The following is a 72089-nucleotide window of genomic DNA, read 5'->3' as shown; positions in this document are numbered from 1 at the left end:
TACTTTTCATAAAAATTTTCTTATAATATTGAAAATACAAACTACTAAAAAAATCCATAATGAATGGGCTCATAAACTCTCTCGATTTAATTTGGCTGACATTTCAAATTTATTAATATTTTATCTTTTTATTCATAGTTTCTTTCAAATTTCTTAAAAATCTCAGCCATTAATATAACCTGAGAACTCTCATAAGTTTACGTTGGGAGAGTTGATGACCTTTCATATTTCATATTTATTTATTTCAAAACTAAACCCTTCCAATTCCCCTCATAAATATATTATATAGGGTAGGTTAGATTCATTCTAACTCTCAGATTTTCATCGATATTCTGTGTGACTTCACGAATTTGATTATCAATTGCTAGAGCAGAAATCATTTCCTCAACTCAGTCCAACTGCTTCAAAGTTTCAAGTTTTATTTGTTCATTTTTTTACCTTTTTTTTTAACAAAAATATTTCATATTATTGATTGTTCAATACCTTAACATCTAAGATTTGTTTATATTTGCATACTTAGAATATCAATATGTCAACTAAAAAATGTGAATCTCAATATGAAAAGCTCAAGAAGAAAAGAAAAGTAGAAAAATAAATTGAATCTAAAAAATGTATTCTTGATAAATTTGTTATTGGAATTAAAAATAATAAAACGGATAATATAATAAAAGAAATGACAGCTATAGACAAATCAAAAGATTAAACAAAAATAGTAGATAATTATATGGTTGAAAATGAAGCATATAATTAAATAAACTTGAATGAAAAAAAATAAACTAGAGAGCGAGGAAAGTGGAAACAGAAAAAATAATGATGATATTAGTAATGATAATAAGGCATGTATGGTACATTCTGACTATAATATACATGATCCAGGAAGATGGAAAAATATTAATCTAAACTAATTGGCTTATTGGTAGAAAAATGTCTCATTAGAGAAAGTCATTTAATTTTTCCAAAAGATGAAAAATTTAGACATTTTTCTAATATTCATTATACTCAAAATTTATTTAATGGCCAAAAACATGATAGAAATTGGCTAGTTTACTCAAAATATTTCGATAAAGTTTATTGTTTTTGTTGTAAGTTATTTGGTACTAAATCCAATACACTTCAATTGGCTAATGAATAAATGATTAAAAAAACATTAGTTCTCGGCTGAAAAATCATGGAACTTGTTCACATAACTAATATCAATGCTTGGCTTGATATACAAATTAGATTGTTAAAAGATAAAACAATTGACAAGGATGTTCAAGAATTAATTAATAAAGAAAAAGAACATTGGAATAAAGTATTAACACGAATTATTGTTGTTGTTAAAAATCTTACTAAACATACTTTAGCATTTCGAGGAAGTAATGAAAAAATTTAACAAGAAAATAATAGAAATTTTTTAAACTTAATTGAAATAATTGTCGAATTCGATACAATAACGCAAGAACATATTCGTCATATTCAAAATAAAGAAATTCATTATCATTATCTTGGACATAATATACAAAATGAACTCATACAATAGAACTTTAAATAAAAAATATAATTATTGAAAAAATTAAAGAAGCAAAATATTTTTGAGTCATATTAGATTGTATACCTGATGTAAGTCATCAAGATCAAATGTCTCTGATATAGGTGTGTTGATATTTCAACAAGTCCAATAAAAATAGAAGAATATTTTTTAGAATTTTTAGAAGTCGAAGATACTACAGGGAAATGTTTATTTTGATGTGCTTATAAATACAATGAAGGATATTAAAGTTGATATATCGAATACAAGAGGACAAGGATATGACAATGAATCTGATATGAAATGAAAACAAGAAGGTGTACAAAAAAGGTTACGAAATAAATCTTAGAGAATTTTATATACTTTGTGGTTGTCATAATCTCAATCTAGTACTTTCTGATATAGCTAGCTCATGTCATAGAGCCATGACATTTTTTTGGAGTTGTGCAACATATTTATTCTTTATTTTCTTCATCGATAAAATGATGGTAACTTTTGTTAGATCACATAACCAACTTGACTATCAAACCATCGTCACAAACACCATGAGAAAGTCGAATTGAAAGTGTTAAAGTAATAAGATTTCAAGCACCTCAAATAAAGGATGCTTTATTAAAATTAGGAGAAACTAGTTAAGATCCTAATGTGAAAAGTGAAGCTAATTGTTTACACCCCGTTTGGAGGAATTTGTACCAATGGGCCCATTCGAAATTGGCCTCACTTTAAAAAACGCTCAAAATTTGGCCTTCTGTTGACGTCATCAACATGTGAAAGTACCATTTGACCTAAGAACGAGCGCGAAGGCCTGTTTCTAGTTCCTTTCCCGCTTTTCACTCCTTTGTCTTGATCTTTATAAGGCCAACAACCTTTTTCTTTCATTTTTGTTTTCATTTTTTCAGATTCATCCTCTCATTTTCCCACTCCCACTCCTTGCTCCCCGTCCCATTCTCCATTCTCCACTCCCACTCATTACTCCTTCGTCTTGTTCTTTAACAGACATACCTGTAACTTTTTTCTTCGGAAAAATACTATAGAATGAAGAATAAGAGAAAAACCGTTAAAAAAAAAGGGCGACATATAGAGAAATCACCTGAGAGGAAAAAGAGAGAAATCGCAAGAAATGAAAAAAAAAAAAAATAAAAGAAGAAGAAAAGCAGAAAAAATGAAAAAGAAAAAGTGTTGGAAAGAAAGAAGGAAAGAGGAAGAAAAAAAAGAGTTAAATGGTAAATTCATAACATAACGACATCAACAAAAGGCCAAATTTCATTTGTTTATAAAAGCAGGCCCAAATTGGGCCCCTATGGTACAAATTTTCCATTAAATTGATTGTCCTATTAAAATATTAAATTATATATATATAAAAAAAAGTAAATGTTTTTCAAATGCATATGTTTCTTATAGAATATTAATAACAATACCAGTAACAGTTGCTTCTGTTGAAAGAAGATTTTAAAAATTAAATTAATTAAATCGTATTTAAGGTCAACTATGTCACAAGAAAGATTAAATGGATTGGTTATATTGTCCATTGAAAAGGATATATTAATGAATTTAAATTATCAAAATTTAATACATAATTTTGCATCTTAGAAAATAAGAAAAATAAATTTTAGATAATATTTTCTATATGAAGGCTTCTCTATCAAAATTATGCCTAAAGTCTCATATGATCTTGAGTCGCCCCTGATTATGGAGCAAGTAGTTGTTTGAAATGTGATATAAAAATTCTTTTCTCCCTAACCAATTTTTGTTTTAAAGTTTTGGGTATATATATGTATGTATGTATATATAGATATGGATATACATATAACATATATGCATATATATGCATATGTATATATAATATATGTATGTATATATATATGTATATATAAAATGTATATGTAATATATACAATGTATATATATATAATATATATATACAATGTATATATATATATAATGTATATATATATTTATACAAATGTTGGAATTTTTTAAGAACACAATACAACTTTCACTAGAGTAGATTTACAAGTTTAAGCACTCAACACATTTATCTTCACAATACAATAACACTCTATCAAGAATAAGATGAAAAAAAATTGGGAGCTTAGAGAGAGCAACAATTGAGACTTATGAATTTTAGAAGATTATGAAATGTAAAATTTGTTAGTACAAAATTTGGAGAGGAAGATGGTTTATATAGAGATGGAAAATTTTTTAGAAACCACAATTAATTTGGACCATTGGATTTTGGAAAAGAAAAGTCAATGGTGGAGATTTTAAACTAAATTAGTCGTTAGATACAAACAAAATATAATATTAAATTTCTCTTCTTTTGAAATTTCTTTTCTTTTTAAAATTAATCCAAAAAATAAAAAACATGTCATGTGTCAAAAATTAGCCGTTAGACACAAACATAAAATAATATTAAATATATTTTCCTTTTAATTCATTTTCTTTTTAAATTGATTATTTTTAAAGTCAGTCCAAAAATAATAAAAAACATACTATGTGTAAAAAACTAGCCGTTAGACACAAAAATAATATTAAATTTAAAGTCAATTCAAAAAAAAAAAAACATATCATGTATAAAAAAACTAGCCATTAGACAAAAACATAAAATAATATTACATTTATTTTCCTTTTAAATTTCTTTTAAATTTCATTTTTTTAAATCAATCCAAAAATCAAAAGTCCATCATATGTTAATCTTTTAATGATCCACCATTCAACTAATATGTTGCCACATGTTTACATGCAAATGGTCTGGTTATACCACATCATCCACCACGATATTTTCTCTATAAACTTGTTTTGGTCATATTTGTCTTCGTTTTAGCTCTTATTTGAGTGATTCAAGATGTGTTGGAATCGTTGTTCCGAGCTCTATGCTATGGACATATTAAAACACTAAAATTTTCAGTAATTAAAAATTGAGTTTGTTAACATCAAAACATTGATTAATTGATTAATTAAAATTAATTAATTTGAGATTAAGGGCCAAAAAGCCAACAATCTCCCCTTTTTTATAATGACAAACCATTCAAAAAAAAATAGCTTGAAATACATGTAAACCATATGTAGCACATAATAAAATTCAACATATCACCATAAATATCATTCTTGAAATTCACTCAAAAAATAAATTCTCCCCCTAATTAATACAATCAAAATCATAATAAATTTATAACATATTTTTCTTAAACTTCTCCCCTTTTGGAATCATCAAAAATAATAATTAAGAAAAATTTAGAACTACATAAATGTTTCCCTTAAAAATATGAACATAAATTTAGCCACCCCTAAGAATATTAATACATGCTTTCCATATCTCCCCCTATCAAAATGCCTTCTAAAAGATTTAACAAGTAAAATAATAAAATCAAGAGGCATCACAACGAATAATACGGAGCTCAAGCCTATTTTTACAAAAGTTTTCTAGGCTTGGTAAAAATATCCGCTAATTGATTATTAGAGCCTACAAATTCAAGAGTAATATTATCTTTTTGCACATGCTCTCTAATAAAGTGATGTCTAATATCAATATGCTTAGTCCTAGAATGATGTATAGGATTTTTAGTCAAATTAATAGCACTAGTATTATCACAAAATCTAGGCACATTATCAAACTTTAATCCAAAATCACAAAGAGTTTGTTTCATCCAAAGAATTTGAACACAACAACTAGCAACTGCAATATATTCCGCTTCGGTAGTAGGTAAGACAACCAAATTTTGTTTTTTACTAAACTAAGAAACTAAGGAACTACCAAGAAATTGACAAGTCCCACTAGTACTCTTATGGTCAAGTAAACTACCCGTAAAATCCGCATCGGAATATCGTACCAAATTAAATTCAACATTTCTAGGTATTACCATAAGTTAAATCAAATAGTACACATCGAAGCCAAATATTTAAAAATTCTTTTAACGTATGTATGTGATTCCTTAGACAAGGAATTGAAATCTAAGCACAAAGACATACACTTAAAACCATCATATCGGCGTCTACTAGCGGTTAATAAAGTAAAGATCACAATCAATACTTCTTATAGGTTTTTATATCCACACAATTACTTTTTTTCATCTGTTAAGCTTAGTGGTTGTTTCTCATAGGAGTTTTGCAATTTTACCTCATATGAATTTGAATCTTATGGAGCAAATCCACTTGGTGTATTTTTCTTTGACTTATGAAATACCATCCTTGAGTTGTTTGATTGGAGTCCAAAGGACAGAAGCTAAGTTCTCCCATTTCATACTCATCTCAAATTCATATGCATACACTTAGAAAATTATTCACAAACAAAGATAGGATTAGTAGAATCCAAAATAATATCATCCACATATATTTGTACTAAAAGCATATCATTTTCTTTTTAGTCTTAATAAAAAGAAGCAATTCCATTTTTAACCCCATTTTTAAATCCAATTCTCAAGCAAGAAATATAAGCTATCATACCGAAGTCCTGGAGCTTATTTTAAGCCATAAAGACCTTTTTTCACTATAGACGATGATTAGGAAAATCAAAACTTTTCAAATCCCAGAGGTTGTTTCTATATAAATTTGCATATGATATAACCTTTAAACAATGCTTTTTCACATCCATTTGATAACAATAATGAAATTCTAATAAGAAGCAAAGCAACACACGTTCAATGCCTTCTAATCTAGTAACGGGTTAAAAAGTTTTTTCATATCATATATCCTTCCTCTGACAATACACCTTTCGAGCTACAATCCTAGGCTTTATTTCTAATGATATTTCCATTTTCAATCCATTTTATATTTCTAAAGACCCATTTAGTTCCATTATAGAAGCAATAAGAGGCCTAGGGACTACTCCCCAAATTGTATTTTAATTCTTCTTGCTTTAGCTAAATCCCAAAAATTCATCATTTCGGCATCTTTAAAACTTTTTTGGTTCAATTTGAAGAGAAACAAAGCAAGATTATTTAAACATATTAAAGAGAGAGTGAATGAGTTTTTCACACCTTGTTTGGGGATCACCAAGAATTAATTCTTTGGGAATGGGAAGGAGCATACCTCCACTCTTTAGGCATGGTGAAGAACCAATTCATTTTTCGATTATAGCTCACTTCTTGCTTACTTTGGAAACAATTTCCTTGCCTTTGTCATTTAACAAGTAAATCTCCAAATTTCTTATAAAAACATCGCTATAAATATTGCTCATTAGAATACATTGTACGAAGATTATTCAAATACATACATGATAGATTCGCTTCAATACATAAATTCTTTATTGCAAAACTTATAAAGTTTTACTAGAGAGGAATAGCCAAGGAAAATACCAAAACATCTATCTTAGATAAATTTTTCAAGTTTTTTTCTTGTTATTCAAAAATAAAACATTCAACGCAAAAACTTTGAAAGACCCAATATTTGGACTTTTTTATGAGTCAAAGTTCATAAAGAGTTTTATCCAAAGAAGGTTTAAAAACTCTATTTAAAACATAAACAGCTGTGTTAACGCTGTCGCCCAAAATTATGTAGTAAACATACTCTGCATATTGATGCTAAGCAATTCTTTGCAAAGTACAAATTTTCCTTTCAACTACCACCGTTTCTGATTGAGGAGTCTTGGAAGCGGAGAAATTATGAGAAAACATTTGTTTTCAGCACAAAAGTTTTCAAAGCGATTGGCTATCAATTCTCCCTCCAGATTCCACTCCCAAAATTTTTTAAGCAAAATCCAACAAGATCTTTTTGTGTTTTTTGAAGAAGCCTTAGTAATTCCATATATGCAAAGTAACATTAGGAGAAGACAATAGCAAATCCCTCCTATATGAAAATGTGTTTATAACTTTGTTTCAAATTTCACTTTAATGTTATATACTATATGCACAGACAATTAATAAATTATACGACACCCAATAAGGTCTAATAATTACTGTATCTATATGTAAATGCACTTGCATAGCCAAATGTTAACCACCCACAATAAATAAATGATGAATATAAATATTGATTTTACCAAGTTTCCTGAATATATACAGCAATAAACCTCTAGAGGAGTTGTAGAAGAATGTGTGTTCACTTCCAATATCCACCAATGAAAGAAGATTGATAATTTGGTGGATCATATGTAGGAAGCATGTCTAACGTTGGATAAATGGAGTGGATATAGCATCTGTTCGCGTGGTAGAGGAAATCCCATTACATTGTTTGTATGAAAATATATAAAAATAGAAAACATGAGTAGATCTTAGTTATTAACTTAAGACCCCTTATTCTTCTACACGCAAGACAAGTTCATCACTCAACGTAGTATGCAGTATCCTATTAGTGAGAATTTTAATAATGTAGGGATAGCTTGTAGTGTGCGTGTGATGAAGAGCCTTTTATCTTTTTCTCAATATAATTCTCATATAAAGAATTTCTTGGAAATAATTATTCTGGTGATTAAAAGTGCAATGCTAGATAGTGCTTGTGCCGATAGCATGTCTCTCCGTTATACGCCCTTTGTAAAAACCATAAAGAATCTATTGACCACTAAGAGAAGCCAACCTGACTTACAACATTTGAGAAGTGATTCACACGGCAGAAAATCCACCTGTTAGTAGTATAATATTAAGGAGAATCATCATTAGGTTTATGCAATTGCACCACCATTATTATTAAAGAATAGTATTACTTACATTCGACTCCCCTTATTTTCTACTTACCCTATGGTGCTCCACTTTCTTTTTTCTTTATTTCTCCCAGATGTCACCTCACTTCACTAGTCTGAATCCCAATCGCTTATGTTATAATTTTGCTCATACTAACACTATACTACTTCTTATACGCTTTTATCACACACACTTTAACTCACTACCCTGATTGTTAGTGTATGTTGAGGTGTATAGACTCGTTCAAACATCAACCATCAAAGTAACATTTTCATAAGTTGAAGTTAAGAACTTGATGTTTCATTGAGTCAATCGGCGAACATTAATAAATAACTAAAACTTATAAGCGTCAAACAATTGAAGTTTTAACATTTAAAGTTGGCTCTTCGAGTTTGTCAAACTCTCAAATGTTGATCAGACGCTCCAACCTTTTTGAGAAAAGGAGAAGACCTCAAAAACCTATGGACTTATTGAGAGTCTCCCGTTCATTTTCCTACGGTGGGTGCCTTTCCTCTCGAGATCCAATGTTGAGTTCAAAAACCACTAAGGTCTATCAGGTGGGGAGTCACCCTCGACTTGATCTCTTTCTATAGAGAGAATTACTGTCAAGTCAACACGCGAAGCCCTTAGTCACACACCAAATAATGTTTCACAGCGAGTATGTAATTATAATAATTATAGGAATTTCACAACTCAATAATATATTAAATAGTTGCGCTAGTCCACCCATGAGAACTTATGTTCCACACTAATTAAGGTACCTCATATTGTTGGCGGTCAGAGTTCAACATTTTTTTTCTATATGGAGACTAGTGTTCTCTGACTTAATTAAGATACTCAGTTTTTTTAGTTTAAAGGGCATTGATTTAGAACATATATGTTTAACTCACATGAACAACATAAGTTGGTGATGCTCGCACTAATATCTTGCCACTTTCATAGACGACAACCAACAACATTATGCAAAAATCTCTATATCTATATCTTCCTCAAACATCAAGGCAAATATCTTTCCACATAACAGCATATCATCTCTATTTGAATCAAAATATTATTCCTTGGCAGCATTTGTGTGAAACTTTGCCCTTTTGAGAAAGGAAAAATTTATCTTCGAAGGAATATAGTTTTAATGAGGCATAACTTCAATGTCATAAAAAACCATCTTTAGCAGCCTCCTCAAATAATTCTCTCTTCCTCACGCAACCAAGCGAATAATAGACAACTTTAGGCACAAAGATTTAGATTCTGTTAACATGCTTAGATCACAAAACTTAGAGAACATATTTACACGCCTTTAGGCATTATATATGAGAATGCATTTAACAAAGATTTAGTTTTTTAAATAATACTTTGTATAAGGAGTTTATCTTAAATTACATTCAATTGCACAATAGACATGATACCCTAAAACCCTCTATTTTACATAATCACCAATAAAGACTTGTCCTAACTATTAGACTAATTATTCTTGTCTTATTAATATTATTTTGTGTGAGCTCGCAACTTTGTTAATTGTGATTACCAACCATTTATTTAATAGATTCATTTTAGTTTAGCACTTTTACAGTAATACTTCTTTGCTAAAAAACTCATCGACACTTTCCTCCACTTGTCTTTGGTACTTAATTCTATAATTATCTATTTCACAACTATCATGCTCAGAAATTTAACTTTTTCAAGCAAGGCATTTTTCTCATCATAATCAAAAGCATGTTTGTCACAAGAGATATTCATTCATCAATATGCATAGCATCATACTCATTATCTTTTAAGCAAGCATCTTCTTCAAGTAAAGACTTATTTTTTACTAGATAAAACATTGTATTTCTTTTTAAGTACAACATACTTAGAACTAAGTTTTTCTAACTCATTTGCATATTTTCAAAAGCTTCAAACAATTCATTATAAAGAAAGAGTTCTAGAGTTACCTCATCATTTTGTTCATCCTCTTTGTCACTATGAGCCATGAAGCAAAAATTGGCCACTTCTTCATTATCACTCCCACTTTTGCTTTCATCGCTATCATCTCAAGTAGCTTTCATTGCTTTCTTCTTGGATTCTCTGATGATTTGAGAAAAGAACAACTCGGTTCTAATATGACTCGCTTCTTGCATTCATAGCATATTACCTATCCTTTTTGCTTTTTTCACTTTTGACATCTTTTTGGTTGAAGAGATGCTTCTTGAATTGCTTCTTTCTCTTGATGAAATTCTTATACTTACGTGAAAGATAGCAACATCATCTTCATTAAGGTCATCTTCATCTTAGGAGTCAACTTCTAAAGAGATGGTCTTTAAAGGTTAACTCTTTTCTTTCTTTTTCTTCTCATCCTCCATGTTTTTCTTGATCTTTATCTTATGCGTCAACAACGAGCCAATGAGTTCATCAATGGAGAGAGATTTGAGATTCTTTGCCTCTTGATTGGCGGTGACTTTAGGCTCATACTTGTTTAGGCAAAGACCACAATAGCTTCTTTATCTTCTCAAGATTTGAGTACTTTTTCCCAAGTCCTTCTAAAGCCTTGACAATGTTAGTAAATCTAATAAACATATCGAAAATAGCTTCATTTTCATCAATTTTAAATATTTCATATTGATGAACTAACATGTCAATCTTTGTTTCTTTTACTTGACTAGTTCCTTCATGAATTAATTTCTAATTTTATCCCATATCTCTTTAGCGGTTTTGCAAATAGATACTTTATTATATTCAACTTCATTCAAAGCACAAAATAGCAAATGATAGCTTTGAATTAAAGAGCATGCTTTTTTCATTTATTGACCATTCTTCCTTAGGTTTTATAGTGCTAACACCATCAACATCTTTTGTTGGAATTTTTAAAATATTTCCTGAACAATATCCCATAAATCATAATCAATAGAAAGCAAGAAAAATCTCATTCTAATTTTCCAATAACTATAATTAGTACCATTAAAAAAAGAGGCTTTGTAATAGATTGACTATCGGTAAAAGGGATAAAACCTAAAGTTTCCATAGCTAAAAAACAATTAAGTTTATCAAGAAGCAAATATTTCAAGAAGAGCAACCCGCTCTGATACCAATTGTTGGATCGATATGGCAAACCCTGGGGGAAGGAGGAGGAGGGTGAATAGGGTTTTAATTAAACTTTTTTTTCTAATTAATCCAATTAAACTAATTAATAACTTTTTTAAAATAATAAGAAAAATTCAATTTATGCAACAAATAAGATGACAAAAAGTGTGATAATTTAATTCTATCAAATTTTAGCAAATAAATAAGAACAAAACATAAACATACTCATAAAATTGCTTAAATTAATTGCAAAAATAAAAAGGAAAGAGTTAGAGAAGAAGACACCGTAATTTTTATATGTGGTTCGGTCAACTCGACCTATTTCACTCCCAACGCCTCTTAGGAATTTGAATAAAATCTTTTCAACTCTTTCCATGGATTAGAGCCCAACTTACACCACCGCTCCTTTTACAGGTTCAAGAGCAAAACCCAATCCTTTCTACGGTTTAGGATCAAACCGTTACAAATGTTGGAATTTTTGAATAACACAATACAACTCTCACTAGAGTGGATTTACAAGTTTAAGCACTCAACACATTTATCCTCACAAGACAATAACACTCTCTCAAGAATAAGATGGGAAAAAATTGGGAGCTTAGAGAGAGCAACAATGAGAACTTTTGAGTTTTGGAGGATTATGAATGTAAAATTTGTTAGTATAAAATTTGGAGAGGAAAGATGGTTTTATAGAGATGAGAAAAAGTTTTAGAAACCACAATTAATTTGGACCATTGGATTTGGAAATGAAAAATCAATGGTGGAGATTTAAACTAAATTAGTCGTTAGATACAAACAAAATATAATATTAAATTCTTTCTTTTGAAATTCATTCTTTTTAAAATTAATCCAAAAATAAAACAAATACCATGTGTCAAAAACTAGCCGTTAGACACAAACATAAAATAATATTAAATTCATTTTCTTTTTAAATTGATTTCTTTTTTGTTGTTAGACACAAATATAAAATATATTTTTACACATGATATGTTTTTATTTTTGGTCCTGACTTAAAAAGAATCAATTTAAAAAGAAAATGAATTTAATATTATTTTATGTTTGTGTCTAACGGCTAGTTTTTTACACATGGTATGTTTTTTTTATTAATTTTTAAAAGAGAAAGGAATTTAAAAGAAAATGGAATTTTAATATTATATTTTGTTTGTATCTAACGACTAGTTTAGTTTAAAATCTCCACCATTGATTTTTCTTTTCCAAAATCCAATGGTCCAAATTAATTGTGGTTTCTAAAAAAAATTTCATCTCTATATAAACCATCTTCCTCTCCAAATTTTGTACTAACAAATTTTACATTTCATAATCTTCCAAAACTCAAAAGTTTTCATTGTTGCTCTCTCTAAACTCCCTATTTTTTTTTTTCTTTTCATCTTATTCTTGAAAGAGTGTTATTGTATTGTGAGGATAAATTTGTTGAGTGCTTAAACTTGTAAATCCACTCCAGTGAAGTTGTATTGTGTTCTTCAAAAATTCCAACATTTGTAACGGTTTGATCCTAAACTGTGGAAAGGATCGGGTTTTCTCTTGAACCCGTAAAAGGAGCGGTGGTGTAATGGTTAGGCTCTAATCCATGGAAAGAGTTGGAAAGATTTTATTCAAATTTTCAAGAGGCGCTTGGGAAGTGGAGTAGGTCGAGTTTGACCAAACCACTATAAAAATTACGGTGTCTTCTTCTCTAACTTTTTCCTTTTTATTTTTGCAACTAATTTAAGCAATTTATAAGATGTTTTAGTTTGTTCTTATTTATTTTCTAAAATTTGATAGAATTAAATTATCACACTTTTTGTCATCTTATTTGTTGCATAAATTAAAATTTTCTTATTATTTATAAAAATTATATTAATTAGTTTAATTGGATTAATTTAGAAAAATAAAAGTTTAATTAAACTCTATTCATCCCCTCTTTAGGGTTGCCATATCGATCCAATAATTTTTTTTTTAAATCAATCCAAAAATCAAAAGTCCATCATATGTTAATCTCTTAATGATCCACCATTCAACCAATATGCTGCCATATGTCTACATGCAAACGGTTATGCCATGTCATCCACCACGGTATTTTCTCTATAGACTTGTTTCGGTCATATCGTCTTCGTTTTAGGTCCGATTTGAGTGATTCAAGAGGTGTTGGAATCGTTGTTCCAAGCTCTATTCCAAGTCAACAATATATACAATGTATATATATATACATGATATATACTACGAATATATATACATATACATATATATATATATATATATATATATATATATTATATATATCTATATATATGTATGTATATGTATGTATATGTATATATATATATGTATATGTATATAGTGTGTGTTGGTTAGGTGATTTTCTAGAGATATGTCTTTCTTGGATTGGGAGAATGTGAATAATTAGTTTATGAAAAATGTTAGATTTCGTTGGTTGGCAATATTTATTTAAGCTTCTTAGATATTTTAGAAATTGTCTCTGCATTGATGATTTCAAAAATAGGAATGTTCTTCAAAATGCCGACTCTGCAAAAAATTTTCCTTATCGATGTTGATTATTTCCTCTCGATATCCTTTCCTTTTTAGCATGAGACTGCTATGGAAGTTAGGGTTGCTCCTTGTCCTTTCGCTGTGCTTATTTAAATGGGACAATTAGTCCATTGGGTGGATGCCATTTTTGTTAGGTGTGAAGCTTAAATCCAAAGGACATTGTTGAAGAGTCAAGTAGAGCGTCGACGGTGGGATTGGCGAATGTATAGATTTTGCTGCGTGAAGAGAAGACGAGGATGGCGATCTCAGCACCGCAGAGAACAGAAAGCTTAGCGGCCTTGTTGAAGAGTCCGGCGTGGCGTTTTGAGAAGGTAACTTGTTGTGTACTCTTCTTCTCAAGCTTTTTATCTCAATCTTCCGACGCCCTAAAGATTTCTTCATTCTCACGAAACCTTTCTGCAATTTTCGACACGGTTTCACACAGACACTACTTTTCCGGCTGTCGGTCCAACCGTTTTTATAGGCGCGCGGTTGGCCTCCGCGGCTACATTAATTAACTTAATTAATTATTATAATTATTTAAAAAGTAAATTTTATCAAGCTATTTTAATTTAATTTAAATCTAAAATTGAAAGTAAGAATCAAAGCAACAAACTGACAACATCAAACCATTCAAACCTGGTCTTAATTAAAATTTTGAGGACAATTTTTAGAAACCTCTCTTCTTCACTTGAAAGATTATAGAACGAAAGGGAGGTTAACATTAGCATTACAGAACATTCTTCCACTTGTTAATTAATTACACGCTCGAAGAAGAACTGCAATTGCACTTGCATCTGGACATGCACTCCTTCCAGGTTGCCAAGCTCCCCCACGCGCCGCCGCAATCGCACCGTTTAACGCACCTCGACCTTGAACCACCACAACGCAGGGGTGTTCCAGCTCCATCTTGTCCCTGATGTAGTCGCCGCACATCTTGCCGTCCGCCGGGCAAGCCTCCATCAACCAGACGGCAGTCATCAGCATCAGCACCGCCGCGATTAGTAGTGATCTAGCCATGAATTTCTTGGTTTACTCAATTCTTTGTAATGTCTTATTGCCATAATTACCTGAACAAGTTTCGAATTTAAAATTTAAACAAATGTAACCAGAGGAGTGCCCCTTTATTTATCTCATTTCACATTTTGTGATCGTCTCCCTATATTAAATTATATTTATAGACACAAGGAAAATTATTTTTTTTTTTTTTGGTAACTGCAAAGTTGTTTTTCTTTTCATTTTTGTAACGTCCATGAAGTGGAGTACAACATTTGTGGGGTGGGTTAATAGTATTCATTGATTGAAAATTTAAATAAATATTTATTTGTGAATTGAATCCTTGTATGGTACCATCATGTGTGAATTCAATGTAGTTTACATTATGGCATCAAAGATAAATTAGTAGTCATTTTCCGTTTCTGAGAGATTTATTTTTATTTTTAATTTAATTTAATACAATTCAATTTTAGTAAGAAATTGAATTATACACAAATGTTTGATATATATTGGATACACAAATGTTTCAAGGTATAATATTTCAATTCAAATTGAAAGTTTTCAAACAAAAAAAAAAAACTATATGAAACTTTTTTAATTGCAAAAACCAAATTGAAACTGAGTTCAAATCTTAAACTTATAAGTTCCACTACATCATAAATGAATCTAAATAATTCTTTTTAAAAAATAGAAAAATGGTTTAATAAAAAATATTAGAAAAATATTATACTTATATTTGTACGATAATGGAGTGGTAAAAACTATGCAGATCATCAACTCAACAAGTTTCGAATTGCCCAGTGGTAAAGTAAAAAAAACCTTCATAATGGTATCAAACAATAAAAAAAAATCAGAATTCATTCAAAACTACTAAGTTGAAGTTATGCCTACACATCACTCACATCTCTGCAAATACAAATACTCTGAACACAGAAAAGTTATCCCATTGCATGGAAAAATTTAGAATGATGAAAATTACAGCCCTAATATTATCATTATGTTACAGAAACTGAAAAGTAGTTTAGGCAACAAAATTTCACCTACTTTTCTGAAAGGAGAGTGTAGCTAAAAACAGTCTAGACCTTTTCAGTTCAAGTTTCCAAGGTATGTTCAATGTGACAATTGATTCTACAATTAAACAAAGAGATTAGTAGTAGGAAGCTTCCATTATATCACGGATTTCAAAGCTTTATCTACTCTCATCTCCTGTTTAAGTACAGGTACATATTTTCTAGAGGGAAATTAACAAAACTAATTCGCTAATTAGATGTAGATATTGAACTTCCTATCTATTGCTGTCGTTCATATATCTGCATATAAGCCTCAGAGAGAGCAACCATTTGAGGAAGTGTTTCTGAGACATGAAGATCCTGCATCTCGTACCTGTAATATCGACGATAGATTGCAATGGATCAGACAAATTATAGATCATAAGGTACCATTTACAACAAAGGGAAAGAAAATTACCATAATTCTTCTGACTTCCTCTGTACAAATACCCTGTAGTACCCTTCATTGGGTTTCCCATCATGAACAATATTTGCAATCAAATCGTACTTTGAACACAATTTTTCATTATCTTTAGGTGTTGGCAAGGGGATATAATCCTTCAATTCTAAATTCTTGACGGGAAAGTTCACTGAGACCAAAATGTTAAAATTATTAAATTACCTGAAGATTGCACATTAAGAAGGTTTTCATTACGCAGTAGTAATATTTCTACAAATGTAACACGAGTAACTACCTAATGTGGGATTCTTTTCCACAAAAAAGTTGTTCTTTGTAAATCGCCGCATATGAAGAATTAAATACTGAGGCAGTCGAGTAACTCGGTAGCGCATCCTTGCTATACGTGGCCGTACAACTTCTGTGATAGTTTCACCGTCAAATTTTTTCAAAATGTTGAAGAGTGGAACCTAGGAAAGAAATAAACGAACATTCAGAAAATTAAGTCATAGATATACTCTGATTGAACACAACTCTTAATTAAGAGAAACCTTCCTACTAACAGAGTTGAAATGTGAGACAAGTTGGGGGCCACAACGCAGAAGGACCAGGGAAATTAGAAAAGCCTGCCTAGTTTTCATTAATGTTTTTATAAAAGTTAGCAAAACTAAAAGGTATGAAGATTAGAAGAAGCTTCAAAATCAATAATATCCAACATTTATAAGGGGGGAAAAGAAGAAAATAACTTCTCATATTTTAAAAAGTTTTCAAGCCTTTCCCTCTTCAATTCTCCCAACTAACAGCAGCTACCGAAACAACCAACAATTTTGGATTCCTCTGACAACGATTACCTCCAACCCATGCCAGCCTCAAATTCTCAACCATTTTTACCAAATAGCAAAAAGTCAAGCACAAGAAACAAACAAATTCCGCTTGAAACAGGAGAGGTGGTTATCATTACAACCTCTTTGGAATAAGAGTGGTAGATAGTAATGAGGTTTACAAAATCATTCCATCCTTTTCTTTGTTCTGCTATTGGAATGAGTACCGTGTTTCCCCTCCATTATAGCAAGGCTTAACCTACAGAGTAACCCTTTTATCTGGAAAGTTTCTCTAACCAAAGATTTTATCTAACTCTTGTTTCTTTGAAGAACTTCTGGTTTAGAGATGCACACAACAACCACTTCAGGCATTTGATGAACCATCATAGATAACTCATGTGAATGGACGTGGAGAAGGACCTATCCCTAGCAGCTTCGGTTATGCAGACTCCATAGCTGTAGATCTAGAGTCAACTTGGATAGAGAAGGTTTCCCCCCTCAATGATGATCACACGGATTGGATGAGAAGCAAACACATGGTGAACAGGACTGGATGGTCAACGGGGAAAATGGATGGATGATTTGGAAGTCTGGTGATAAAGAGGGAAAAAGAGAAGAGAGAAAGTCGTGGCATACGATGTCTTGAGTAATCTCAAAATCAAATAACTATCCAATATTGAATTAAGCACCAAATGAAAACTTTCAAAAGACAATGGAAACTAGTGGTTGAATGGAATCTTCCTGCGCAGGAGACACTAGCAACAAAACTACACCTACCTGTGGTATTATATTTTTCTCCATAACATCTTTGAAAAGAGGTGGCGGTGGTAGATCCAATCCAAGCATTAAGAATGGCATTCTTGAAGTTTCCATAACCACACTGCTATCTTCAGTTCCAGCATCCTGATCGTCACCATTTTCTTTCTTCTCAGCAAGAGCTTTTGAGTGAATCTCTTTGACAACCTCCAATTCCCCCTATTCAAAATATAAATATATAATATAAGTTGCAGTTAACTAGCCCAACAGAACATAATTCAGAATATCACTTTAGGAAACTGAAGAGAACCTGGAAACACTCGTAGATTATACTGCTACTTTTCTTTGTAATTCGCAGTTCTGAATGAAGTGTGTTAAGAAACCATGACATAAATTCAACAGGATCTGACTGTGCACCTATTCGAAAGCGTTTTTTACTAGCCTTCATAACTGCTTGCAGGAATTCATGCGGGCTTACCTATAAATTCTTAAAGACTCAAAATCTTTTAATCTAAAAAACAAAAACTTAACACAGCCGAGAAAGAATGTCAATGAACAATAAAGCCAAACCTGTCCTTTGAAGTTTCTTGCATGCCAAATCTTACGTGTGAGTTCACCAAACCGGTGAACAAGTGGAGATCTGCAGTGCTGATAGTTCTCGGGTATTAGGAAGAAGTTCCTGAGTGGTGTAACCCTCATTAAGGACTGGATTGTCACATTTACAAAATCAGTTTCTTTAATGTTGTTAAGCCCCACCTGGTTCCATGATCAAATTTAGGCCTTTTTGCAAATCTAACAGATAAGACAACCCAAATACAATAAAAAATAAAATTACCATTCCAGGGAGGTAATCAGAACCATCGAGTGCCCTAGACCATTGCTTGTTCTTGTCAAGCTGCTCTACCTGCTCTTTGGCAAACCTGCAAGCAAAGCCAAAACGATCGTTAAAGCACATTTCATTAAAGAAGGTATCATATTTATTCATAGCCAAACACAATAATTTTATTATATTCTCTCATTTATAGTCCTTTATGTTACATATTCTGCTCAAGTTTGACAACATGTTTTAATAATTAGTCTCATTTAAACAAGCCTTCAGTTTTCTGAAAACCTAATTCTAATTTTCAAGTCTAATATCTTAGACGAGTAGGGATTATACTTTTTATTGTTAGGATACCAACTAACAAGAAAATACTCAAGTACACTGAAATATATAATTATATGGAAAGATATTGGAAATGTGTTATAATATCATAAGAACAAGTAACAAGGTAACCACTAGCCTTTCGAGAGGGCTAGATTCTCCCAAATTCCTAATTAAGGAAATCCCACAAAATTTTTCACCCTCTCCTCTCAGCCCACTACCTCTATTTATACTAAAAGCCCTAACAAACTTACTATTTAATTATTAATATACCCACTTCCAATAACTATACTAATATTCTACTAATAATCCTATTCTTTCCCTAATTAGGGGTCTTACATTTATATACACTTAATTTTTCTCTAAAACTGGAATATATATTCAAGGTGGACTATAGACTACTACAGTCCTCTAGATAATTCTACAACATCTCTTTGTTAGAAGTCTCTCCCTAACAATAACCTGCAGAAAACCCAAACATAAAAGCACCAGAAAACAGAGAATGAACAGATAGGCACTATACAATTGATACTTCTGGAAATTACCAAGAGAAACAATTATAAGCCGGATATAACCAAACAACAAAGCAGACCTCACCATCCAATTTGAGGGAGCTAGAAAATCCTTAGCTACACAATTCACAAAAAAATCAAGCATACCCATAACCCAAAATAACGATCCCCCAACTGTAAGGCAATAAATGCACCCTCACTCCCTCAACAGTATGGCCTGGCAATGATGGGTGGATGATCTTCAATCAGCTTAATACAATGACCCACTTCCCTCTTTGGTGGTAACTCTAGTGGCAATTCAAAAGCATACTCAAATTCATTCAGCAACTCTATTAAGTCTAGATAGAGATCATTTCCGAGTTCCTCTCTTCCATTACCCTCACAGTAGATTCCTGCAATTTCACTAAAAAACATTGATCGTTTTCTGTCCAGCTTTGAGTCATCATTTTCAGGGACATCTTCTTGTAGGTCAAGGTCAAGCCACCCTTAAACATCCACATGATTGTCATAAAACCACGTCGTCTTCCCTAAGTGCCCAGTTGACCTCTGTGTGACCGATTTTGTGCAGCAATTACATTCCTAAGATCACATCAAGCCCTCCTAAAAAAACAGGAGGAAACCTTCTACAGTCATCTTGAGTAAACATAGCACCACCCTCTCACATACTCCACGCCCCCTTATTGCTACCACATTACCCATGATGACCCCATAATCTGTTGTCTCTCATTGTGGAAGGTTCAACATGTCAACTAATCTTATTTAGTATCCAATTTGAAATGGTTCTTGTAATTGCCTTTTGGCTTATGGGTTCCCCCTATTTCATTAATCATTGAAATGTTTTTCATTGAAGAAAAAACATTTCAACCAATGAAATGGACATGAAATTATGGGTTGCCCTGCAACTAATCTGTTCTAGAACCTCATGGTCTCCTACTTTTACTTTGAGCTTGATCATGCCAAAACACAAAAATCCCAGGGCCAATCATATCAATCCCTCCTAAATCAAGTGGAAGGAGATCCTCTTCTACCATCATCTCTGGTAATCATGCTTCATGTCCCCTTATTGTTGCCCCATTATCCATGAACCCACAATTTGTTGTTTCTGACAGCATAAGGTTCAAGTTTTCAACCAAGGTGATGAATATAAAATTATGGGTTTTCTTGCAGTCAATTAGTACTAAAACTTTCTGGTCTCCCACTTTTCGTCTGAGTTTGATCATACTCGGACTCACAAATCCCAACATCGATTTCAGCATCAAATCCACCAATTCCCCAACCTCTTGAGACCATCCAATGTAGTATTCCTCTCTATCCAACTCGACTTCTCCCTATCTCTTGTAGCTTACAACGTGTAAAACCCCCAATTGTCTACACCTATAAAAGAAAGGGTAAAAAGGGAAATATGCTGAAGGAATTGGTTACAACCGAATTGGCAGGGAATAATTCTGGTATGGGGGAATTAGTGGAGGATGAAAATGGTTAGAACATTGCGAAGGCCTATAAAAAGACAACTTGAGGTCACCTGAATGCTATAGAGAGAATTCCCAGCTCTCTTGAATTGTGCTGAGTTGTTAGTTCTTTTTGCTCTTTTTGTTCTGTTTTCTTTATGTTGTCATTGAAGTTCATATTTCTCTAAATGTCCAAGTTCTTGTGTTGGTGTTTATGAGCTTTTGATGAATTAATATCAATATAAGCACTCTTTTCCCATCATCTGTATCTGTCTTCTTGTTAGAATCGTTGTGAACAGGACAGGGACTTGACAAATTGGTATCAGAGCCCAAACAACCCTGGAGCAGACAAGAGCCATGACTCAAAAGCTATTGGAAGAAAGAATGGAGAAAAGCGAGGAGATCGCGGGAATGAAGGAAATCGTGATGGGATTATGCAAGAATATCGAGAAGTTGGCTGAAGAAGTTAGGGAAAACAATACCTCGAGGAAGAAGGAAGAATCTGTGGTTGTCGAAGGAAGCAATCTCAAGTCGAAGGGAAAAGTTGAGGAAGCCAAGTCTTCTCAATCCGTGGGAGCGAGCAACAATGACAAAGGTAAGTACAAACGATCCCCTGTTTACTGGAGAAAACCCGGAGTCCTGGGTATATCGTGCAGAGCATTATTTTGAGATTCATGAGTTGTCTGACACGGAGAAGGTGAAAGGTTGCTGTGGTGAGTTTTGCTCCCGTTGAAGTGGATTGGTTCAGATGGAGTAACAACCAAAAGACGATCACCACCTGGGAAGAGCTGAAGAAGCGTCTGTTCGAACACTACAGAGCCCCGAGAAGGAAGTCTGGGCGCCCGTCTACTGAAAATCAAGCAAGATGGCACTTATGCTGATTATGTGAAGAAATTTGTTACCTACTCAACACCCCTACTGGAGTTTCCAGAAAATGTGTTGAAGGATTCGTTTATGAACGGACTCGAACCAGCCCTACAAGCAGAAGTGATCAGTAGAAATCCCCAAACACTAGACGAATGTATGCGTGAAGCACAGTCGGTAAACGATCGCAACTTGGCCCTGAAAATAGCATTGACGGATCTAGGGGTAATTGGGCCCAGCAAGAGAGAGGCCCAAAGCGGAAAAAAAGAGCCTAACACAGCGGAAAAGGGTTTAATGAAAATAAGCGACTCCTCTGTAACGAAGTAGGTGTCCTTACCGGTGAAAAGCATTCCCACAAAGAAAGACCCCCCCTCTAAAGAAGCTATCTGACTCAAGATTTCAAGAAAGGTTGGATAAGGGTCTTTGTTTTCGTTGTAACGAGAAATACTCCCCAAGACATCAATGCAAAATGAAGGAGAATAGGCAATTGATGTTGTTCATAGCCAATGAAGAAGAAGATCCTGATCGAGAGGAGACCAGGGAAGAAGAAAAATCAGAGTTAAATCAGTTGGAAACCATTGCGAATGCGGAGCTTGCTCTGAAATTAGTGCTTGGTTTTTCAGCCAAGGGAACCATGAAGCTGAAGGGTATCATTTTTTATCAAGTGGTCACTGTGCTGATCGACTCAAGAGCCACCCACAACTTCATTCACCAAGACCCGGTAAGAAAGTTTAAACTACCTTTGAAACAGGGGACTCGGTTTGGAGTAGTGATCGGAAATGGGTCGTCTATTCAAGGTAAGGGAGTCTGTAAGAACATTGAGATGAAGTTGCCAGGGCTGGTAGTCAGAGCGGACTTCTTGGCGATCGAGTTGGGTCAGATGGACAAGGTTTATGGGTGCCTTGGCTTTGCACCACGGGGTTTATGGATATTCACTGGCCTTCACTAATCATGTCTTTTTGGTCAGTTTTTGGTCAGGTGATTCTCAGGTGGTGCTTCGGGGAGATCCATCCCTCACTAAAGAAGAGGTCTCTTTCAAAGTACTGTCCAAAATATGGGAGGAGGAAGATGTGGGATTCCTCATCGAGTTCTAGCACCTTGAGATCGAGGAGGAACAACCGAGTAGCAAAGAGGAAGGAAAACAGAGCGAGGAATTACCCGTGATGATTCAAGCATTATTGGAGCAAAGCAGAGAAGTCTCAAACACCCCCTCGACCTTACCTCCAAAACGAGCCATTGATCACCGAATACTAACCATGGAAGGGCAGAAGCCTATCAATGTTCGACCCTATAAATATGGGCACGCACAAAAAGAGGAAATAGAGAAGCTGGTAAGTGAAATGCTACAAGCAGGGATCATCCAACCGAGTAGAAGCCCCTATTCCAGCCCTGTTTTGCTAGTTGAAAAGGACAGGGGGTGCCATTTGTGTCGATCATTGGAAGTTAAACCAAGCAACGATTGCGGACAAATTTCCAATCCCGGTCATAGAAGAAGTACTAAACGAGTTACATGGAGCAACTGTGTTTTCAAAGCTAGACCTAAAATCAGGGTACCATCAAATTCGGATGAGGGAAGAGGATGTAGAAAAGACAGCCTTTCGAACCCACCAGGGACATTATGAATTCTTGGTGATGCCATTCGGATTGACTAACGCTCCAACCACGTTCCAATCTACTGATGAATCAGGTTTTTAGGCCTTTTCTTCGAAGATTTATCCTTGTGTTTTTTTATGATATTCTTGTGTATAGCCCAGACATTTCCTCTCATGAGACCCATCTCAGAGTGGTTTTTAATATCCTCAAGGACAATCAGTTGTATGCCAACCACAAGAAGTGTATTTTCTACCAGCCAAGGATCCAGTACTTGGGCCATTGAATCTCCCAACAAGGAGTAGAAGTCGATGGTGACAAGATAAGAGTTGTGCTGGAATGGCCTAAACCAACAAATGCGACTCACCGGCTACTATCGATGGTTTGTAAGAGGATATAGCAATATTGCAGCCCCTCTAACCAAGCTCTTGCAGAAGAACAGATTCAAATGGAATGATGAGGCCTCCCGAGCTTTTGATGAATTAAGACAAAGGATGATGACTTGCCCAGTGTTAGCATTGTTGGATTTTTCTAAGCCATTTGTTATTGAGACAAATGCCTCAGGCTTTGGGCTGGGAGCGGTGCTTTCTCAAAACAACGAACCAATAGCATACTTCAGCCAAAAATTATCCTCCAGGGTGCAAAGTAAGCCCATTTATGAAAAAGAACGGATGGCAATAGTGTTGGCTGTGCAGAAATGGAGGCATTATCTTTTGGGAGGGAAGTTCACGATCATTTCGGACCAGAAAGCTCTCAAATTCTTGATCGAGCAATGGGAAGTGCAGCCTTAGTTCCAAAGATGTTGACCAAGCTCCTCGAATAAGATTTTGAGATATTATATCAACCAAGATTACAAAATAAAGCAGCTGACCCACTGTCCCGTATTCCTCCATCAGCTGAAGCCTATATGATGAGCACACCAACCATAGTAGACATAGATATCATTCTCAAAGAGGTAGAGGAGGATGAGGAACTCCAACAACTAATAAAGCTATTGAAAGTTGACCCTGAGGCAAAGCCAAAATATCAATGGAAGAATAGTCGGCTATTATATAAAGGTAGGCTGGTCCTTTCACGAAAATCTTCCTTGATACCAGTTTTGCTACACACTTTCCATGATTCAGTACTAGGGGGCATTCCAGATTTTTAAGAACATACAAAAGGATGAACGGGGAATTGTATTGGCCGGAAATGAAGTCAGATATGCATAAATATGTGGAGAAATGTGAAGTTTGCCAGAGGAATAAGACACTCTCTATCTCCAGCTGGTCTACTACACCCTTCCAGATGAATAAGACAGACTCTCTGTCTCCAGCTGGTTTGCTACACCCTTTACCAATTCCTAAACTCATTATTGAAGAATGGACCATGGATTTCATCGAAGGATTACCTAAAGCATGGGGCTATAATACAATTTTGGTGGTGGTTGATCGATTAAGTAAGTATGGGCATTTTATCCACCTCAAACATCCGTTTACTGCCAAGCAAGTGGCTGAAGCATTCTTGCAGGAGGTTGTCAAGCATCATGGCATTCCAAAGTCAATAACTACTGTCGGGATAAGATCTTTTTGAGTAACTTTTGGAGGGAGATGTTCACTACCATGGGAACACAATTGAAAAAAAACACCGCCTTTCACCCCCAAATGCATTGGCAAACCGAGAGAGTCAATAAGTGTTTGGAAACGTATCTAAGGTGTTTCTGCAATGAACAACCCACACGATGGAACAAATGGCTAGCTTGGGCTGAATTGTGGTATAATACGACCTTTCACATCTCAATAAGGACGACTCCTTATCAAGCGGTATATGGAAGACCACCTCCTCCTCTGATATCGTATGGTGACCGAAAAACGATGAATGATTCAGTAGAGCAATAGTTGAAGGATAGAGATTTAGCTTTGAATGCCCTCAAAGAAAACTTGGTGCTAGCACATAATCATATGAAGAAACATGTTGATCTACATCAACGAGAACTACAACTTGAAGTAGGGGAAGAAGTCTACCTAAAACTAAGGTCATACCGCCAACGCTCATTAGCACGAAGGAAAAGTGAAAAGCTATCACCTAAATTCTATGGGCCATATCGAGTGTTGGAGAAGATTGGAGAAGTGGCGTATAAATTGGATCTTCCATTAGATTCATCAATTCACAATGTATTTGATGTATCTCAACTCAAGAAGAAACTTGGACAAGCTCAACAAGTGCAACACATGCCACCAATACTCTCGAAAGAATTCGAACGGCAAGTCCAACCAAAGTTGTTTTTAGGGGTCCGTTGGAATGGGGAGATAGCATCTCAAGAATGGTTGGTTAAATGGAAAGGGCTTCCGGAGAGTGAAGCTACCTGGGAAGTGGTCTCGTTGATGAAGCAACAATTTCTTAATTTCCACCTTGAGGACAAGGTGCATTTCGAGAGAGATGGTATTGTAAAACCCCCAATTGTCTACACCTATAAAAGAAAGGGTAAAAAGGGAAATATGCTGAAGGAATTAGTTACAACCGAACTGGCAGGGAATAATTCTAATATGGGGGAATTAGTGGAGGATGAAAACGGTTAGGAGAACCTTGCAAAGGCCTATAAAAAGACAATTTGAGGTCACCTGAAGGCATGCCATTTTCTGAAGATAAATAAGAGCTAGAGAGCCCTTAAGGAGAGAATTCCCAGCTCTCTTGAATTGTGCTGGGTTGTTAGTTCTTTTTGCTCTTTTTGTTTTGTTTTCTTTATGTTGTCATTGAAGTTCATATTTCTCTAAATGTCTAAGTTTTTGTGCTGGTGTTTATGAGCTTTTGATGAATTAATATCAATATAAACACTCTTTTCCCATCATCTATATCTATCTTCTTGTTAGAATCATTGTGAACAGGACAGGGGCTTGACACAATGCTCGTCGATCAAATACTCCTCGTTGCAAGTTGCAATGCAAAAAAGCCCCCCGCCCCATTTCTTTTGGTAAAGTCATAATTGCGAGTAGGTATTAGATCAGCCACTTCACGACGAGTAACCTCACACACTAACTCCCCTCCTGCAATAGCTAAAATCTCTCAAAAAATCTAAGTCTTTTAACTTCATCCACCCCGAGAAGGTTCTTCGCTCACAGCCCCCAATACCACTTATCACTTTTCCCTCGAAGCATACGACGACCACCATCAACTTTTCCATATCAAATAATTTATGAATGTCAAAATACCATGCAATGCACAACAACCACGAGTCCAAATCTACTCCTAAAAAACACTAGCATCTCAACCTTCTTAAACCTACAGTGTTTCTTATCAAATCCTTCCTCTGCTAGAGGATTCACCATCATCACAGTCATGGTAGTCACTTCGTCCTCCATTGATTGTTTTCATTTTCTTTTCAAGACTTGCTCCAAATGGAGGAAGTTTTTTTTTTCTTTTCTTTTTCTTTTTTTTTTTTTAATGAAAACAACTTTCATTGGTAAAAAGAAAATGAAAGACAAGGCATTATCCTCGACCGCAAAAGGGGACCTCATTAAAGAAAGAGGATCCAACTATACAAAGTAGTGTCTAAGACAATTTACAAAAGATCTTGAAAATCGAAGCCCAAAAAGAAATATGAAACTTAACGAGGGACCAAACCTCACTCAGGTCCCTCTCCGACCCTTTAAACACGCTGTTATTCTATTCAATCCAAAGATCCCACAAAACAACAGATGCCCTAGCAAGCCACAAGAACTAGCTCTTATCATGAAAAGGCGAATGTAGGAGGAACTCCCCCATCATATCTCTAGTATCCATGTGTCAAGCCAATGAAAAGCCAAACGTTTGGAAGAAAAGATTCCAAATTGATCTCACAAACTTACATCTCCAAAGAATACAACAAACCACATCAACTAGCGAAACCATCTTTCTCGCAAGTTGATCCAAAGCATTGCACTCTATCTATATAAAGGGCTCTTTCAACATCTATTGCTCACAATCTCCTAACATTAGAGATGCTACTGCATTTTGTGTTTCTTCTACCCTTTGTTCAAGACGAAACTATCTAAGACATTCACAGTTAGTCTAGCGATACTACATACTAATTCTTTCAACATTTTCTTTATCTCCTTGATATCATAATCATTTCCACCCAAGCTTTCCTATATCTTCCATTGAGCCATTTTTCCCTAATCTCCCTAGGATGTAATACTCTGATATCAATTTGCCAGGAATTTCTCCCTAGCAATAACCAACAACAAACCAAACACAAAAGCACTAGAAAATAGAGAACGTATTGGGAGAACACTATTCTACTGATACTTCTAGATATTATAAACGATTACAAACAATGATAAGCCAAACATGCCTCACCATCCAATTCGAGAGAGTTGGGAGAACCTCCTACCTAAAAGCCTTAGCTACATGACTAAAAAAAGAGCACATACCCCCCGACACTGTACAACAACAAATACACCCTCACTCCCCCAATCATGTCAATCATTGCACCTTCTCTCATTTTGCTCCTCCTATTTTGATTTTAACTTTAATGTTGCACAAATACACTGAATATGGTTTCAACAGCTTGGAACATCCCTAAATCTCTCATATACTTCCCAAATTTGGGATAGGGGATTTCATGATTTGATGACTCATGATGATGTTTTACATCCTTATTTACCAAAGATGATGAGTGAAAACAAAATTTAAATAGCGCAGCTGTCAATGTTTGTGGTACATCCATCAGTTCAAATCGCATTCAAAATAATGGGTTATAGAATAAAACATCAGCTGATCAATAATAAAATGCATAGGGCAAAAACAAAGGGGAAAGAGTTTTCATTCCACTAGAGGCAAAAATGGTTCGGTTCGGTTCAGTTTGGTGATCAAACCGAATCGAACCGAAATTTTTTTAAAAAATATATGCAAAACCGAACTGATTTATCATATCAAATCAAACCACAAATATACGGTTCGGTTCGGTTCGATTTGAAATTTGGTTTTGCTTGTTAAAAAAAAAAAAAAAGAGTTATTTTCCCTTTAAGAAGAATGACCTTAAAAGTCTATAACCTACACCTATTTTTTCAAAATACCAATTTGTAATCAAAAGACAATCTAAGCCCACTAGGGCTCTCTAAGAGATTGATTTCCTTCTATCAATCTCTTTCACAGAGCCCCCAGAACTGAAGATGTATGGAGATGTGAGTAGAATTGAAGGGATAGAGGGAGATGTGATGTCGAGTCAAAAGTCAAATTTGGTTTTGCTTGTAAAAAAAAAAAAAAAAGTTATTTTCCCTTTAAGAAGAATGACCTTAAAAGTCTACAACCTAAACCTATTTTTCCAAAAAACCGATTTGTAATCAAAAGACAATCTAAGCCCACTAGGGCTCTGTGAGAGAGATTGATTTCCTTCTATCAATCTCTCACAGAGCCCCTGGAATTGAAGATGTATGGAAATGTGAGTAGAATTAAAGGGATAGAGGGAGATGTGATGTCGAGTCAAAAGGGAGAGATTGAGAGGAGATGCGATGTTGAATCAAGATGGAGATACTAAGAGTTAGGCCGCGGCAAAGGAGAGAAAACTAACACTAAAGGCCTAAACTTTAAACTAATTATACATATATATATATATGTATGTATGTATGTATGCAATGCATGTATGTATATATTAAAAATTGTTTGGTTCGGTTTTAAATTCGTTTTGAAATTGAAACTAAACCAAACTAAATATTTGGTTCCAAAATTTCTTTAAATTGCACCAAACTACATTTTTTGGTTTTATTGAATTTTCGATTACATTCTATTTGATTTTTGAAAACGGTTCAGTTTTTGCAGTTTGAGTGTCCACCCCTACATCCCACGAGATGGACCTTAGAAGAACAAAGAGAAGCACAAGATGCACTTTCTGGTACATCTTCCCTTCAGTAATGGATACTACATTTGGTCTAATATAAGTGAGGAGGCAATACGATCTTATTTGACTGCTTCTTGGTAAGTAGAGAATGGATGGATATGCTCCAAGACTCCAAAGCTATGAAGAAGATGAATGATATCAGACCTCACTCCATTTTTTGTTGGATTCACCGGTATACTACATGGTCAAATACCTTTCAAATTCCAAAACTCTTGCTTCAGGATCACTCCATGGGTAAGGCCTGGGAGAGGGATAGCTTAAAAAGAGAGCCAGTTTTAAGCTTGTGGAGAAATAGAAAAACTTGAAAGAGAAAATCAAGATGGGGAGGTACGAGCAAGGCTTCTTCATGAAGCTCTCTTTCGAAACTTTTTGTCAATTCAACACCTTTGTTTAAATTAGAATGCATTTATATCCTCTTCTTTTATTAGTTAAATTTTGGATTAGTCTTGTATTACTCTTTTTGTACCAACTAAGTTTTAGTTTCTTGTTGCCACTCTATCCAATCAGCCCATTTATTATTCATCCTCTTTCGTGCCTCCACAAAAATCATTGATGGCATTGAGCACTTGTATAGAAGTTTTTTATGGTCTGGCCATTGGGATAGAAACATAACTCACCTTTTGAGATGGGACTGCCTCAAGAAACCTTTGGAAGATGGAGGGTCGGGAATCATAGACATCAATCAGCACAACAAAGCCCTCCTTGCCAAATGGCTTTGGCGTTTTCACCTAGAAAAGGAAGCTCTTTGGCGTAAATTTATTAATGCAAAATATGGTTCACATCAATTTGATCACAAGGCATCAGCTGGAAGAACTTCATCATCTAGAAGCCCTTGGAAATACATTCTGCAGCAAAAGGACCTTATATATGAAAATATTCAATATAGCATGCCTCTTCTACATCATTCTGGCATGACATTTGTTTCCGTGAATCCCTTCTCAAACAGATCTTTCCAAGCTCTTTCATTTGACTGCACTAAAGATGCTTTTGTGAAGGAAGTCGGGAATTTTGATCAATGCATATGGAGGATGAACTTTAGAAGACTCTTAAAAGGATGATGAAATTCTTGAATGGGCTGGATTCACCCATCTCCTCCCTAATCTACCCCTTATGAATGAAGATGCATGGTCATGGAAGCTACAGCCTAAAGGTTTCTCCACCAAATTATTATACACTCATCTCCCCACTAACATGCTATCTCAAACCGACAATTTATTCAAGTCCGTTTGGAGATGCCCCTGTCCGAAAAGAGTGAAATTCCTCCTTTGGGAAGTGACTCACTCCTGTCTTGATACAATGGATAGGCTTCAAAAGTGCAGCCCTTGGATCAACCTCTCTCCATCATGGTGCTGCCTCGGCCAAAAGAACAGTGTACCTGTACATGTTTTTGTTTTTTTTACTGTCCTTTCTCTAGAGAGATATGGTTCGAGATTCTTGAGGCCTTTAACTGGTCAATTGTTCTCCCTCATGATATACAAAGCTGGCTTTGTTTGCTGATATGATACCACCCTTACAAAGCATCAAAGGGGGGTTTATGGTTGAGCATTATCGGTGCTGTTTTGTGGAAGATTTGGTACGAAAGGAATTCAAGAATCTTCCAAGGAAAATATAGAATGACAAAGGACATTATTGACAGCAGTATTCATTCAGCTTTCTATTGGTGTTGATATTCCAGCTTTCATAGTCGTAGCTTTTCCTTTCTCATTGCTAATTGAAAAAAAAAAAAAAAAAATTATACCCATTGATTGGGGCCCGGTTGTTCCATTGTTATCTTTGGATATTTCATTCAATCAAAAAAAAAAAAAAAAAAATTATACCCATTGATTGGGGCCCGGTTGTTCCATTGTTATCTTTGGATATTTCATTCAATCAATGATATCGTATCTTATCCAATATATATATATATAGTTTCTTGTTAGTTTTATGTTTTGTTACCTTTTTTCCTTTGAGCATTAGACTCATTTCATTATTTCAATGAAAGACTTTTTTCCATTAAAAAAACGATATGGAGCAAGGTGGAAATATGTTTTCCGAAACAAAATTTTATTAAGATGCTGAAATATACAAAAGATGGCGAGGAAAGCCTCCACCCAGAAAAAGGGAAATTACACTTGAAACTATGCCCTCCACCAATCAACACAAAAATCAGACAAAGGACAATGACAAAACAAATTGACGGTCCTACACCAGGAGGCAATAACAAAAAATGATATAATCAATGAAGTATGAGTTTAATATAAATTCCTTTCTACGCGAACAAAAATATAATGATTTTTTTTTCTATCCAAATGTACCAAAGAATGCTTTTTATAAGATTTTGTCAAAGAGACTTCGCTTTCTTCTTGAAGGGAAGATTAATTGGAGTAGGGAAAAGGTGTTTCGTACTTGAATCCCTTCTATAATTTGCGATCTTCTAAGGAGTTAGATACTATTATATACTTCTCCTTATGTCAATGGTATGTTTCTGTGTGAAATACAAAAATATAAATGAATAAATAAAATGTACAAAGTCATAGCAAGAAAAATATGGAGCTGATTTAGATGGTTTCTAACTCTTAGACTCTTATAATGACCATAACAGTTACAAAAGAGACCATATTTTTCTTTGGCAGTCGGCAGTGAAATCTATTCTTCAAAGGGTTTTTTTGTAATCCATTGGATAGGATTTCCTTTTTGTAATCCATTGGATAGGATTTCCCTTTTGTAATCCATTGGATAGGGACCTAGGGTTAAGGAATAGAGCTAGAATTCTTAGGCAGTCCACGGTGAAAGCTACTTTTTGGTCAATTTGAAAAGAAAGAAAGAAAAATGCTTGTGTAGCATACAGAATTTGGCTTCTTGGTGGAGTGTAGACCGCTGTTTTTTGTTACTATATCAAAAGCTCTCCATGATTATATGAAATTGGAAGGCTCTTCTTTTAAAAAAAGAAAAACAACATTTTTCATTGATAAAATAGACTAATGCTCGAATTACAAAGAGATAAATAAGCAGGCAAACCAGAAGACTAGAAGAAATTGGTATCAACAAGCGCACCCAGATATCTCAACAAAGTTGACAAACCCACAGCGGCCTCATCACACCCCAATAGAAAAACTACTAATAAAAGGAAATACAAGACGACATAATATATAGGAAATAAAAGTTCTCTTTGGATGTGTTAATGTCCTTGGGAGGGGTTTCCTCTACCCCTACCCTCCTTGAGCAGTTCTTTTTTACATATATAGGGAACAAAAGTTTCATGGATTAAATGAAGTTACGAAAGGGAAATCCTATCCAATGAATTACAAAAGAACCCTTCCAATGAGCCATAGAGAGCTTAAGCCATAATAACAAAAAGGTAAGATAATTTACACCATGAGAGAGCCAATATCCTAGAACTAGGAGTCCCTTTCAAGCCAAAAGAGCCAAAAAAAATGAAAAAAAGCACAGATGAAACTAAGTCAAAGGGTTTCCTTTTCTTTCTTGAATGGATGCCGGAGGAAAATGATGTTGATGAGAGACCAAATAACAGTAGGTAAGACCATTGACCAATCAAAACATCGTTGCATGAAAATCCAAAATGTTCTAGAGCATAACACATGATTTTTTTTTTTTTGAAAGGAAACAAAAACAAATAAAAAAAATCATGACACATGAGCAAGTAGATTAAGTGCAACTCTACTATGGAACTAAGTTATGTTGCAATGAACTAAAATAGATTTTCAAAGGACCGGTGATCCAAGCCAGATAACATTCAGTAATCTTTTCCTTAGACCAGTTGCTCACAAATTCCAACCAGAACTCTATATTAGCATGCAAGATTTTTTAAAAAAAAGAAAAAAAGAAAAAAAGAAAAAAAGGGTCTTAACTTTTTGGAAACCGGCGGTCGACAAAGTTAGGAAAAGGACGGCTTCTTTATAAGAAAAGGCTTTTTCTCTAAAACTAGGAGACTTGTTTTGATTCATTTGGTGTTCAGTGGTGTCCCCATTTATTAATTATCCTTGGAAAAAAAGGTTTTTCTCTAAAACTAGGAGGCTTGTTTTGATTCATTTGGTGTCGAGTGGTGTCCCCATTTATTACTTATCCCTTCTTAGATCTCCTATCAAAGTTTGTAAGAGCATCAAGAAGATGATGAACAATTTTCTCTAGGAAGGGGTGGAAGAGGGAAAGGTAAAGGATCTCACATAACCTAGAGAAGTGAGAGGTCATTGAAAGGTTGGTGCCTTGAAGAGGAGGGGGGTGAATAAACACTTATCGGAAACTTTGGAATGATATTTCTAAAGAGATCCCTTCTTTTTCTGGTTCATTGTGTGGTGGGAGAGGGGAAGGATATTTACTTTTGGTAAAACCAGTGGATGGGGGATAGACCCCTCTGCTTGATGTTTCCGCGTCACTTTCACCTCTCTTCTTCTAAAAATCGTGTTGTGTCGAACTTGTTTGTTTGGCATAGAAGTTCCATCTCTTTTTCATTTGGGTTTCGTCACTTGTTGTCGAGAAGCGATGGATGTGGCCTCGCTCTTGTCCTTACTTGAGGCAGTTGTTTTTAGACAGAGGAAGGACTTTAGGGTGTGGAGTCCCGACCTTTTGGAGGGATTTTCGAGTAGCTCTTTCTTTCATAGGCTTATTAACACTACCCCCATAGTTGAGTTAGTCTTCTCCACGCTTAGGAGGATTAAAATCCCTAGGAAAGGCAAGTTCTTTTCCAGGCAGGTTTTACATGAAACTTGGAAGAGTTACACTTTGGATCGCATTGTGAAGAAGATGTCCTCGTTAGTTGGTTCGTTTCGCTGCATTCTCTGTTGAAAGACGGAAGAAAACCTAGATCACATTTTGAGGAGAGATGAGTTTGTGAGTTCTCTTAGACTTTTGGCTTTTCATTAGCATGGAATAGGGAGTTTTGAAGATATGATTGGGGAGTTCCTCCTCCATCCACCCTTTCATGAGAATGGTTGGTTTTCATGGCTTGTTGGGGTTTTCGCAATATTGAGAGATCTTTGGTGGAAACGAAATAATTGTGTGTTTAAGGGGTTGGAAAGGAATGAAATGTGGTCCCTTGTTCGATTTCATATTTCCCTCTAGACTTCGATTTTGAAGACCTTTTGTAACCATCCTATAGGTTCTATTTTGTATAGTTGGAGTTTCATCTTGTAGTTGGGATACTTTTTTGTGGGCTACTTTTCTGTATGCCCATGTATTCTTTCATTTTTATCTCAATGAAAGTTGTTACTTTTATAAAAAACAAAACAAACAATCAATCAATCAAACAAACAAACAAACAACAACATTAAAGGTCTAAGGTGAAAATTTTCCAAAATCCTTTACAATGAGTATCATAGCTTAAAGGTGTTGAACTTAGAACTCCGGATTTTGTTATTTTCTGTTCATTTTTCTTGTTTTACATTTTTCTCTATGGGGTGCTGTGGTGGCACTAGTATAATTTCCCCTTCAACATCAAGCAGATGTAATGTTATTGTAACATGCTCTAATAACATGCAAACCAAATAATGGATCAAGTATAAGCAAACCTTGGATTCAGGACATATCGAATATCATCTAATGAGGGGTCATTAATCTCATATCCATCGGGAAGGCAGTAAACTTTCTCTGTCCGAAGGTTGATATACACATGGTGTCCAGCTTCAAGACTATGAGTGTAAGCATGAGACTTCTTCCCCCTCCCTTGATAGTATTTACCACATACCAGGCAGGCATAAACATTTAGATTTGACAGAGAGACAGAGCAAAACTTCTCAAAATCAAAATCCAAAACCTACAAAGTATGAACAGATATAAATTAACAAGTAAAGAAAACTTACTAAATAGTTAGCAGAAGGTAACAAACTCATCGCAATAACAAATGGCATAACCTTAAGATGCAAAAATGCAGAACAAAAATACAAATAAGAAACAAGCAATGCACCTGACGGTTTACAGTATCAAGATAAGGACAATCTTTTCGAACTTCAACATCACGACTTCGCTTAACATGATTTGCATCATCGTCATGTTCTTCATCATCTTCCTCATCATCATTGTCATCCCCTTCATCTCCATCATATCTACTTCCATTTTGTTTAAATTTGTATTCTTCTTCTTCTTCATCATCACCATAGTTAAAACCAGGAAGCTGAGGGTTCTCTGAGGCAGGTGGAGAAGAAGGTGACACCTCCCCGAGTAATTTATGCCTCTTTAAGTCTGGGCCCAACTCTTCCTCATCTAGAAGACTATTGTTCCGCCTCTTCGATCCCATTCTATCAACTCTTTTTTCCCTCTGGCAATAGAGCAAATTTATAAATGATGTGAATATATAACTTCAGCCCAATAGCTTAAATTGAAGCATTCTGCTAGGATACCACCTAACAAGAAAACCAAAAGACAAAGAAACACAAAGTAATATATTGAAATATCAAAAGAAGTTACAATATAGGGTATATAGGGCCATCTCAGCAAGAACACAAGCTAAAATTAAAGCCGCTAGAACACATGACATAAGTAAAAGAATAGCTAAAAGGTATAATAGCAAGGTCCTTTTTGCAGCCAAGAAAAGCAGTTAAAAAGCAACAGAACAATTTCAACCTCGTTTAGAAACCTTTTTGTTTTTGGTTTTTGGTTTGATAAGTCTATTTCATCTCAATTCCTTACCATATTCTGCATCTTTCTTAAATGCAAGAATTGAATTTTTAACCAAATTCTAAAAACAAAAATAAGTTTTTAAAAACTATTTGTTTAGTTTTCAAAATATGACTTAGTTTTTTAAAACACTAGTAAAAAGTATGTAACGAAGCAAGAAATTTAGAGGTGGTAAGAATGTTTATAGGCCTAATTTCAAAAACCACATGGTTACCAAACAAGACCAATGTTTATAGGCCTAATTTCAAAAACCAAATGGTTACCAAACAAGACCTTAACAATTCAATTTCAAGTAACAAGTTTTCTCCCAATTTTCTTACCCAAATGTAACAACCCGGCTTGCTAACAACACTATCTGGAGTCATTACCACATGCATGACATTTAAAAATGAAACCACAAGAATACTTTATTTATAAAAATAATAATTAATAAAAAAACAAAACATTAACAATTTTATTCACAAAACAAAATAATTTTATTTTAGGATCCCTTTGAAAATAATAAATCAAGTCATTCAAATGAGAAACAAAACTCTACTTCCTGAAAAAGGACCTCTAAAAGAGTTCTGAAAATAAAAAAAAAAATTAAAAAACATGTGCAGAACATGACATCTCTAGTCTCGTGGCACTATCCATTGATCACCTTGTCGCACTGTGTATGTTCTGGTTATTACCTGAAAACTTCTTTAAAGTAAGGGTTAAGCATTAAAAATACTCAATAAGTAATCCAACTACTGGGGTTGGGGTATGCAGTCATTATGCAACGTGAATTATGACTATACTAGTGGGACCTAAATTGATTATTTGGTAACTGTTCTGTGATGATCATCTAGGTGGACAATTAACCTCATCCTAAAATCACCTCTCCCAGCCACTCAGTATAGCAAACTCCTCCAGAGACTTGCCCCAACTAATGGTTATTTGGTATCCAATCAGTGGAGAAAAGTCTCAATCTACTAGGTATCAAACATGATTTTTTTTATAAGAAACCATTTCATTGATGAATGAAATATTCAAAGATTACGGTAAAAGTCCAAGTACAAGATGAACCAAATAGAGTAACCCCTTCAAAAAAATTTACTATGTAACCCCTTCAAAACTACAAACCAAGGAACATCAAACCAATGCAAATCCCCAGAGCGAAACATCATCCAAACCAAAGCATCATTCAATTCAGTCATTCATAATACAGTGACAATCGAGATGAAGAAAAGCCAATAGGAACCAACGAGCATGATCAAGCCGATAATGAATTATGGGTAGATGGGTTCTTATGAGTAGAAGTAGGGATGAATTATGGTATTAAGCATCCTTCAAAACTTCTTTGAACCACCAATCTGGACTCCAAACATTATGGGAAGAAGGGTTTTCGGCCAAATACTTGGGGTATGTTTGGGAGTGATAATTGGAGTACTGATTTTAGAAAAAGAGATTTAGGTAGAATTGATTTTGTAAAATTGATTTTAAAACAATCAAATTTATGTTGGGTTCCAAACTTTTCAAAGTGATTTTCAAATATTTAAAAGTGATTTTGAATTATTATGTTTGGTTTTAGAAGTGATTTTTAAATTATCAAATTACTAAAAAGGATATTTTATATTTGGAAATTTATTTTTAAAAATAATTATAATAAATATCTATTTTATTAATTTATTTTTCAATTGTTTTATTGTTAAATTATGATTGATATGTGAGGTAAAAGAATGCACATAATAAAAACGAAAGAAAGTTCAAAACATATATCTCATGCAATCTAGAAATGTTTGTAGCATTACAAAATACTTAAACTATATATTATCTATTGAAACACAAACTATATAACAAAAAAATTAACAAGATATAAGAAGTCTTGCAATTTTCTTCTGCTCCTCTTCCATCTCCCTTCCATGACAAGAAATTTCACCTTCTTCAACAACACTCAACTTGTTTCCGTCATCACTTGAGGGGAGCAAATCTTTATCATCGTCGAAAGGCTTGAACTCAAAGTCAGTTGTAGAATGAGTTCTTATAAAATTATGAAGTGCCATTGATGCAACAACAATCTTCACTTGTTTATCAAAAGGAAAACTATCCATATGGCATAACATTCACCATCTATTTTTCCAAACACCAAATGTCCTCTCAATTGTACATCTTAAAGATGAATATCTATGGTTAAATATTTCTTTCTTACCTCTTGGTTGACTCCCACGACGAAAATCAGGAAGATGACATTTTTCACCTTTATAAGGCCTAGATAGCCAGAGCAAGGTACTTGAGTAGACAACATTACACCAATTGCTTTTTCCATCTCATAAAGTGAGAAGTTAAAAAAGTTAAACACCCTCTGATAAACATTGTACAAATATAAGAAATGGCAATCGACCTACAACTCCATTTTTTTCAAACATCAACCCCCTATTATTCTTCACTAAAATTCTTCAGAAACAAAAACTCCCAAAACTTCTTCCATTAATTCTTCACCATAAACCCACTTCCGGAATCACAATCTTTTCAATTTTCTGCCCCATGTTTCAGGTGAAAATCGAAACCCCCTTTTGAATACTCTGTTTCTGTTTAGCATCAATTCATGTTCTGAAATTCTGTTCTGCAAGTGTTTTATCAGATTGGGAATTGAATTTCTGTTTTTTCTTTTCCTTCTTTTGGCCCATTCTGTCTGAAATAATCAGAAAAAGCTTATGTCATTCTTGTTTGTTTATTTCTCACAGGTTGATTTTTGTTCTTCTTCTGTGGGAGATTGACAAAATACAGAGATCTCAGAGAGGAATCCAAATATAAGAAATTGTTGATGAAATAGCACAGAGGAATCCAAATACAGAGATCTCAGAGAAATGGGAAGAACCCAATTACAAAGAATAGCTTTGTAATTTAATGAATTGTGAACTACAACGAAATTATCAGCAAATTTAAAGAGGCATTTTATCGAATAGGTTCTAGGCAGCAATCACAAATGAGTTTCAGCGAACATCCCAACTCCAATTTTTTGCTATTTACGCAGAACACAAGATTCCAAAAACAATATAAAAATAAATCACAAAATAGACTAGAAAAGGAAAACGAAAACACGAAAACGAAAACTCAAAACTCAAAACCAATACACAACATTAATACCAATAAATACCTGCAAGGTAAGAGAGCAATCACGAGAGGGAGAGAGACGACAGAAGCTGCTAAAACGGAGCAATCAACAGCTTTGGTAAAACAAAGCTGCTTCCTCTTTCCTCGTGGCCGTTCTCATCCACCACCGTCGTCGTGGATCCTCTGGTGGCGTAGTAACGGTCTTCCTTCTCCGGCGACGGAAGAAACACAACAGCACGTGTTAGACGATTTCTAACCTAATTAGACGATTTGGTTGGAGGGATGGAGGAGCTCGTTGATGGAAAATTTGTACGAATGACCCTATGTAAGGGTTGATTCGAAATTTTGTCTCACTTTTGTGAATAAATGAAATTTGACTTTTGTTGATGTTGAATTTACCACTTTAATCTTTCGTTCTTCTTCCTCCTTCCTCCTTCCTCCTTCCTCCTCTCTTTTACAACATTTTTCTTTTTCTTTTTCTTTTTCTTTTTTCTTTTTTCTTTTTTCGATTTCCTACTTTTCTTCATTTTTCCCTTTTTTTTATTTTGACAATTTCTTTCGTTTACACTACCGTCTAGGTAATTTCCCTTTTCATTCCCTAACGATTTCTATTTGTGTCACCCTCTTTTTTTCATTTTTCTCTCTTTATTTTTCGTTATGCAGTTTTTTTCGAAGAAAAAAGTTGCAAGTGTGTCTAATGAAGAACAAAACGAAGAAGAGAGGAACAGGAGCGAGGAGCGAGAGTAGAGAACGGGGAGCGGGAGTGATAAAATGAGAGGAAGAAGGCCAAATTTCGAGCATGTTTTAAAGTGAGGCTAAATTTCGAGTCGTCCCCTCAATAAGGATCATCCGTACAAATTTTCCCTCGTTGATTGGAAATTAAAGCTACAGAATCGTCGGAGCTGCTAGAATAGGGAGGATGGAGGAAAATGTTATTTTGGGGTTGAGTTTCCTTATTAAATAAGGGATATTTTTTTGTATTTAAAAAACTATATAAAATAAGAGTGGTGATTCCCGTTTAATCACTCTCCACAATCACTAGCCAGCTCATGCTTCACAAATCAATTTTTAGTGATTTTAGATTTTCTAAAATCACTTTTAGGTTGCCAAACATCATATATTTTATGCAAAACTGATTTTGGCTAGAGAAAAAATGAATTTGGCCATGCTAAAATCAATCCCACACACACTCTTAGTCGAGTAAACAAGAATTCTCAAGAAAACCCATAATCCCTCCAAAAAGCTTACTAAAAAAATTAAAAATCGACTAATGGCAATGTTAGTGGTGGCGGAAACACAATAGAGGTCGACAGGACGATAAAATGGCAACAGTGGTGGTTGGGCAACATTGCAGTTAGAGAAGGATGGATCAAGAGTTAGAGAGAGAAACCCACCCTGCATTGGTAGTAGCAGCGATTTGCGACAATGGGCAACTAGGCAGTGGCTCGACGAAACCCACCCACCGGTTGGTGACTTGATCTATTCCTGGTTAGTGGAGAGAGAGTCTTGAAAGGAATGCGGGATTTGTTGAAGGAGAAGTTGATAGGGAAATTTCCAAAAATAGTATTTTGGGGGAGAAAAGATTTTTGAGATGGTTTTTAAAAATAACGAGTTTTGGGACAGATAAGCATGTGAAAAGTCTAATTTTTCCTTAAAAGAACCATAAAAATGAAAACTTTTTTATTCTTCTCTTCTCCTAACACACATGGACCGCTCCTCTATTAAGGAGGAGAATGGAAAAGCCCACGTCAGCAAAGCCAATGCCACAGTGGCGTCACAGCTGGATACAGTTAGCAAGTGATTAGGCTGGGAACCTTATCTAACCGAATTGGTAAGAAATTGGTCGATTGGTCGAGGACCACTAGTCTAACAAACACTAGGCCAGACATAACATTTATAGTCAACCAGCTCAGTCCGTTTCTAAAATGTCCCACCGATACTCATTGGCATGCTGTAAAATGCCTTCTCCGATATGTCAATGGAACCAAGCATTTTGGCCTATACATTCAATCCAATTCAGATATGTCCATCTCAACGTTCTTTGATGCTGACTGGGTTGCCAATGTTGATGACTGGAAGTCAGTAGCAACTTATTGCATTTTCCTTGGTAGCACTCTTGTGTCTTGGTCTGTCAAAAAGCAGTCAGTAGTGGCCCGATCAAGTACGAATCTGAATATAGAGCCCTTGCTCGTGCCTCAGCTGAGATAATTTGGCTTCAACAACTGCTAAGAGAAATCAGTATTGTACAGCTAAACTAGTCTTATGGTGTGACAATTTAAGTGTTGGTGCCTTGGTCGTCAACCCTGTTTTTCATACTAGGACGAAGCATATTGAGATTGATATCCATTTTGTACGAGATCAAGTACTCAAAGGACTCTTGGATGTTTGATATGTCCCTTCAGTTGATCAAGTAGCTGACTGTCTTACAAAAACTCTCACACATACTCAGTTTTTTGCTCTTCGACACAAACTCGGGGTCGTTGCACTCCCACCTCGTTTGAGGGGGGATATTAAGGAGGAGAATGGAAAAGCCCACGTCAGCAAAGCCAATGCCACAGTGGCATCACAGTTGGACACAATCAGCAGGTGATTCGACTGGGAATCCTATCTAACCGAATTGGTTGATTGATCGTAAAGACCACTATCTTCTAGTGACATTTCTGTAATATCCAATATATATATATATATATTTATTATTTTGCCCTCATTATTCTAGGGCTATTGTGTATAAATTGAAACCATAATTGATTGAATAGGGACAACGAATTCCAAGACTGTCTTGCCTTCTCAGCTTATTCTCCTCTGTCTTTTCGTTTTCCTTACTCTACCATTTATTAACTTCCTCAAACATTATTGACCACACCTTCCATTCGGCGACCACGATTGGAGCTTCAAACGACATCGCACGGTGTACGAACAGACGAAGGTGGCGACCATGATTCCTTCTTCTTCTCCTACGCGTACAAACCATCGGACAAAGGTAGAGTCTTCAGTGTCCGACAGTGGTAGAGACTGGGATGACATGCGAACATCAGGCAAAGACCTTCCACAGCCTCTGAGGTGGAGATTTTCATACCGACAACGGTGATTTCGACGACTTAACTCAACAGCTACATCATACTCAAATAGAGTTAGCAATGAGGTGTGGCTGGGGAGGAATTCCCCATCCCCGTCCCCCATGGGGAGCTTCATCCTCATCCCTACCCTGTCCCCGCTAATTAATGTTAGGACGGGGATGGAGATTCCCATTGATCCTCACAGGGACCCATCCCCAACTTTTTTTAAAAAAAAAGTAAAATACTTACTACAATAAATACAAAAATAAAAATAAAAACAGAAAATTAAATAAAAACAATATATAAAGAAATAGTGGAAACATACAGAAAAATAAAAGAAGAGATTTTTGAAAATTTTGTGCTACTGTGAGCACTAAACAAAGATTGTATAGGGTTTTTTAAAAAAATTATATTTAATAGGTAATTTGTTAATATATATATATATATATATAAACAAAACGGGGTGGGATACTCTCCCTATCCACACCCCATCCCGAACCAGTAAACCTATTTTATTTTTTGGTTTGACCCTGATCCCCCGTCATACCAAGGATTCTCGGCCCCGACAAGGCGGAGGCCTACGTAAAGGAAATCGGATTTGAGATTTCCATGAGCAGCGAAAACAAGATCATTCCAAATTACAATCATGAATAAACAATGCATTTACAGTCGACTTCAAAATAAACGGTTATGCAATTAACAGAGATTACAGCATGAAAGTCACAAATGCACAAAAGGAACAACCGTACTAATAATGGTAGAAGCGCCTCCAAGCTCCGTTGCGCACAAACGATCGAACAATCAGTAACCTCAAACGCTCAATCTACACGACCACAAACCACAACGAACACTTCGTGCTCGTCTTCAATGATGGCCTCGGTCACGAACTCCTCAGCAACACGAACGACCTCCACAACACCATGAACGGCCTCCAAAAAACCTCGACGGTGTCGAGTTGAGCCTGACACCACCAACAAGACTACCTTAGTATTCTCGGTGTGAGAATCCAGAGGGTGGGCTCTGTTCGGACTTGGTATGAGGCAGACGGAGAAGGAAACACTGATCATGTACACGACTGGACAAGTGGGAGATAGCGGAGATCTATCGTATAGGTCGATGCCCAATCGTTTAGATAAAGCTATGCGATCATCTAGCAAAAGCTATGCGATCATTTAGCTCATTGTTTAGCTCGGTCTGTCGCCTACAGACTCTACACGATCGTTTACCTTGAGCCAACGATCGTTTAGTAAATACTGCACAATCGTTTAGCTCACCACTGCACGATCGTTTAACTCGCCACTGCACAATTGTTTAGCTCGCCCATCCGTCGTTTAGTAAATCCGAATTTACTTGACGACTTCGTGAGTTTCTTTTGCGTGAGAAAGAAAACTCAAAGAAAACCTTTTAGGAATTTTTAAAACTTCTTTTGAAAATAGGAATACCATTTTCCTTTAGACTCACGGTTACCATGATCCAATAATCACCCACTCATTTGGTTATTTAAAGAAAAAGAATTAATTATGATAAGTTGGTTATCATTTATATTTATAATAATATTAATTATCCAATAATTAATATTATTATAAATATAAATGATAACCAACTTATCATACTATATTTATAACCTATAGTTTTAATATTTCATCTCATGAAACATATAAACCATAGTTCTTTTTCTATTCCATGGTACCTAATGTAAATCTCATTTACATCAATCCTCTACTAGATGTATCTTATACATCATACCGATTATATCATATATAATCAAAATACCTCTTGCCAATTTGAACATTTCAAATCAACACCAAGAACTGATCCTCAGTTGAATCCATTGAGCTACCAAGGGGACCTTATGGACCTGTAGCTCGAAGCTCCAACGATACGTGAATAATTGACTAAACTCTTTAGTCACGGGATCCACCATCCGTTAACTGCCAGGCACTCCACTAAAGACCGATAGCTGAACTCTCCTTACTACAGATATATTATGTGTCCATATTAACCAATCAGCAGTGTGACAACCCTTCACAAATCGCTCGTAAGTATAGCTGAGCCAATAACCGTTATGCCCATGTAGTTATATTTGTCTCCTTAAGTACCATTGATTTCTCTAATGAATATAAGTCATAGTCCTACTATGATTGAGTCTTCTCTTCCAAAGAGAAGTTGTGGCCATTATGTTCAAGCCTCGACATCAGCCCTTAAGGGAGCAATCTCTCTACTTATCCTTGATTTGAGAAAGGAGCGAATTCCATCTTGTGGATTGAGTTCCCAGCTCTCAAATCAGACAAGTCCCCAAAACGGTAGGCATGTTGAGTTGGCAATCTGGCCAATCTCACTCATACTAATCAAAGGACCGCCCTCAAAGGCAGGAGTTTCCAAAACACTCAGGATTGAGGTCGTGTCATCTATGGTCGTTTAGATGAGATACAAAACACTTAGGATTGAGGTCGTGTGTCGTTTAGATTAGATGTAAGTCTCCAGTATTAATGACGTTATATACAGAATCTAGTCATCTCGTGGTCTAGGTCTTATACAAACTCTTGTATAGGACACCCCCGCTCCACGTCTCCACATGAATGGTCAGGATCTACCATCTGTAGTAGTTTACAATACTTGCAAACCTCTACAAAGCAGACCGTATCCGTAGTGTCACAAGGATCAGGTATCCCACCTTAATCCTTATACTACAGACCTATTTAGGTTATCACTTAAGGCATGATCCACTTTTATATCACATATACATGCTTAAGTTTACATAAGATAACCAAGGAGCTTTGTTTATTGGATATGAATAAATACCATAATTAAATAACATTTATTTTATTCATTGAACAATGTGTGTCTTTACAAAACAATGAGACTCCGGAAGAATTAGGACACCAATCCCAACACTACGAAAATTTTTGCCATCCCTATACTCAAAGTTCAACCACCTTCATGACTAGAGAAAAACAAATTTCTAATTCTTTTGGTAGTTTACTATTTTTTTTCCCTAGAGCATCTAGTTTTGTTTTGTTTTGTTTTTTTTTTTTGGTTTATGAGTTTTATAATTTGTAAATTTATATTGGCTTCCAAAATAGAAAAGTTGGGTTTTTTTTTTATTCTTAAGAATATTGTTGTTAGTTTGTTTTGTTTTATTTTGTTTTATTTTTTTTTCCAAAAACAAGAGTTGCTCCACATTTATATGCTTCACATTCACATTGTTTTGTATCTTCTAAGACTCCCGCAAATATCTTCCAGCACACCAACTTACACACACCAATTTGCTCATTCTAACTCATTATGACACATTTATAAACATGTTTTAGGGTAGATATAGAAAATGTTAGAAAGGTTGTAGAGTGCTTTTCACTTACCGTTTTTTTATCTTGCTATTATCTTGCAGCATTTCGCAATTATCTTCCAACTTTAAAACTTAAAATCTCAAATCTCAAATCACTTTTATACCTCTTTTAGGTGATTTAGAGTGGGTTGGAACATGCTTTTTTCATCCATCTCGCAATTATCTCGCAACATCTTGCAACTATCTTCCAACATCAAAACCCGAAGCACCTAACTCCAAATCTTTTTTTATATGTACTTTTAGGTGATTTAGGGTGAGTAGAGACATGTTTTAGGGATTTTTTAACTATTATTTTTATCTCACAAACATCTTGCAATGATCTCGCAACTTCCAAACTTTAAATGGCCAACCTCAAATTAATTCCATCCTTGTTTTAGTTGATTTAGGATGATTTTACACATGTTTTAGGGAGTTTTTAGCTATTGTTTTTATCTAGCAATATCTTACATACATCTTGCAGACATCTCACAACCTTCAAACTTTAAATGTTCAATCCCAATTCAATTTCATACTTGTTTTAAGTGATTTAGAGTTGATTTAGGGTTGTTTAGGGTGGTTTTACACATATTTAGGGAGTTTTTAGCTACTGTTTTTAATCTCACAATATCTCACAAACATCTCACAACTTCAAAACTTTAAATGTTCAATCCCAGTTTAATTTTATGCTTGTTTTAAGTGATTTAAAGGTGACTTATGGTGGTTTTACACATGTTTTAGCAAGTTTGTATTTAATAATTTTTATCTCGCAAACATCTTGCAACTTCCAAACTTGAATGACTCAATGCTAAATCAATTTTATACTTTTTTTAGGTGAATTAGGATAGTTTTATACATATTTTAGAGAGTTTTTTAGCTACTTTTTTTTTATCTCGCACAATCTCGCAGACATCTCGTAACTTCCAAACTTCAAAGACTCAATCACAAATCAATTTGATACTTGTTTTAGGTGATTTAGAGGTGATTTAAAGTTGTTTTAGCTAGATTTTAGTTTCTATTTTTTATCTTGCAAACATCTCGTAAACATCTTGAAATAGTAGTAATTATGCAGTGTTTACCATCAAATATTTTGAACTTTTAGCATCTGGTTAACATATCATATTTTACAAAAAAATTGGCGTTTCAATTATGGACGAGCACCCCAATGTATTGAGACTTGTAATTCATGTATATGTAATATTAAGAATTCAATGATAATGTGTATATGTCTTATTCTTAGTGGTTTGTTATCTTACATTTAGATTTAATTTGGGTAATACATATGCAACAACAAATAATAGGGCAAATAGTACGGATGAGTGTGTTTCATTTTATTGGATTGATGCCCTAAATCTCGTGATCTTGTAGTTTGTAATTGTATTTGTACAAACATTTTATTTATCTAATAAAATAAGAGGTATTTTATTCGATATTTAGTTGCATTAACCCAAAAACCAATAAAATAAGATCTAAGGTTATCCGTTGTAATTAAAAATGTATGTGGAGACATACAGGTGGATAAGGTTGGGTACCTTATCATGGTGATACTACGGATACCCACTTTGTAGTTATTACAATTGTTGTAAATTATACAAGTAGATACTTTGACAAATCTTCTGAGCATTGACCATGATGCAGCGCTGACATTCTCACCTACCATGATAAATGACAATAATAGATCAAAGCGAGAATCCCAATGCAGAACAACATGTGGCTCTATAAATAGAGCCTTGACGCCAGGATGAGGGAGAAGCGAAAAGCACGGGAGTTGGAGAGAATAATCTACTTTCACTTTCCACCCCTTTTTTAACATTGAAAGTTCATCGGAGAAAGAGTAGAAGAGGGCTCATTCCATACTGCCTCACTATACAAAAGCCATCAACCTTCACAATCATATGCTGATAACGAGAGATTGCTATTAGCCGTGCATCCATTTCATCTTATTGCTATTAACGTGTTGTAGTACATGCTTATCTTGTTGGGGTTGATGCCCTAAATCTCATAGGGTCCTATAGTTTGTAAACATTGTTGAACAAACTCTTTATGTTTTTAATAAAATATTTGATATTTTATTCATTGTCTATAAAATATGTGATTTCCTAGTTGCATTAACCATAAACCAATAAACTAACATCTGAGGTTATCTTTGTAACTTAAACATGTATATGGGGACATACGGGTGGATCATGTTTAAGTGATAACCTAAATGGTCTGTAGTATATGAATAAGGCAGGGTACCTTATCCTAGTGACACTATGAGTATGGCTCGCTTTGTAAGTGTTACAATTGTTGTAAAGTGGTACAACTGATTTAATCCTGATCATTCATGTATTAGACATGCTAGCATAGATATTCTATATGGAGAAGTTTGTATAAGACCAAACCATGAAATGTTTAGTCTCATTATATAACATCGTTCATAATAGAGACTTACATTTCACCAAGATGACCATAGGTAACATGACTTGAATCCTGAGTGAGTTGTGAACTTCAGCCTATGAGGGCGGTTTTTTGATTTGTATACGTGAGAGTGGCTAGATCGCTGACTCAACAAGCCTACCATTCTGGGGATTTGTCAGATTGGGGAGCTAGGAACACAACTACACACAAATTGGGAATTCACTCCTTTCCTGAAGCAGGGGTAAGTAGATAAATTGCTCCCCATAGAGCTAATTCCGGGTCTTGAACAATATGGCGCCACACTCTCTCCTTGCCCGAGAGGGATTTAGTCATAATAGGACTATGATCTATTATTCATTAGAGGGATCAATGGTAGTTAAGGAGTTAGATGTAACTATAGGGGCAAAATGTAATTTGGCCCAACTGTATTTACGAATAGTTTGTGAAGAGTCATCGTATTGTTGATTGGTCATATCCAATGGACATAAATATATATATGTAGTACAAAGAGTGCAGTTGCCGGTCTTTAGTGGGGTGGCCGATAGTTAACGGATGTGAATGATGTAATTAAAGAGTTTAATTAATTATTCATAGACTGTTGGAGCTTCAAGCTACAGGTCATGAGGTCCCTTCGGTAGCTCAATAGGATTTAGTTGAGAATCAGTTTTTGGATTAATTTGAATTGTTCAAATTAATAGAGGGATTTAATTATATATGATATAATTAAGTTATTTCAATTATATGTGATATAATTGTCATAATGTATTTCATACATTAAAGCTAAATGAGAGGAAATAAATATTTGAATGAGATTCAAATATATTTTCTATGAATGGGATTCATAGTCATTAAATTTAATATAAATATGATTTATATTAAATGCCACATAATAGAGAAAATAAACTATAGTTTATATTGTATGTGATACAATATTAAAACTATAGGTTATATGTTATATTTGATATAACATATAAGATAATATATAGGATAATATATATATATATATATACACACACACACACACACACAATATGATAAGTTAGTGATAATGGGCAGAAATGCATGTTATTACAGCGCAAAGATATAAAATAATGCAGGATTGCGATGGTAAAAATATACAATATTGCGTCCAAAAGCATTGAGTTCACAACATTGCGATCGCATGCGTCCATCGCATGAAAACAACTAACTTATGTATTTTGTGTAGAAAATGCGTTGGCGCAAGGCAGAAATGCGATCCGAAGAAATTAATGTCCAAGCGAAAATTTGCTCAAGAAGGTGGCCGCATAAAGCCAGCGCATCAAGGTGAAAGCTTAATAAATCACGATGGGACAGAAAGCTAATGATGGTCGATTCCGAATTAAGTTGACAAGCCGTTAATGACACACTGTAGCAAGTACACTCAACTTTTCGGTGACAAATATTCGGCACATCAGACAGAGAATTAATGACATCCCATCAGTGCAATCATTCAAGAGAAAAAGTTCTTCACCTTGAAGCTCTATAAATACCGAAGGCCACCTTCATTAAAGGAGTTCGCTCAGTTTAGAGAGTTCACCATATAGACGATAGTCAACCTTGTTCTTAGTTTTCTTATACTTAGAGGGCGGAAGCGAGAAAAGGGAGAAGACGCTGGAAGATCGTCCTGGTTAGCTCGAGAGAGTGCCAGGGAGCGTGGAAAACAGAGAGAGGGACGATTCTTACAAGAGCAAGAATATCTTTTGAGCAGAGTAAAAAAGAACAATGTAAAAAGCCTTGGGAAGCAAGAAATTGCTACCAGGCTCTTTATCTTTATTTCACATTGTCATTCTGTACTTTGATTTCATATATAGAATGGAACTTGCATTTCTACATCTGTTCACTCTCTTTAAAAAACGCATGAGTAGCTAAAACTATCGAATGAGTTGAGAAGTACTTAGCTAATATGACCTAAGATCTTCATTGCATGCGATCATCTTGTCTTATGTTGCGTCCATCACCCCTTTAGAGCTACTCGAGAGAGAGTTTAAAGAAAGAACCTAAGACTTGAGAGAGCTAGGTTAGAATCTAGACTTGAGAAAGCAAGATTAGATCTGCATAAACAAGAGATAGAGACTTAGAGATAAGCTCTGTTTGCCAACATGCATTGCATGCACCCTAGAGATAGGTTATGGTAGTATGCGGTCGCCTTGTGTATGTGTGTACCATTCATCATTGCATAGACAAGAATAGAGGCTTAGATGTAAGTTCTATAGACATCATCGCATACATCGCATGTGTTCTAAAACTAGAAGCCGTAGCATTTGCATTGAGAGATGACTTGCTGTTGTATATATGTAGCATGATCGCATAACATGAATGCAATCCTAGGAAGTGTTAGCTAAATCCCTTCTCAACCTATTCCCCTGCATATTCATCGCATCATTCGTATTATTAACTCCTTTCTCAACTCCGCTGCATAAACTTTATACTTCAACCAACATACCGACCAACACATTGATTTATTTGTTACCGCAAAGTAATAAAAAATCACCATTGCATATTGTTTTCTTAGTCCCTGTGTTCGACCCTGGGCTTACCAGGCAACTCAGAAGGATTTATACTTGGATCTTGCTGAGAAAACTTGCATGCACAATGCATATTCCACCATCGCATTCTACACCATTATTTCATCGTATTAACGACATGCAGCAAGTTTTTGGCACCATTTCCGGGGACTTCGGCAATACATTGTGCTAACGGTAACTTTTTTATTTTCTTTGCAGACTCTCTGTCTCTGTGCACTACTTTTCTTTAGGTAAGGGAAGAAGCGGGCGTCCTATGAGCGAAGGACAAAATCCTGAGCCCATTTATGACACAGAGATCGAGAGAACGTTTTGATGAAGATTGGGAAACAACCGCCAACAACAAGAAGACAGAACTCCAAGAATGGCAGAACAACCGGAAGAGAGGGCCGCAAACGCAGATAATATAATGGCCAACTCCTGGCGAATGACCGCAATAGACCCATTCGGGACTATGCGTCGCCCAATCTATATGATTTCTCCCCAGGAATCATGAGGCCAGCTCTGGATGGATCGAGGTTTGAAATAAAACCGATTATGTTGCAGATGATTCAACAACGAACCGGATAGTTGGTGGAAGGCGACGAAGATCTGCGTGCCCATCTCTGGAGTTTTATTGAAATTTGCAACACTTTTGTGTTCCTAAATATCTCTGCTGAGGAGGTTCGACTACATTGTTTCCATTTTCGTTGTGTGACTAGGCACGAAAATGGGCTTATTCTCTCGAACTAGGGGAGATTACATCATGGGAAGAAGTAGTTGAGAAGTTTATGAAGAAATACTTCCCTCCGATGAAGAATGCCAGAAGGAGGAAGTCAATTACAAATTTTGAACAGGAAATTGACGAATCGCTCAGTGATGCCTGGGCGAGGTTTAAGAGGCTGGTAAGAGATTGTCCGCATAATGGCTTACTAGACTGCTTACAGATGGAAATTTTCTACCACGGACTGAACCCTGCATTACAGATGGCTATCAACACGGCAGCAGCTGGTGGTTTGCTAGATAAAACTTATGATGAGGCCAAGAATATATTTGATTGCATTTCTAAAAACCATGAATATTGGAGAGAAAGTGATCAAAGATTGAGAATCAAAGACAGTTATGTGAATAACGGGGCCATCGCATCCCTTGAGAGCCAAATGACTGCGATGATGAATATGATTCAAGGAATCGCAATCAGTAGCCCAGGAATGCATATTGAGCAAGTTAACGCAATCAACCAGACGACCGCAAGTTGTGCTACTTGTAGTGAAGGCCATCCAATGGAGGAATGCCCGATAAAACCACAGTCAGTCTATTTTGTGAAGAATAATTTGTTTTCCAACACGTACAACCCAGCGCTGTCTATCTGCATTCTAGAAATTTAGATGGGATAGATTGCGAGGGAACTAAAGAATAGACTACAAAGGGCCCTACCGAGTTCAACTGAACTCCCGCCAACCCAAGGGGTACGGGAAAAGAGCAATGTCAAGTTGTGACGTTGCGGAGTGGAAAGACTGTGGCGGGGGAGAAGAGGCCTAGTCGAACTGCTCCAATTGCTTTAAAACCAAAGATTTTGTTGAATCGAGGAGAAATAGAAGAAAAAAGAAGCCATGGAACCAGAGATTGTGTCCACCTCGAAGCCAAAAGAATAGGGGACTGTGAGAATACAGCTGCCACCATTCCCTTAGAGACTCAAAAAGAAGAAAAATGATGAGGTATGGTATCAACGCTTCATGAATATGCTGAAACAGTTGCATATTGACATTCCTTTCACTGAGGTGATTGAACAGATGTCCGCATATGCGAAGTTTCCGAAGGACATGGTGACAAAGAAGAGAATCATTGGTAAGTTCGCAACGGTGGCATTGACACAAAGTTCAAAATCCATAATTCCACTGAAAATGCGCTACCCTGGAAGGTTCACTGTACCTTGCTCTATCGAAGTGTTATACATCGGTCAAGCACTTTGCAATCTCGGGGCCAACATCAACTTGATGCCCCTGTCAATTTTTAAGCAGCTGAATGTGGGGCAGCTGGCGCCCACGACGGTGACTATCCAATTAGCGGATAGATCTCTTGTGCATCCAGAGGGGAAGGTGAAGGATGTTCTAGTTACCATCGAAATTTTTTTATTACCAGCAGATTTCATCATCCTGAACTATGAAGTAGACAAGGATGTACCCATCATTCTGGGATGATCACTTTTATCCACTGGTCGCGCTCAGATTGATGTGTACAAAGGAGAGATCACACTGAGCGTGAATGGACAAAAGCTCAGGTTCTACATTATCTGAGCCATGAAACATCTTAATGAAGAAGACCTCAATGAATTCAACGATGAACCAAGTTTGAATGAAGAAGAAAAGTTCAAAAATGAAAATGAAGATGAGGATGCGACCGCATCCATAGTAGCATGCAATGCAATCACAGAAAAACAACCAAGAAGATGAGATGATCGCATCCAAAGAAGACCAACTGTCAGTGAATGAAGAAAGAAAAACAACAAAACCATCCTTGGAACAACCACCAATAATAGAGCTGAAGACCCTTCCAAACCACCTAAAGTATGCGTTTCTGGGGCAGAATGAAAAGCTACCTGTAATAATTTCCTCTGCACTTAATGATGATCAAGAGAATGCACTGCTAAGCATCCTGAGAAAGTATATAAAAGCAATTGGTTGGACGCTCGCAGACATTAGAGAAATTAGCCCCACATACTACATGCATAGGATTCATCTCGAAGAGAATCACAAAGGATCGCTCGAACATCAACACAGACTCAACCCTGCGATGAAAGAGGTCATAAAGAAGGAGATAATCAAGTGGTTCGATGCGAGAATTATCTATCCAATAGCCGACAACACGTGGGTCAACCCCGTGCAATGCGTGCCGAAGAAATGAGGGATGACGGTAGTCCCTAATGCAAATAACGAATTGATACCAATGAGAATCGTCACCAGATGGAAGATTTGCATGGACTACCGCAAACTGAATACGACAACAAAGAAGGATCATTTTCCTTTGCCTTTTATCGACCAGATGCTAGACCGCCTAGCTGGAAATGATTCTATTGCTTCTTGGATGGATATGCCGACTATAACCAGATCATGATTGCTCTTGAAGATCAAGAGAAAAACCACATTCACTTGCCCGTATGGAACATTTGCGTTTCGACGCATGCCGTTCGGCCTATGCAATGCGCTGAGCACTTTCCAAAGAGGTATGATGGCCATCTTTTCTGAATATCCTGAAGATTCTGTAGAAATTTTCATGGACGACTTCTCGGTGTATGGTTAAACATATGAATTCTGTCTCAACAATCTGGAGAAGATATTGAAAAGATGTGAAGAGACGAACCTCGTGCTTAATTGAGAGAAATGCCATTTCATGGTAAAGGAAGGTATTGTGCTTGGGCACAAGGTCTCCAAGGATGGGCTGGAGGTGGACAAGACAAAAATTGAGGTGATTGAAAGGCTCCCACCTCTAGTGAATGTGAAGGCTGTTAGAAGCTTCTTAGGACATACTGGCTTTTATTGATGTTTTGTAAAAGACTTTTTAAAGATTGCACGACCACTAAGTGCGTTGCTGGAGGCAAAAAGAAAGTTTGACTTTGATGAACAATGCCTCAACGCATTCAAAATATTGAAGAACGCATTAACAATCGCACATGTGTTGATCGCATCGAATGGGACACAACCCTTTGAACTAATGTGCGATGCAATCGGTTATGCGATGGGAGTAGTGCTGGCACAGAAGAAGAAAACAATGCTACATCCCATCGCATATGCGAGTAAAACCTTGAACCCTGCTCAAACAAATTACACGACCGCAGAAAAAGAATTGCTTGTGGTGATATTTGCGTTGGAAAAATTTAGAGCTTACTTGCTGGGAACTAAAGTAATCATTCACACTGACCACTCGGCGATAAAATATTTGATGACGAAGAAAGATGCGAAGCCGAGATTGATTAGATGGGTTTTCCTCCTCCAGGAATTCAACATGAAAATTATTGATCGTAAAGGGACGAAGAACCAGGTTGTGGACCATTTATCCAGATTAGGAAATCCAGAAGTTGATCGCAATCAGCCAGAGGTGAACACAACTTTCCCAGACGAGTAGCTATTTAAGATTGAAGAATTACCATGGTACACGGATGTGGTTAATTGGTTTGTGAACAATTTCCTGAAGACTATACAGACCACCAAAAGTGGCAGCTCAGACATGAAGGCAGATCATATTATTGGGATGAGCCAAATCTTTATAAGAGGGGGTCAGACCAAAATTTTCGCCTATGTGTACTAGATGCTGTTCACCAATGCATATTATCACAATGCCATGAATCGCTATATGGAGGACACTTTGGAGGCCAACGCACAACAACGAAAGTCTTACAAAGTAGGCATTATTGGCCAACATTATTTAAGGATGCAAAAGACTATGCGATGAAATGTGACCGGTGCCAATGCACGGGAAACATTTCATGGAAACACGTGATGCCCATGAACATCATTTTAGAACTGGAATTATTCGACGTCTGGGGCATAGACTTCATAGGACCATTCCCACCATCGAATGGTTACAAATATATTTTGTTAGCCGTCGACTACGTTTCCAAATGCGTAGAAGCGGTAGCGCGTGCCGCAAGCGATGCGACGGTAGTCTCCAAGTTCTTAAAGAAAAATATCTTCACTAGTTTTGGCACTCCACGTGCCATTATAAGTGATGAAGGCTTCCACTTTGTTAATCACATCGTCAACAACTTGCTGCTCAAATATAATAACCTCCATAAGGTGGCCACCACATACGATCCACAGAAAAATGGTCAAGCTGAAGTGTCAAGCTGAAGTGTCAAGCAGGAGAAGGTGGTAAAGCCTTCACGAAAAGATTGGGCAACAAAGCTGGACGATGTACTGTGGGCATATAGGACCGCCTATAAGACACCTATAGGCATGTTCTCGTATGTGCTGGTGTTCAGTAAGGCATGTCATCTACCGCTTGAGCTGGAGCACAAAGCACTGTGGGCGGTGAAAAAGCTAAACTTTAACTTAAAGGCTGTAGGGGAAGCAAGAAAACTTCAATTGGTCAAGCTGGAGGAATGGAGAACTCACGCATATGAGAATGCGAAGATATACAAAGAGCGCGCAAAGTGCTGGCAAACAATAATGTGAGAAGAATCTCCAAGTCAGACAAAAGGTCTTACTATTTAATTCGCGGCTACGACTCTTCCCTAGGAAATTAAAGTCACGTTGGTCCGGGCCCTTCATAGTCAGAAAGGTATTCCATGGCGCAGTTGAGTTATCCAATGAAGACGGGACCAATGTATTCAAAGTTAACAGGCAAAGAGTCAAAATATATCGTGGAGAAGAATTGCATCGCAAGGTCGCCTCCGTGTGCCTGAGGAACTCAGACTGAAAAAGAAGTGGGCGGTCCCTGCACGATCATACGATTCAAGTTCATCAGGGACGCAAGTTTTGTGAAGTACCCATTGAAATCTTCAATTCATGAACTTATCTCTATATGAAGAAGTTTTTATAAGACCAGACCATGAAATGTTTAATCTCATTATATAACATCATTCATAATAGAGACTTACATTTCACCAGGATGACTATAGGTAACATGACCTGAATCTTGAGTGAGTTGTGAACTCAAGCCTATGAGGGCGGTTCTTTGACTTGTATGCATGAGAGTGGCTAGATCGCTGACTCAACAAGCCTACCATTTTAGGGATTCATCTGATTGGGGAGCTAGGAACACAACTACACAAAATGGAATTCACTCCTTCCCCAAAGCAGGGGTAAGTAGATAGATTGCTCCCCTAAAGGGGCTAATCCGGGTCTTGAACAATGTGGCACCACACCCTTTCCTTGCCCGAGAGGGGGTTTAGGTCATAGGAGGACTATGATACTATTGTTTCATTAAAGGGATCAGTGGTAGTTTAAGGAGTGAATGTAACTATAGGGGCAATAAAAAATTTGGCCAACAGTACTTACGAGTAATTTGTGAAGGGTCATCGTATTGTTGATTGGTTATATCCAATGGACACAGAAATATATTTGTAGTATAAAGAGTGCAGTTGCCGGCCTTTAGTGGAGTGCCATATGTAACGGATGGTGAATGATGTAATTAAAGAGTTTAATTAATTATTCATAGCCTGTTGGAGCTTCAAGCTACAGGCCATGAGGTCCCCTTGATAGCTCAATAGGATTTAGTTGAGAAATCAGTTTTTGGATTAATTTGAATTGTTCAAATTAATAGAGGGATTTAATTATATATGATATAATAAGTAATGTATTTCACATTATAATGTGTATAATGTCTCATAATATATTTCTATGTAAAGCTAATGAGAGGAAATAAAATATAATTTGAAGTGAGATCCCAACTTATTTTCTATGAATGGGATTCATAATCATTAAATTTAATATAAATATGATTTATATTGAATGCCACATAATAGAGAAAAGAAACTATAGTTTATATTGTATGTGATACAATATTAAAACTATAGGTTATATGTTATATTTGATATAACATATAAGATAATATATATATATACACAATATGATAAGTTAGTGATAACGGGCAGAAATTCACGTTATTACAGCGCAAAGATATAAAACAAAGCAGGATTGCGATGATAAAAATATACAATATTGCGTCCAAAAGCATTGAGTTCACAACACTGCGATCTCATGCGTCCATGGCATGAAAACAACTAACTTATGTATTTTGTGCAGAAAATGCGTTGGCGCAAGGCGGAAATGCGATCCGAAGAAATTAATGTCCGAGCACATTAAGAGATTGCGACCGCAAGGCTATGTGATCATATGCGCTCGCGAAAATCTGCTGAGGAAGGTGGCCGCATAAAGCCGACGCATCAAGGTGAAAGCTTAATAAATCACGATGGGACAGAAAGCTGATGACGGTCGATTCTGAATTAAGATGACAAGCCCTTAATGACACACTGTAGCAAGTACACTCAACTTTTCGGTGACAAATATTCGGCGCATCAGACAGAGAATTAATGACATCCCATCAGTGCAATCATTCGAGAGAAAAAATTCTTCACATTGAAGCTCTATAAATATCGAAGGCCACCTTCATTGAAGGAGTTTGCTCAGTTTAGAGAGTTCACCATATAGACGATAGTCAGCATTGTTCTTAGTTTTCTTATACTTAGAGGGCGAAAGCGAGAAAAGGGAGAAGATGCTGGAAGATCGTCCTGGTCAGCTCGAGAGAGTGCTAGGGAGCGTGGAAAACAGAGAGAGGACCGACTCTTGCGAGAGCAAGAAAATCTTTTGAGCAGAGTAGAGAAGAACAGTGTAAAAAGCCTTGGGAAGCAAGAAATTTCTACCAGGCTCTTTATCTTTATTTCACATTGTCATGCTGTACTTAGATTTCATATATAGAATGAAACTTGCATTTCTACATCTGTTCACTCTCTTTAAAATACGCATGAGTAGCTAAAACTGTCGAATGGGTTGAGAAGTACTTTAGCTAACATGATCTAGGATCTTTGTTGCATGCTATCATCTTATCTTATGTTGCGTCCATCACCCTTTTAGAGCTACTCGAGAAAGAGTCTAAAGAAAGAACCTAAGACTTGAGGAGCTAGGTTAGAATCTAGACTTGAGAAAGCAAGATTAGATCTGCATAAGCAAGAGATAGAGACTTAGAGATAAGCTCTGTTTTCCAACATGCATTGCATGCACCCTAGAGATAGGTTATGGTAGTATGCGGTCGCCTTGTGTATGTGTGTACCATTCATCATTGCATAGACAAGAATAGAGGCTTAGATGTAAGTTCTATAGACATCATCGCATACATCGCATGTGTTCTAAAAATAGAAGCCGTAGCATTTGCATTGAGAGATGACTTGCTGTTGTATGTATGTAGCATGATCGCATAACATGAATGCAATCCTAGGAAGTGTTAGCTAAATCTCTGCTCAACCCATTTCCCTACATACTCATCGCATCTTTCGTATTATTAACTCTTTTCTCAACTCTGCCGCATAAACTTTATACTTCAAACAACATACCAACCTACGCATTGATTTATTTGTTATCGCAAAGTAATCAAAAATCACCATCGCATACTGTTTCCTTAGTTCCCGTGTTCGACCCTAGGCCTACCAGGCAACTCAGTAGGATTTATAGTTGGATCTTGCTGAGAAAACTTGCATGCACAACACATATTTCACCATCGCATTCTACACCATTATTTCATTGCATTAACGACACGCATTAGTTAGTTACCATATTTATATTTATATTACTATTATTATTATTTTGATAATAAGGAAGTGTTCCGCAGCTTTTCTCTCGACCCACATTAGTGGGTGGTGGCTAATTTGGGCAAGTAGAAAAAGAAAAATGTTGTCTTCTTCTTCTTGTTGTTGCTATTGAACAATTAAGTAAGAAAGATAGAAAAATTCTGTACTTTGTCTTAAGTTGTAAGAATTCTCAATCTTCTTTCTCCACATAAAGGTTTCCCTCCTAACCAAAATAGTCAGAGCTCACCACTCCTGGGTTCTCACTCTGAGAATACCAAGGTTTCCATTGTGGTTGTGTCTGGGTTTTGGTTCGAGGTTATCTTGAAAAAGGTTTTCAAGAAGTTGGTGATTCCATTCGAAGGAGATCGTGAAGAAAAAGGTCTTCAAAGGTGAAATTCTTTAAATCCTTTTCGTTTATAGCATGCTGTAATTTAATTTTAAATGCATATTGAGTTGTTTGTTTACTGTAAACTTTGTATTCAATAATTTATGGAATTTTGTTGATCCACTTCCATTCAAGGTTCTCTCATACGAGTTCCTTCAAATTGTATCATAGCCAGGTTGTTGGTTTCTGATTCCAAATTCCATTCCTGTATTGAATCATTTACAGTAATGGTGGGTTTTATAATCTGTATTCTATTTATGTGATAAATGTTCGTGGATGAATTTTTTTATGGATGTTTCAGGATAGAATTCTCTATTTAAGACTTTCTTTAATTTATAAAGTTGGTTTATAAAGTCCCTTACGTTTTTGGGCATTAATTGTTGTAATCAGTCTGTAATTTGTTTGTTTTGAGTCACTTGTGATGTTTCAGAGGCTTTAAAGAAGGGTTTCAAAGCGTTGTTTCGATGGAGAAGATGAAACAGTGGTTCTAGATCATATAGTTACAGCTAAATGATCAGGTAGCTTTTGTTATGCGATCGTGTAGAATTTACTACACGATCGTGTAACATTTGCTAAATGATCGCATAGCTAATGTTACGCGATCGTGTAGAGTTTGCTACACCATCGTGTTGCGTTTGCTACAAGGTCGCATAAGCGCTCGTTGAAGATCACGCGGTTAATTGGATGCTCAATGCATGTTTGCGTGCTACATGATCGCGTAGACTTTCATGCTCATCGCATAGTCATTAGCTACGCGATCGCATAGTCAATCATACATGCGATGTATGTTTTACATTATATATCATAATGTATGTCATATCATTGTAAAACCACCATAGGTTATGCATTTATTTTCATGCATCATTTTATATTATAAGTATTATAATATATGAATATGCATGATTTAAATTACACAAATCATGCTCATGCATCATATAGTATAAATGTTATAGTATATGTATGCATGCATTATAACATATGTATGCATCATTTATATTATAAATGTTATAATATAAGGTTGAATGGTTGTATGGAATGTATGCTATAACATGATTCATTACTTAATTATATAAATGTAAATTAGTAACGAATGAATATTGCATGAAACATGACATTACCTTAGGTTACTTTATAAATGTTATAATTAACTAATGTATGTCTATCATGCAATGGTTGTTTTTAATTGTTTCATTTATTTATAATTGTTATAATTAAATGAAATTAGAATTAAAATCAATAATAAAGAGTTGCATGCAAATCTTAGGCTATATTCATTTTTAAAATTTTTTAAAAATATAATTGAGATAGACCTAAGATCACATTTCTAATGAGATTGAAAATCTAAGTTTAATATTTTAAATCAGTTTAATAGAACTAAATTAATTCCTAATAAAATATTAAATATGTAACAAATGTATCTATAAAGGACCATTTGTCTAAGGTGGGTTCTGGCTAGGTTGGCATACTTAAGTTGATGAAAATGTCGCACCCCTACCTGGGAACCTACCTGAAAAGGTGAATTAGATAGATTTGTTACATGCATTCAAGTTTGATGCAAGTCTATTAAAGAGTTTAATGAGACTTAAATCAAAGTACAATCATCAAAGACAAGAGTTGTTTTTGAGCAAATTAAACAAACACTTAGATAAAATCAGTAGCCAGATTTTCCTAAGTTAATTAACCCTAGGTCGAACACTCAGTGGGTGGAAAATGGGGTATATGATACTTCAATTTTGCCTCTACAAGTTTCTCCCTGAAAGTTCATACCGTGAGATCTATGATAACGAGCAGAAATGCACGTTATTAAAGTGAAAAGATATAAAACAATGCAGAATTGCGATGGTAAAAATATATAAAATCGTGTCCAAAAGCATTAAGTTTAGAACATTGCGATCGCATGTGTCCATCGCATTAAAACAACTAATTTATGTATTTTGTGCAGAAAAATGCATTGGCGCAAGGCAGAATTGTGATCCAAGGAATTCAGCATCCGAGTGCATTAAGAGATTGCGACCGCAAGGCTATGCGATCGTTTGCGTTCGCGAAGATTTGCTCAAGAAGTTGGTCGCATAAAGTCGGCGCATCAAGGTGAAAGCTTAATAAATCACGATGGGACAGAAAGCTGATGACAGTCAAATCCAAATTTAGTGGCAAGCCGTTAACGACACACTGTAGCAAGTACACTCAACTTTTCGGTGGCAATTAATCGGTGCATCAGACAGAGAATTAATGACATCTCATAAGTGCAATCATGTGAGAGAAAAAACTCTTCACCCTGAATCTCTATAAATACCGAAGGCCACCTTCGTTAAAGGAGTTCGGTTTTGGTTCCATTCCAGCTGAGCCATATAGAGAGTTCACCATACAGAATATAGTTAGCCTTTGTTCATATTTTTTCTTACATTTAGAAGGCAGAGGCGAGAAAAGAGAGAAGACGCCGAAAGATCATTCCTGGTCAGCTAGAGAGAGTGCCGGGAAGCGTTGAGAACAGAGAGAGGGCCGACTCTTGCGAAAGCAAGAATATTCTTCGAACAGAGTAGAGAAAAGTAGTGTAAAATCCTTGGGAAGCAAGAAATTGCTACTAGGCTCCCTATCTTTATTTCCCATTGTCATTTTTTATTTGATTTCATTTATAGAATGGAACCTGCATCTCTACATCTGTTCACTCTCTTTACATTACGCATGAGCAACTAAACTTTTGAATGGGTTGAGAAGTACTTAGCTGGCATGACCTAAGATCTCCATTGCATGCGATCATCTTGTCTTATGTTGCGTCCATCACCTCTTTAGAGCTACTCGAGAGAGAGTTTAAAGAAAGAACCTAAGACTTGAGAGAGCTAGGTTAGAATCTAGACTTAAGAAAGCAAGATTAGATCTGCATAAGCAAGAGATAGATACTTAGAGATAAGCTATGTTTGCCAACATGCATCGCATGCACCCTAGAGATAGGTTATAGTAGTATGCGGTCGCCTTGTGTATGTGTGTGCCATTCATCATTGCATAAACAAGAATAGAGGCTTAGATGTAAGTCCTATAGACATCATCGCATACATCACATGCGTTCTAAAACTAAAGCTATAACATTTGCATTGAGAGATGACTTGCTGTTGTATGTGTGTAGCATGATCGCATAGCATGAACGCAATCTTAGGAAGTGTTATCTAAATCCCTTCTCAACCCATTCCCTCGCATATTCATTGTACTTCCGTTGTTATTGACCCATTTCTCAATTCTGCCGTATAGAATTTATACATTAAACAAACATACCAACCAACGCATTGTTTTATTTGTCATCGCAAAGTTATCAGAAATCACCTTTGCATACTGTTTCCATCATCCCCGTGTTCGACCCTGGGCTTACCAGGCAACTTAGTAGGGTTTATACTTGGATCTTGCTAAGAAAACTTGCATGCACAATGCATGCACCACCATCGTAATTTATACCATTATTCCATCGCATTAACCACCCATCAATCTACTCTCGACCTCGAGGCACCATGGGTGTCCCCCTTTGGGAAGCACATGAGCGCTGGACAGGGGCAAACGAAAAGGCCCGAGCGTATATCTTGGCAAGCCTTAACGAAATCTTAGCCAAGAAGCATGAGCCCATGCTCATAGCTCGTGAGATCATGGAGTCCCTGAGGGGAATGTTCGGATAACCGTCTGCACAACTCAGGCATAATGCTCTCAAGTACATCTTCAATGCCCGTATGCAAGAAGAGGCATCTGTTTGAGAACACGTTCTCAAGATGATGATCCACTTCAACATGGCGGAGATGAACGGGTCAAGCATCAATGAGGACAACCGTTCTCAAGATGATGATCCACTTCAACATGGCAGAGATGAACGGGTCAAGCATCAATGAGGACAACCAGGTTAGCATAATACTAGAATCTTTACCTAAAAGTTTCCTGCACTTCTATAGCAATGCTGTTTTGAATAGGATTGACTGACCACAACCTAACTACCCTGCTCAATGAGCTACGGAACTTCCAATCGTTGTTGAAAAGTAGGGAGAAGAAGGGTGAAGCAAATGTTGCTTCATCTTCCAAAAAGTTCCACAAAGGTTCGACCTCTGGAACTAAGTTTGTACCTTTTTCCTCCAGCTCCAAAAAGTGGAAGAAGAAAAAAGATGGAAAAGGGAAGGCTGCTAACCTAGTAGTTGCTGCATACAGGTAAATAATTTTCTTCAAGGCATGATTCACATACAAGTAAAGAATTTTCTTCTAACACGCTTAGAAGTTCATTCTTCACCGACTTCTCAATTCTATTTAGATTGATATGTCCTAGCCTTAGGTGCCAATTCACGTAGTCGTAATCATGCCTTAGAAAATTGGATTTTCCATGATTGTCTAAATGGTAATAAGGAAGTGGCTCTTCCTTAGGAGAAATTCTGTCTTTTATGTTGAGTTACGACAGTTTTAAACATCTCTATGTTATGGAGGGAATTTGTTACTAACGATCTTAGCACATATAAATTAATTTCCAGTTTAGTAAAACATATATCAACACCATTATTAGTAATAAACACTTTATTATGAGAAAAGTTTAATTGATAATTGTGTTCTAAAAGACACTTTACTGAAACTAAGTTCCATTTTAAATCAAGAACAACAAATACATCATTCAAAATGAGAAATTTGTCCTGTAAAGATAACTGAAGACCTCCTATTGCCACAGCTGAGACGATGTGTCCAGCTCTAACTCGCATCGTCATCTCTCCAGCATCAAGTTGCCACCAGGAACTAATTCCCTGAAATGAAAAACAAACATGGTTAGTGGCTTCGGGGTCAATAATCCAAGTAGAATCATTATTCTCCATTAAACGAGTTTCCAAAACAAACAAATCATATTTACCTTGTTTGATCTTCTTCTTTTCTGCCAAATATTTGGGGCAATTCCTCTTCTAGTGCCCATCTTGGTTGCAATGGAAACATTTTCCCTTGTCAACCCTCACTGGTTGACTATCCCTTGGAGCAGCAACTCCTGGGTTAGCAACATCCTTCCCCTTTCCACCTTCTTCTTCTTCCACTTTTTGGTGCCGGAGGGAGAAGGTGTAGACTTAGTTCCGGAGGTTAAACCTTTATGGAACTTTTTAGATGATGAAGCAACATTTACTTCACCATTCTTCTCCTTACTTTTCAACAAGGATTGAAAATTCTGCAGCTCATTGAGTAGAGTAGTTAGGTTGTAGTCAATCCTGTTTAGAACAACATTGCTATGGAAGTGCAGGAATTGAAGATGTACTTGAGAGCGTCGTGCCTAAGTTGTGCGAATGGTTGTCTGAACATTTCCTTCAGGGGCTCCATGTTCTCATGTGCAGTGACCATGGGCTCATGCTTCTTGGCCAAGACTTCGTTAAGGCTTGCCAAGATATACGCTCGGGCCTTCTCGTTTGCCCTTGTCCAACACTCATATGCTTCCTGAACATTTCAAGGAACAGTCAGAGGTGGAATGGGAGGACACTCCCCCATTAGGACGAAACGTAAGTCATCAATGATTAAAATTGTGTTTATGGTGTTTTTTCAACTAGTGTAATTTTCACCAATTAATTTGTCGGCGACAAGTAAACTTAGTGTAGCGGTAGCCATATGAAATTGCTGAAATAAGAACAAACTTAATTAAGTCTACTTGCATTAAACCACTTTTAGAAAACCAATCAAGTTTAGAAAAATAGTCTAATATACCCTAAGTGACATCTATTTCACAACGATGCTTCAGTGAGGCAGGACAAAAGCCACCGTAGGGTGATTAAGTGCCCCTTCACTGAAATGAGACATTCTCAACCATTAGACAGAAGCAACTCCTTGTAACTGTAACTAATAGTCACCATTGTTTGGTCCAGAATTTGTTAACATCCTTTACAATTCTATGTAAGTATAACCCCTCATTTTAGGTTCTAAAGTCCCGCCCTAATGAGCCAACCTTAGGGAAAAGCTGATTGGAACATGAAACTAAAGTAACCTATCCATTTATGGAGATTAAATAAAGCATCATGCAAAACTACCATCCTTTAGGGGGACATCCACGATGCCTCGAGGCAATGCATAAAACTTTATTCAACCTAATGAGAGAGACCAAGGGATATGTTGTCACACGTCTCGCTCCCACTTACTATAAACACTCTCTCATTCACCTTGGTATTGACCTACCCAAATGCCACCCGTAAAGGGACACCCATGGTGCCTTGAGGTCAAGAGTAGATTTCAACGGTATGAACTTTTAGGGAGAAATGTGAGAAACGTGTAGAGGGTAAACTGAAGTATCATATACTCCATTTTCATCCCACTGAGTGTTCTACCTAGGGTTAATTAACCAAGAAAATGTGGCTACTGATTTTATCTAAGTGATTGTTTAATTTTCTAAAGAACAACACTTGTCTTTGATGATTAAACAACTTTGATTCAAGTTCCATTAAATTCTTTAACAGATTTTCATCAAATTGCATGCATGTAACAAATCTATCTAATTCACCTTTCCAAGTAGGTTCCCAGGTAGAGGTGCGGCGTTTCCATCGACTTAAGTACCCCAGCCTAGCCAGGACCAGCCTTAGACAAAAGGTCCCTTATAGATACATTTGTTACATATTTAATCTTTTATTAGGAATCAATTTAATCCTATTAAATCAATTTAAAATATTAAACGTAGATTTCTAATCTCATTAGCAACGTAATCTTAGGTCTATCTCAATCAAATTTCAAAACACTTTTAAAAAATGATTATAGCCTAAGGTTTGCATGCAACTCTTTATTATTGATTTTAATTCTAATTTCATTTATTATAACACTTATAAGAAATGAAACAATTAAAACTAACCATCACATGAAAGACATACATAAGTTATTTATAACATTTATAAATTAACCTAAGGTAGTGTCATGCTTCATGCAATGTTCATTTATTACTAATATATAACTTTTATATAACTAAGTAATGAACTATTCTATAGCATACATTCCAAACAACCATTCAACCTATATTATAATACTTAAAATATAAATGATGCATGGATATGCTATAATGCATGCATACATATAATATAACTCTTATATTATATGATGCATGAGCGTGCTTTATGTAATTTAAATCATGCATACTAATATATTATAACAATTATAATATAAAATAATCCATGAAAATAAATGCATAACCTATAGTGGGTTTTAAAACTATATGACATACATTATGACATATAAAATAAATATACATCACATGTATATTTAAACTAAAGTTGATGGACCGGGATAAATAATCTAAAAAATTGGAAATTAAAGGCTAACTTATTACAAAATTGAGTCCACCGGTTCGGAACAAGTGAATCGGGTTTTGAACCGCTCGCCTCTAACCGCTCCACCAAGAACCCTTGCAGCTGATCGTGTAGTAAACCCCTGATCATTGAGCAGTGAGGCGTCGAGTATATACGATCATTTATATGCGATCGCGTAGCTTTTGACTATGCGATGAGCATGAAATTCTGCGCGATTGTGTAGCGTACATCGATTATCGTATATTATGCGATCATGTAGCTAATGACTATGCGATGAGCATGATAGTCTACACGACCGTTTAGCATGCAAGCTTATGTCGAGGATCATATATCCGGCGATTGTCTACCCATCGAGCGCCTATGCGATCATGCAGCCAACGCAACACGATTGTGTAGCCAACTCTACACAATTGCGTAGCATTAACTATGCGATCATTTAGCAAATGCTACACGATCGTGTAGTAAACTCTACAAGATCACATAAAAAAATCTAAACGATCGTTTAGCTCTAGCTACATGATGCGGCAACCTTCGTTTCATTTTCTCCATTGAAACACACTATAACCTTTCTTCTGAAGCCTCATGAGCGACTCAAAACTTAAGCAAATACATACTCGATTGCACTTTATTGCCCAAAAACATAGGGGCCCTTACAAATTAACTTTGTAAATTTAAACAGAAAGACACAAAACAGAGACTTTTATCCCGTAAACATCCATCAACAAACCATCCACAAAACATTTATCATATAAACACAATGCAGATTGAAGAACCCACAAGTACTGTAAACAAATTCAATACAAAAATGGAATTTGGAATCATAACTACAACCTGACTCTGATAGCAATTGAAGGAACTTGTTTTGAAGGAGATCCTTGAGCGAAAGCGAATCGTCCAAATTTCATTAATTATTGAAAACTAAATTTACAGTAAACATACAAGATATGCATTCAAATAAATTATAACATGCTTGATACAAGAAAAGGGTTCAAAATACATTACCTTTGAAGACCTTTCTTCGTGTAATTCCCTCGAACAATCACGAGCCTCGAACAGCTTCTTGAAGACCTTCTTCAAGATATCTCGAACAGAACAAAGAGGACAATACCACAACGAGCTTTTGGTATTCTCAGGGTGAGAACCCAGGAGTGGTGAGCTTTGACTATTTTGGTAAGAAGGGTTGGATTGAGTTTGGAGGAAGAAGAAGATTGAAGCACACATAACGATTCTGCAAAAACTCAATGTTCAATCATATAGAAAATTGCATTATCTTAGAGGAAGAAGAGAAAACTATTTTATTTTATTCCTCTTGCCACAAAAACCATAACCACCCACTGAGGTGTTTGGAGAGAAAAGATGGTAGTTATTCAATAATAATAAAAATAATATAAATAAATATGATAACTAACTTATCATATTATATTGATATTAAACTATATGTTATATCAAATATAACATATAACCTATAGTTTTAATATTGTATCATATACAATATAAACCATAGTTTCTTTTCTCTATTTTATGGCATTTAATATAAATCATATTTATATTAAATTTAACAACTATGAATCTTATTCATATTTGAATCTCATTCAAATATTTATTTCCTCCCATAAACTATAATGTATCAAATACATTATGCAATTATATCATATATCATTGAAATAATTTAATTATATCATATATAATTAAATCCCTCTTATTAATTTGAACAATTCAAATTAACCCAAAAACTGATTCTCAACTAAATCCTTTCGAGCTACCAAGAGGACCTTATGAACCTGTAGCTTGAAGCTCCAATGGTACATGATTAATTAATTAAACTCTTTAATTACATTCCACCATCCGTTAACTGGCAAGCACTCTACTAAAGACCGGCAGCTGCACTCTTCGCACTACAAATATATTTTTGTGTCTATTTGATATAACCAATCAATAGTATGATGACCTTTCATAAATTGCTCATAAATACAGTTGGGCCAAATTACCGTTTTTCCCCTATAGTTACATCTAACTCCTTAAGTACCACTAATCCCTCTAATGAACAACAAATCATAGTCCCACTATGACTAAACCCCTCTCGGGCCAGGAGAAGGTGTGGCGTCACATTGTTCAAGACCCAGAATCAGTCTTAAGGGAGAAATTTATCTACTTATCCCTACCTCAAGGAAGAAGTGAATTCCATCTTGTGTAGCTCTGTTCCCAACTCCCTAATAAGACGAATCCTCAAAATGGTAGGCTTGTTGAGTCGGCGATTTGGCCATTCTCACCCATACAAATCAAAGGACTACCCTCATAAGCAGGAGTTCACAACTTATTCAGGATTCAGGTCATGTTACCTATGGTCATTCTAGTGAAATGAAAGTCTCTATTATGAACGATGTTATATAATGAGACTAAACATTTCGTGGTATGGTCTTATACAAACTTTTTTGTATAGAATATCCCCGCTCGCATGTGTAATACATGAATGATCAGGATCAGATCATTTGTAGCATTTTACAACAATTATAACACCTATAAAGCGGGCCATACTCGTAGTGTCACCAGGATAAGGTACCCAACCTTATCTATTTACTACAAACCATTTAGGTTATCACTTAAACGTGGTCCACATATATGTCTCCACATGCATGTTTAAGTTACAATGATAACCTTGGATGTTAGTTTATTGGTTTGTGGTTAATGCAACTAAAATATCATATATTTTATAGACAAAGTGAATAAAATATCATATATTATTAATTATATAAGAGTTTGTTCATAAAAAGTTTACAAACTATAGGACCCTACGCAATTTAGGGTATTAACCCCAACAATGGAGGGTTGTGAACCCACCTATTTGCTATATGGGTTTAACCGAAATCTGGGCTATGGTAATTGATGGAAAGGTTGAGGATCCATTGTCTTACAAGAAGGCAATGGAGGATATTGATAGAGATGAATGGATTAAAGCCATGGATCTCGAAATGGAGTCTATGTACTTCAATTCCATATGGGATCTTGTAGATCAACCTGATGAGGTTAAATCTATATGTTGTAAATGGATCTACAAGAGGAAACGGGGTGCTGATGGGAAGGTGCAAACCTTCAAGGCTAGACTGGTGGTACAAAGGGTTATTGATGCGTAAAATTATGATGTGATGGTGTGAGTATGCGATGATGTGTGTGTTATGCGATGAACATGCAAGTTTTCCTAACAAAGCCCAAGTATAAGCCTTCTTAGGTTTCTTGGTAAGCCCAGGGTCGAACACAGGGACTACTAAGTAGATATGCGACAAACTCTTTGATTCTATTGTGGTGGTGAAAAAGAAGTGGATAGTGTTTTGTTTTAAATTTCCTATGTGATAGAGTTGAGTGCGAAGTAATGAAAGCGTAGAGTTAGAATAAGTATGCAACGAAGGGGTTAAAAAGGGGTTTAACTAACATTTCCCAAGATTGTGCACAAGTTATGCGATCAAGCTATACACAAATAACAGTACTACATTTTGCAATGCAGAATGCCATAATTCTTATTTCTAGGACGCATGCGATGTATATGTGAAAACTGTCGATAGAACTTATGTCTAAGTCTCTATTCTTGCTTATGCGATCTAGTCTGACTCTCTCAAGCCTATATTCTATCTTTAGACTACTCTCTCAAGTATGTCCAAATGATGAATGACGCACACATAAGACAAGGTGACCACATACCATCATACCTATTTCTAGGGCGCATGCGATGTGTGAATAGCAATAGAACTTATCTCTAAGTAACTCTTGCTTATGCGATTCTAATTTGACTCACTCAAGCCTAGATTCTAATCTGACTCTCTCAAGCCTAGATTCTATCTTTAGACTACTCTCTCAAGTATGTCCAAAGGGTGAATGATGCATACATAAGACAAGATGATCGCATAAGATGTAAATCTTAAGTCATGCTAGCTAAGTACTTCTCAACCCATTCATAAATTTAGCTACTCATGCATGGTGTGAGAAATTTAGCTAGCTATGTATATGTATGTGCGTAGATCGATCTCCCTCTTTCTCTCTAGTGGCATTTGGTATTTATAGATTTCAAGGTGAAACAACTTTTCTTGCTAATGATTGCAATGATGGGCGGCATTAATTTTCCTACTCTGTTGCGCCGTTTAAAAGTCACCGAAAGTTCATTGTACTTGCTAAAGTGTGGCTTTTAAAAGCTTGTCAACTGAATGCGGAATCGACCGTTATCAGTTTTACGTCTCATCATGATTTATTATGCTGTCGCCTTGATGTGAGGTCTTTATGCGATCACCTTTTTAAGAAACTTCTCATGATCGCATGACTTGCGATCGCAACTTTAAGCGTGTTGTCACATTGTGCCTTTGGACTGCAATTTTATATGTGCCATCGCATTGTACCTACACAAAATAGGTAAATTAACTGCTTTTATGCGATGAGCACTCGCGATCGCAATTCCTTTTAGTTTGGCACTTTCAGACATGATATTGCCTATTTTACCATCGCATTCTCTCATTGTTTTACTTATTTGAGCTATAATAACTTGTATTTCTACCAGTTATCAGTTATACCCAGGTAGAGGGAGTTGACTATGAGGAGATTTTCTAGCCTGTTGCCATGCTTAAATCTATCCAGATCCTCTTATCCATTGCCTCATATTATGACTATGAGATTTGGTAAATGGATGTCAAGACTGCTTTTCTAAATGGCAATCTTGAGGAGACCATTTACATGATGCAGCCGAGGGATTCATAATCCAAGGTCAAGAGAAAAAGGTTTATAAGCTTAATCGGTCCATTTGTGGATTGAAACTAGCATCTCGATCTTGGAACATAAGGTTTGATACTGCGATCAAATCTTATGGCTTTGATCAAAACGTTGATGAGCCTTGTATCTATAAGAAGATCATCAACAGTTCAGTAGTTTTCCTAGTGTTGTATGTAGATGATATCCTACTCATTGGGATTGATGTAGGTTTACTGACTACAGTGAAGAACTGCCTAGTGACCAAATTCCAAATGAAAGATTTGGGAGAGGCTCGGTTTGTTCTGGGTATTCAGATCTTTCGAGGTGATTTAAAGTTCAAATACTTAATCCCAAATCAATTTGATACTTGATAATTTGATCTTTTGAGGTGATACTTGATACTTCCAAACTTCGAATACTCAATCCCAAATCAGTTTGATACTTGTTTTAGGTGATTTAGAGGTGATTTAAAGTTGTTTTACACATGTTTTAGCTAGATTTTAGTTACTATTTTTTATCTTGCAAACATCTCGAAATAGTAGTGATTATGCGGTGTTATCATCATATATTTTGAATTTTTAGCATATGGTTCTAATTTTGGAACATTGTGTTGAGAAAACATGTCATATTTTAGAAAACAATTGGCATTTCAATTATGGACGAGCACCCCAATGTATTGAGACTTGTAATTCATGTATATGTTATTTTAAGAATTCAATGATAATGTGCATATGTCTTATTCTAAGTGGTTTGTTATCTTACATTTAGATTAATTTGTGTAATATATATTCAACAACAAATAATAGGGTAAATAGTATGGATGAGTTTGTTTCATTCTATTGGATTGATGCCCTAAATCCCGTGATCTTGTAGTTTGTAATTGTATTTGTACAAACATTTTACTTATCTAATAAAATAAGAGGTATTTTATTTGATATTTAGTTGCATTAACCCAAAAATCAATAAATTAAGATCCAAGATTATCTGTTGTAACTTAAACATGTATGTGGAGACAGACAAGTGGGTCATGTCTAAGTGATAACATGAACAGTCTATGGTAAATGGATAAGATTGGGTACCTTATCATGGTGACACTACGGATACGACCCACTTTGTAGTTATTACAATTGTTGTAAAGTGCTACAAATTATTTGATTCTTATCATTCATATTAAGATATGTGAACGGGGGTGACAACTTGTAGAAATACAAGTCATTCGTGCTGTCTTTTTTAGAATATGCGATGAAAAGTAGGAAGAAAATATGTCAATCAGAAGTAAATTTATGAAATCAACCAAGCTTACGCCAGG

At 35.7% G+C, this 72089-nt stretch overlaps 1 protein-coding gene and 1 non-coding gene across 5 annotated transcripts; both read right to left on the bottom strand.

Moving 5' to 3' along the window:
* Positions 1 to 15615: 15615 nt before the first annotated feature.
* LOC120082914 (U4/U6.U5 tri-snRNP-associated protein 2-like) lies at positions 15616 to 39224 on the bottom strand. 4 transcript variants are annotated; one of them, XM_039038326.1, is made up of 11 exons: positions 38862 to 39224; positions 37914 to 38467; positions 35031 to 35381; positions 34636 to 34880; positions 18555 to 18639; positions 18290 to 18475; positions 18030 to 18197; positions 17741 to 17938; positions 16441 to 16612; positions 16164 to 16335; positions 15616 to 16079 (listed from the first exon to the last, which is right to left on the bottom strand). In XM_039038326.1, the coding sequence occupies exons 2-11, from the start codon at positions 38028 to 38030 to the stop codon at positions 15986 to 15988; spliced, it is 1788 nt and encodes a 595-aa protein (XP_038894254.1). In that variant the 5' UTR covers positions 38031 to 38467; positions 38862 to 39224; the 3' UTR covers positions 15616 to 15985. The 4 variants fall into 4 exon arrangements, with proteins under 4 accessions (XP_038894254.1, XP_038894255.1, XP_038894257.1 ...); XM_039038327.1 differs by having other exon boundaries at positions 37914 to 38396; XM_039038329.1 differs by lacking the exon at positions 37914 to 38467 and having other exon boundaries at positions 35031 to 35466; positions 38862 to 39221.
* Positions 39225 to 50942: 11718 nt separating this feature from the next.
* On the bottom strand, positions 50943 to 51049 carry LOC120084346. Its single transcript, XR_005483705.1, has one exon. It is a non-coding gene; the product is annotated as a small nucleolar RNA R71 (small nucleolar RNA).
* Between the last annotated feature and the right edge of the window lie 21040 nt (positions 51050 to 72089).

The sequence above is a fragment of the Benincasa hispida genome, chromosome 8 (genome assembly GCF_009727055.1).
Source record: "Benincasa hispida cultivar B227 chromosome 8, ASM972705v1, whole genome shotgun sequence".
NCBI classification, from domain to species: domain Eukaryota; kingdom Viridiplantae; phylum Streptophyta; class Magnoliopsida; order Cucurbitales; family Cucurbitaceae; genus Benincasa; species Benincasa hispida.
The sequence above is the reverse complement of the archived record's forward strand: the minus strand, read 5'-3'. Positions and strand labels throughout refer to the sequence as shown.

Excerpts from the sequence above, each read along its gene's own strand:
- LOC120082914 (XM_039038326.1), bottom strand. The coding sequence starts at position 38,030 with ATGGAAAAAGCAATTGGTGTAATGTTGTCTACTCAAGTACCTTGCTCT. Across the intron at positions 35,382-37,913 it reads TCGTGGGAGTCAACCAAGAG|AGGGAAAAAAGAGTTGATAG; the intron begins GTAAGAAAGAAA and ends CTCTATTGCCAG. Across the intron at positions 16,080-16,163 it reads AGGAAGTCAGAAGAATTATG|GTACGAGATGCAGGATCTTC; the intron begins GTAATTTTCTTT and ends TCGATATTACAG.